At 42.2% G+C, this 60,948-nt stretch overlaps 3 protein-coding genes across 3 annotated transcripts in view; 2 read left to right on the forward strand and 1 right to left on the reverse strand.

Annotated features, from left to right (window-relative positions):
- LYRM4 (LYR motif containing 4) overlaps positions 1 to 10,413 on the forward strand; it is a 34,057-nt gene extending 23,644 nt beyond the window's left edge. The window contains exon 3 of the mRNA XM_087707512.1: positions 10,088 to 10,413. Within this exon, the coding sequence (XP_087563638.1) occupies positions 10,088 to 10,150 (63 nt within the window). The 3' untranslated portion in view covers positions 10,151 to 10,413. The remainder of the gene's footprint in view (positions 1 to 10,087) is intronic.
- An 8,335-nt stretch (positions 10,414 to 18,748) lies between these two features.
- Positions 18,749 to 20,727, reverse strand: PPP1R3G (protein phosphatase 1 regulatory subunit 3G). The gene has a single exon (XM_014064530.2). It carries the CDS (start codon positions 20,667 to 20,669, stop codon positions 19,602 to 19,604), a length of 1,068 nt encoding a protein of 355 aa, XP_013920005.2. The 5' UTR covers positions 20,670 to 20,727; the 3' UTR covers positions 18,749 to 19,601.
- Positions 20,728 to 39,170: 18,443 nt separating this feature from the next.
- On the forward strand, positions 39,171 to 60,720 carry RPP40 (ribonuclease P/MRP subunit p40). Its single transcript, XM_087707513.1, has 8 exons — positions 39,171 to 39,307; positions 44,056 to 44,200; positions 46,149 to 46,217; positions 48,328 to 48,423; positions 49,421 to 49,546; positions 52,441 to 52,639; positions 56,131 to 56,265; positions 59,479 to 60,720. The coding sequence occupies exons 1-8, from the start codon at positions 39,182 to 39,184 to the stop codon at positions 59,672 to 59,674; spliced, it is 1,092 nt and encodes a 363-aa protein (XP_087563639.1). The 5' UTR covers positions 39,171 to 39,181; the 3' UTR covers positions 59,675 to 60,720.
- The last annotated feature ends 228 nt before the right edge of the window (positions 60,721 to 60,948 follow it).

Here is a 60,948-nt window from a genome sequence, read left to right on the forward strand (position 1 = left end):
TAGTCCTCAGTGAGGTGCTTCTACTGAACCTCCTTCTCGGTTAGATCCAATGGGCTGTTTTCTCAACTCTTCCTCAAGGTGGCTGCTTAGCGCCAACAATTGCTTCCTGTTGGGGCCCTAAAGAGCCCGGGCGGGGGGAGGCTTGGAGTGGCTTGGAGGGGAAGGGCAAGTAGAGGCTGGCGTGGCACTTCTTTTTTTCACATAGAAAGTTTTTATTTTCCATTTTCATAGCATACAATCACATGAATACTATCGTGACCTGTCAAAACCGCGGAGGACAAAATCGCGCTCGACGAAAGCGCACATGTGATGTCATCACAGCGCGACGAAAAAAATTAAAAATTGAAATAAAATTAAAATTAAAGCAAGCCGATTCACATAAAGCTAAGGGTTAGGTTTAGGGTTAGGTTAGGGTTAGGTTTAGAGCTAGGGTTACGTTTAGCGTTAGGTTAAGGGTTAGCGTTAGGTTTAGCGTTACGTTAACGGTTAGGTTTAGGGTTAGATTTAGGGTTAGGTTTGGGGGGGGTTAGGGTAAGGTTTTCGCTTTATTTTTACATTTTTCGATCACAGCGTGATGTTTTCGTCGCGCTGTGATGACGTCAAATGCGCGCTTTCGTCGAGCGTGATTTTGTCCTCCGCAGTTTTGTGGTGGAACCGAATACTATTACATAGTCAATATCATGTTGTATTATTAAGTAATTACATGAATTCATCTTACCATCAACTACCAAAGGAAAAAAAGAAAAACCTGGAACAGGCGCTTGCGCAACCCCCCCTCTCCAGCCGGGCAAAGCTCCATACACTGACCTAGGGGGTATCCCGAATGTGCAAAGCCGCGGGAGCTGGAGGGCGGGCAGAGCGCCACGTGCCTTGGCGCCTTAGGGATACCCCCTAGGTCAGGGAATGGCGCTCTGCCCAGCTGGAGAGGGGGTGTTCCGGGCAGTTGCTCGTGAGCGTGGTCACGTCATGGCTGCTTCGCCCCTGAGGCTGTGCCCGGAGCACAGTTCACAAGGGAGCAGCTGCCTGGCAACCCCAAAACAATAAGCCCTCCCCCTATAATAAGCCCAGGGCCATATTTCGGGGGGCAAAAGAAAATAAGACCCTGTCTTATTTTCGGGGAAACACGGTGTTAAAAACTAGTCATTGTTACGATGCCTATTACAGCAACTCACGGAGAAAGATGGGAAATGTGCTTTCTTCATCAACTTTGCCCATCTATGGCAAAGTTGCAATGGACAACTAAAAGCTTTGTGGTGTCGTCTGCCAAGATATTTGCATGTGATTGGTATTTTTAGGTTTTTAGAAATGGGTATGTTGGAGTTTCTCTATAATTACTTATTTTCTTAAATGGTCATTAGACAGGCAAGCTTGATCATGCCTTACACTAAATCATTAAAAATCATGGCATTTCAGAAACCACGAGGTCTGGCAAACAATTTTTTTGAGCCAAGGTGGTGCAGTGGTTAAATGCAGCACTGCAGGCTACTTCAGCTGACTGCAGTTCAGCAGTTCAGCGGTTCAAATCTCACCGGCTCAGGGTTGACTCAGCCTTCCATCCTTCCGAGGTGGGTAAAATGAGGACCCGGACTGTTGGGGGCAATATGCTGACTCTGTAAACCGCTTAAAGAGGGCTGAAAGCCCTATGAAGCGGTATATAAGTCTAACTGCTATTGCTATTGCTAATTTGATGCCCAAAGGAAAACAATTTTGTCACCCTCCAGATGCACCAAAAATATACACTTCGTAGTTAGCATGCCCTTTACAGAGAAACATTTCTCCGGTCCTTTTGTAATGGCAATCACAATGGCAAATAAATTAGTAGAATGACCATTTTTGTATGCCGTAAATGTACAATTTCTTCTTTCTCGTGGTGCGATTAGGAGTGGCTGTTTTAACCAACAGGGCTATATGGTGGCAGTTTACTTTAAAGCATCTGTCTTATCAGTTGTACTTGATGAGGTTATTTGAGTTGCCCAGGGCAAGCAGCCAGCTCCTTGAATCCCAGCTAAACCCTGATCTATGATTGGCAACTGTGATGGGTACCAAACAGTGAATGAACAAGTAAAGAACCTCATGTCCATGTGCCCTGGCTCTCAAGGTCAATGTTCCACACATTTTGTCTTCCCATAAGCAAATACAAATCTATGTATGCGTCTCCCCCTCCCTCCCCCCCTCTCTCACTCACACACACACACACACACACACACACACACACACACTAGAAAAGGCATTTTAAAACTAAACACGGAGTTGTATATCTGAGAGCCAACATCTTTCAAGTATATGATAAAGTGACTTAGCCAAAAATACTACCCCAATGTTGGGATATGTTTCAGTGCGTGGCACGACAAAACCGCGCTCCACTAAAGCGCGCCCGATTAAACCGCGTCGCTGACGTCAGCAGCAGCGCAACAACAGTGACCGCGGAGAAAAAAGGGCGCTTTAAAAAGTGTTTGAAAGTAAGCCGATTCAAGTTAAGGTAAGGGTTAGGTTAAGGGTTAGGGTTAGGTTAAGGGTTAGAGTTAGGTTAAGGGTTAGGTTTAGGGTTAGCATTAGGTTAAGGGTTAGGTTTAGGATTAGGATTAGGTTAAGGGTTAGGTTTAGGGTTAGGTTTAGGGGGGTTAGGTTTAGGGGGGTTAGGTTTAGGGGTTAATTTTAGCTTTAGCATTCACAGTGTGCTTTTTTCATCGCGCTGTGATGACGTCAGCTACGCGGTTTCGTCGAGCGCGCTTTAGTCGAACGCGGTTTTGTGGTGGAACCATTTCAGTGTACTTAATCACGGCAACAACAGCCACTGGCTTTTTATGCCACAACCAGCAAAAACAAAGTGTAAAAGAACAGCATCCAGTGGAAGAGAGGCAAAAAGCATACAGATATATAGCATCACCACCCAACATCCTAAGAACTGTGGTTTATAGTTTCCTTGGCTGAAATGCCAGCTTTAAAAAAAAAAAATCTTTATTGGTTATACATTTTTTAATAAGACATACAAATACAGCTTTAAACATACAACCCCCAGCCCCTCGGTGACATTCACAGCCCAACATTTTTTTTCCTTCCTCATTGTTTAGTCTCTAACCGGCATCTTCTCGTTACAAAATTCAGGGATCTATCACAATACCCATGTTCACTTTAAATTATATTTATTATTCAGCTTTGAACTTCTTAGCAAACTTCTAGCAACTTCATAGCAACTTCTACAGTTTATTATTTATTGTCACGAATAGCAGGTTTTTTTGTTTCTCTTATTTCTGCTCAGGTGACTCCATCTGATACGACCTTTCATGGCCTTAATATCAGGAGAGTACCTCTTTCTACACAAACAGTGGAAGGCTTTAGTTAAGTAAATATTTATCTGTCACGTAGTTCCACAGAAGGGACAAAAAGTTTCCCCTGTCCATGTCCTCCTAAAAGGAGTTTTGCCACTATCCATTTATATGTTACCAACTAACAAACAGGTCTTGCTTCCCAAAATATTTTTAAAGCTCTGTTTGATGCAATAATGTCATGGGGGGTGGCAGGGCCCCATTATAAAGTTATTTTAATTCTAGAAATTTCCAAAACAAGGTATTGCACTCCATTAGTATAAATACCCAGATGAGCATTTAGTCAGTTACAGTCCAGTAACCAGTTCTTAGTATCTTTCAACAATCACACACACATTAGATTTCCCTTCAACAAGAATCCACCTGATACTAATTTTCTACCATATCATATTTGGTGTACAGGTAGTCCTTCTTTAGCAACTATAATTGGGACAGACAAAGTCACTAATTGAAATCATGACTACACTTACCATCTTACTTCAGCTTACTTTCTTCACTTTACGGACCTGCGAAAGTCATAAATGTGAGAATTAGTCATAAAGTTACTTTTCCTCACCATCAAAGCTGTAAAAGTTGCTAAATGAGGACTAGCTGTATTATATTTTGGTATGATCATGCACAATTTATTGTTTACAGTAGTGGTAATTGGTTCCACCACAAATCCGCGAAGCCCTTATCCGCGGAGACATAAGCGCGAAGACTAGTTCGCGCCGTTCGAAGCGCTAAGGAAAAACGCGACCCTACCATGATGACATAATCACAGAGGGCAAATCCGCGCATTTCCAAGCACTCAGTACCCTAACCCTAAACCTAACCCTAAACCTAACCCTAAAACAAACCCTAAAACAAACCCCTAAACCTAATCCTAATCCTTACCTTAATTGAAATCGGCTTTCTGCTGCGGCGCCGTTTTAAAGCGCCCTTCTGTTGCCGCGCTGTTGTCGCGGCGGTGATGACATCGCAGCTTTAGCGACGCGCTTATGTCTCCGCGGATAAGGGCTTCGCGGTTTTGTCGTGCCACGGTGGTAATCAACCTGGTCCTTACCACCCACTAGTGGGCGTTCCAGCTTTCATGGTGGGCGGTAGGGGTTTGCTGTAACTCTGCTTTATAAATTTTATAAAGTTACTTCCCTACTTCATAAATTACCATTACTGTGGAACCGGTGGGCGGTTAGAAAATTTTACTAACAGAGATACACAAGTGGGCGGTAGGTATAAAAGGTTGACTACCCCTGGTTTGCAGTACAAATTATGTTCAGAAAATATGTTAAGGTTATCCACAATTCTGCAAGCCTGCAGCTCATTAGCTGAAAAAGAGAAAGTTCATTTTGTGAACAACAAAACAGGCATGATTATTAGGATGACAGTGGAATTATGGGAATAGATTTTGGAGTTGAAAACATCAAGTTTGGTTGATTGTAAGCAGTGGTGGGTTTCAAAAATTGTTCGAACCTACCCTGTGGGTGTGGCCTCCTTTGTGGGAGTGGCTTGCCGCCCATGTGACCGGATGGGAGTGGCTTGCCACCCATGTGACCAGATATGAAGATGCCGACGACACTTGTCAGAACCACCTTCAATTAACATGTATTTCAGTTAATGGAGATAGGGGAAAAAAGTATATTCTAAAAAATCTTACAATACAAACAGGTTCATAAGGAAAAGGGCAAAAAACAAATAGACCTTTTGTGATGACCGGTGAAAAGACCCCCCACCTCTATTATGGAGCAAACATTAACTTCATACTTGGCAGTTGAAATAACACGAGATAGTATACTTCAAGAAAACCTTTATTACTGTATTTTTCGGAGTATAAGATGCGCCTTTTTCCCTCAAAAAAGAGTGAAAATCTGGGTGCTCTTGGGAACAGGGAGGGCAAAAATGAGCAAAAAATGGGCAATTTTTGCTCCCCCCCCCAAGCCCCCAGGATCACTCTACAAGCTTCCCAAAGATCTGCATGCCTTTTTTTTTTTCAAAGACCAGGCCATTTTTGCAAAAAATGGGCTTTTTTTGCTCATTTCCCCCTCCCCCTCAACTCCCAGGAGCACTCTACAAGTGTCCCAAAACTCTTCATGCCCCCTCCCCCATTTTTTATTTTTTTTATTTTTGCAAAAAACGAGGCGTGCAGAGAGTTTGGGAGGCATGCAGAGTACAGAAACTTTTTTTTAAAATTTACCTTTTCAAAATCGTGGTGCGTCTTATACTTATAGTCCAAAAAATATGGTGTTTGTTGGTTTATAACAGCTTTGGGAACTCCTCAACAACTTCCAACATCCTTCACCATTGACCATGGTAATTGCAACACTTGAGATTTGAAGTTCAATAACTTCTCAAATATTATACATTCCTTTGATTTATTATCTCATTTGAGGCTTTGTCAGTCATCATTATTCACACAATTTTTATTATTTATTTGCTGGTATAGCATGATAATGTGAAAGGTATAATTTTGTACTATGTTGTCAACTTTTTGTGTGTGTCACCTCACTGGTTGACACAATTCTTGCACAATTGCAATTCTGGCTTTGTGATCGGAAATTCTGAGCTAGATTACTAGGTATTACACAAGTGTGCATAAGTTGCAGATGGACTTCATAGAGCACGGGTGTCAAATTCGCCGCGTCATGTTGCTGTGACATGCCTTTTCTTGATGTTTTCCCCCTTCGCGGAGCTGGGGTGGGCGTGGCCTGCATATGACGCATCCGGACTGCGGGCCTCCAGTTTGACACCCATCACAGAGTATCGAGCTTTGGCCAGTTAAATGTACGAATTGTAGAAAAGCAAATGCATTATGCCCTCATCTTGTAAGGGATACCTCTTGCACCTGTGATCCAGCCTTGAATTAAATCAGTTGGGTTTTAACTGCAGATATCAAATGAGAAATTTTACACGGATGAACCCGTCTATTTATTTTGTATTTAGCGGGAAGGCCTGTGTTTATTTATGCGACCAATTATTCCACTGAGTGTGTTGAGAGAGAAATTATGCGTTTGAACTGGGAAATATATATTTATTTTAGAAGTGAAATAAATAATAAAAGCCTAAGAATCAAGATGTTATTCTAACAACAGATGAAAAACTTCTCTTCAGAACAAGAGGGAGGGGGGGTGTTGATTCCCTTCAGGGAGATTCTTCCTTGATTAAATAGAAATGATCAGCTGGAACTACCCTCCTTGGACATTTGATCTATTAGCTTTTTCCCCTGCCAAAAATACGGGGGAAGGAATGTTGTGTTCTAGGTCATGCATATATTGGACAGTTAAGTATTCTTGTTTTTGGCAAGCACTACAAACACCAAGTGTAAACAGAGGCGCACAAAACAGCTCACTGAAACCTCGCCACTATCCTTTTAAACTATTACAGGCGTATCAGTGCCCATATATATTATGTAGCTGTTCTTAACTGCAATTACTCACGATGTCTCTTTCTGCAAATATTACTTAAGGCTAGGGATTCTGCCATGTCCCCGTGGGACGCTCTCTTTAATTTATGAAGGTTTTATTTTCACGCCTACATTCTTTACTTATAAAGCCCTTGATGGTATTGGACCTGGGTACTTGCGAGACCGCCTACTGCCAATTACCTCCACTAGACCAATTAGATCCCACAGACTAGGCCTCCTCCAAATTCCATCCGCCGGCCAGTGTTGACTGGCGACTACCCGGAGGAGAGCCTTCTCTGTGGCTGCTCCGACCCTCTGGAACGAACTCCCCATGGAGATTCGAACCCTCACCACCCTCCAGGCCTTCCGCATAGCCCTTAAAACCTGGCTGTTCCGACAGGCCTGGGGCTAAAGATTCGCTGCCCCTATTTCGAATGGTATGATTGTTGTGCTTTTTAACTATGTATAGTTTTGTGTTCTTGTTAAACTGTTTGTATCCCTCCCTTCCCTTTTTGAGTTGTGAGCCGCCCTGAGTCCCCTTAGGGAAAAGGGCGGCATACAAATGAAATTAAACTCTTAAACTCTTTACGTTCTAGCATTTGATATATTTTTATCCTGATAAAAATATGACATGCAGTCGTTTAAGCTGTTTGTATGTGCTTATACAGTATATGTACAGTACTGGGCAAAAGTTTTAGGCAGGCGTGAAAAAATGCTGTAAGCAAAGAATGCTTTCAGACATATAAATAAATGATTGTTTATTTTTCCCGATTGTCAAAATGCAAAGTGAGCGGACAAAAGAAAAATCTAAATCAATATTTGGTGTGACCACCCTTTTGCCTTCGAAACAGCAGCAATTCTTCTAGGTACACCTGCATACAGTTTTTGAAGGAACTCAACTGGTAGGTTGTTCCAAACATCTTGGAGAACTAACCACAGATCTTCTGTGGATGTAGGCTTTCTCACACCCTTCTGTCTCTTCATGTAATCCCAGACGCACTCGATGATGTTGAGGTCAGGGCTCTTTGGGGGCCATGCCATCATTTCCAGTACTTCTTGTTCTTCTTTACGCTAAAGATAGTCCTTAATGACTTTGGCTGTCTGCTTGAGGTCATTGTCCTGCTGCTGAATAAATTTGGGGCCAATCATACCCCTCCCTGATGGCATTGCATGATGGATAAGTATCTGCCTGTATTTCTCAGCATTGAGAACACCATTAATCCCGACAAAATCTCCAACTCCATTTGCAGAAATGCAGCCCCAAACGTTCAAGGAACCTTCACCATGCTTCACTCTTGCCTGCAGACACTCATTATTGTACCGTCTCCAGCCCTTCGGCGATCAAACTGCCTTCTGCTACAGCCAAATATTTCAAATTTTGACTCATCGGTCCAGAGAACCTGCTGCCGTTTTTCTGCACCCCAGTTCCTATGTTTTCATGCATACTTTAGTCGCTCGGCCTTATTCCCACGTCGGAGGTATGTCTTTTTGGCTGCAACTCTTCCATGAACACTACTTCTGGCCAGACTTCTCCAGATGAGTATACCTGGGTCCCACTGGTTTCTGCCAGTTCTGAGCTGATGGCACTGCTGGACATCTTCCGATTTCGAAGGACAATAAGCTTGATGTGTCTTTCATCGGCTGCAAAAAGTTTCCTTGGTCGACCACTGCATCTACGATCCTCAACACTGCCCGTTTCTTTGTGCTTCCTCAAAAGAGCTTGAACAGCACATCTTGAAACCCCCGTCTGCTTTGAAATCTTTGTCTGGGAGAGGCCTTGTAGATGCAGTATAACTTGTGTCTTGTTGCTGTGCTCAATCTTGCCATGACATGAAACTGTCTTTCACAACCTCACCTTGGCAGCAGAGTTTGGCTGCTCCTCACCCAGTTTTAAGCCTCCTACACAGCTGTTTCTGTTTCAGTTCATGACTGGGTTTCAACCTACGTGTGACATTGACGATCATTAGCACCTGTTTGGTATAATTGGTTGATCATACACCGGACTATAATCCTGCAAAATCCCTGAATTTGTGGGAGTGTACCTATGAGAATTGATGCTGGTTTGAAGGCAAAAGTGGGGTCACACCAAATATTGATTTGATTTAGATTTTTCTTTTTTCGCTCACTTTGCATTTTGACAATCAACAAAAATAAACAATCCTTATTTATATTTCTGAAAGCATTCTTTGTTTACAGCATTTTTTCACGCCTGCCTAAAACCTTTGCACAGTACTATATATGTACTGTATAAGTAGAAACAGGAAACAACAGCTGTAATGACTTACTCTGGTAGAAGCCTCAGTAAGTTTAAACATAATTAAGACTGACAACTTCGAATTAAAAAGGGCAAACAATTTGACGTAGGGATGTTATATGGATATATTAGAGAGTCAGTTTTGTGTAAGGATAAGGCTTCACGCTACAAACTGGGAGACTCTCAGCCATAAGAAAGAAGCAATGACCGTGGCACGACAAAACCGCGTTCGACTAAGCCGCGCCCGATTAAACCGCGTCGCTGATGTCATCAACAGGGCGACAACAGCGAGCACGGAGAAAGAAGGGCGCTTTAAATAGCGCTTTGAAAGCAAGCCGATTCAACTTAAGGTAAGGGTTAGGTTTAGGGTTAGGTTAAGGGTTAGGTTTAGGGTTAGGTTAAGGGTTAGGTTTAGGGTTAGGTTACGGGTTAGGTTTAGGGGGGTTAGGTTTAGGTGTTAATTTTAGGTTTAGCGTTTACAGCGTGTTTCTGTCTCCGTGCTGTTGTCGCCCTGTTGATGACATCAGCTACGCGGTTTCATCGAGCATGGTTTAGTCAAATGCGGTTTTGTGGTGGAACCAGCAATGACAAACCACTTCTGAAAAACGTTGCCAAGAAAATTGCAGCATTCTCCAATCACGCATTATTGAACAAAAGAAAAAAAAATCATATTTTACTTCTATAGCTATTAGATAACAATGGTACGTCTGGTTTGGGGAGCTGTCAACCTCCTGCTGCTACAAAATAATTGAATCTGTTTTAGATTTCTTCTTCACAATAAGGTGACTTTTATTTAAACTTCCCTGCCATTAAAATAGATAAAAGTTGTGTTTGAGAACCAGAAGGCATGTGACCCCCACCTACAAACCAAACCCAATTTTCACTTTTCAAGCCTCAACTCTCCCAATGTTAATGTGATTAGGTTTTTATATTGGACAGGAAAAAAGGAAGCGTCCACCAATGTAGTTCATGAATCATCTCTGTCCATGTCTCCTCCCTCAAATGGCAATGCTATGTTTCTATCATAATTTCTTATAAGAACATAATTTCAAATGAGCTACTCTATGAAAATCTGTGTTATTGAAATCCATATATCAGGTCATTAATTACACTCTTTTTCCCCCCCAGGTCACTATTGGTCAATTGTATACAGCAGAGAAGCTTGTTATTGAGTGCCCACGAAAAGCATAATTGTGGTGTAAGTAAAGGACAACTACTGACAATTCTCAACATTCTACAACAGGCAGAGATTTACATTTAAACGCACATTGCCATCTGTATATATGTCTAAGCTATCTTATTCCTCTGGTTTGAAAGCATAAGAATAATTGTACAAAGTATCGTTGCATTAGAATTTTATAATTTACGTGCCAATAAAATGGATTGGTTTCATTGTATGTGAATGTCGTTGTTTGCTCATCCGTTTTCCTGACAATAAAATATTTGCTCACTTCCTTCTGTTAATGTGCACTTTTTGTCTGGGTCAGGAGTCCATATATGTTAGGTAAGCTCCACGTTGGGAGAGCGAGTACGTTCAGAGAAGCATTGTGAGAGTTGTGTTGGAGAACACACAAACCAGCATACAGAGACACTGCAGTTTAAATAGGCGTTTACTTCCGTGGAAATAGAGGTATCAGAGTCCATCAAACAATCCAAGTAATCCAAGACAGTCAGTCATCAATGTCTTTCAGTTAAGGGATAATCCAAATAACATAGTCCAGTATCATATAATCAGTCCGGTACTCAAAGTTTGCTAGCAGTTACAAAACTTACAATAGCTCACGACACTTTCTAACAGCCAGCTTCCAAAACACTCAGATCAGATCAGCCCAGCATCTAACAAACAGAGAGCTAACAGTCGTTCTGTCTCCCTCTTATGGCCGATTGAGGAAAACAGCAACCAATCACATTTTACAGTATGATTTAAAGAAACATTGTTACATGATTTATATATTGTCAACCCAACCGTTAGATTTATATTTCTAACAGTATATTTTGCAACTCGGGAAATCAGGCTCAAAACCAATTTCTATAAACTGAAGTCCATTTGAACTTTAGTCCCATTCCAGTACAATTCTGTAAAAAATATAATCCCCCCAGCGTAGCTTACATTTGTTATTACGTGATCTTAAGATAGAAAATGTGAGAATTTAGGACTCCATAACGACATTTCTGGAGACCTGACTAGCCACAATTTGTAACCCATAAATGAACAGGACTCTTTCTTGATTAGATGAGATTCCCCTATTCCAGGGATACTAACTACACACAAGCTTAGTTTGTAGCTACAAAAAAAAATTCCAGTAAGAACTTGAAATTCTTTCAACAGATCATTTGTATGCTGGCAGAACCGTGCAAGTAAAAAACAAATTGCTTCACTATGTTGCTGACTGTAGAATCTTATCGGTTTCAAAATTCATGAGCCAAAATTAGTCTGTTTGCTATTTCAAAGGCCAATACCAAACCTAAAAGATTGTTTTTTTGAAGTTTTGCAAAGCAGTCAGATATTTAGCAGCACACCTGATGAGCCCTACTAGTTATTTAACAACACACAAAAGTGTCTGTGAGCCATATCGGATGAGTAAATATAACCCCCAAACCACATCCATTACTCTGGAATAGAGAAAACTTGCCAAAGCAAATTTGTAGGTAGGCAAACACCATCCATAATTGGCCAAGTTTGATTTCTATGCGGGACTGTAGAAATACAGTCATGGCAAAACACTTTCCAAGGTTATGGATCAATCTATATTTAGTTTTGTCACAATTTATGTAAGCTTGTGTAAAATATGGTTGTCTTAGAAATCTAATATGTGGCTTCTAGAAATCAAATGCTATAGGCCGTGTTTTTGTAAACCATGCTCTTCAGTTAGTATAAATTCATCAGTTAGTTCTAGTAAATTGGATTAGTTGCATCATAGAATGTTTTGCCACAAGAGGTTCTTCCAGACAACTGCAAACGCAGGTCTTTCACAATCCTGGATAGTGAAAGCATCCAAAATAAGAACTGCATCTCCACATCAAGGGCCTGTTTTTCATCAAACAGGCTGAGAAAGAATATTCTACATTCCTCCATATGTGTTTATTGAATAGTACGTCCAAATCAGGGGTGGGTTTCTCGCCCCGTTCCAACCGGTTCAGTTGAAACGGGGCCGGCGGCGCCCTCGTGCACGCGCGCAGTGCACGCATGCGTACTAGCGCCTGTGCGATGCTCCAGCTGCTCCTGGAGGATCGCGCAGGCGCTGTATGCATTCTGCGCATGCGTGGAAGCGCAGAACTCGTCAAAACCGGGTAAGAAACGCGGGCGGGCGGGTGGATCCTTCGGCGTTCCCGGAAGTTACTTACTTCCGGGTTCGCCAACCAAACGGTTTGCGGGGACCGCCGCGAACCGCCTGAAACCCACCCCTGGTCCAAATACTTCAAGAAATTGTTTTAGTCCATTTGAACAGAGGGTGACCTGGATAGGGACAGTTATACATAACTCCAATATCCCAACCTAAACTGAAGTTTTTATATTTATTATTTTTCAGACATAGAAGTGGGATGTCCACTGCTGACATCACTCCAAAATTAAAAATCCTTTCACTTTGGGGGACAAGTGTAAACAAATGTAGAACATGAAGGCCCAGAAAGACACACTAAAAATTCACTGCAAGACAATGGTATGGTGGAATATACCATAATCTGCATGAATACAGCTAATGTAAAATTACTGTTAAATATTTCGATTACATTTTTCTTAGTTACGTAGACATGTCGTCAATAGTATTTACCTCTGAATAAACATTTCTACGATTGCAATCTGAATGTCTTCATTCCCAGGAGTTAGTAGCACTAAAACAGAAAAACAAAATCTCCAGTTATTGTCTGTTTTTAGGTTGATTTCTACTTTTACGGACTCTGATTTTATAATGGGTGTGACCAGTTAACTTTAGGAGCACATAGATGGGTACATTTCAAATTAATGTAGTTTATGAAAGTGACCTGACAAATGCGCGTTAGACAAAAGTGCGCCAACAAAAGCGCGATTAGGGTTAGGGTTAGGGGTATAACGTTTTCGCGTCCCACTATGTTGTTTGTTGATGGTGCGGTTTTGTTGGCACGGTTTTGTCTAGCGCACATTTGTCGGTGAACCGTTTAGGAAAATGAATTTATACTTTCTCACAATTGAACAAAATAAAGTTATCAAAATACCTGAGCATGTTAAAGAACACACAATCAGTTTTTAAAAAGTGTCATGAAGACCCACTCATCTATAAACATAAAGCTACAGAATCCAGGGAAATTCTGGAACCAAACTTTTTCTTCGGTCCCTCTGAAAAGTATTCCAACCGAGGAAAATATAGGCGTGATAAAAATGTATCTATCTCCGGAAGCAAAAAATAAGGTTTTGACATTGTCTTCTCAGAGTAAGATAGCCAAATGCATTCTTTCAAATGAAATATGTCTAATCGATATTAAACTATGCAAGAATGTATTGGTTTAATTCAGTGGTTCCCAAACTTGGCAACTTTAAGACTTGTGGACTTCAGCTCCCAGAATTCTTCAGCCAGCAGAGCTGGAGAATTCTGGGAGTTGAAGTCCACAAGTCTTAAAGTTGCCAAGTTTGGGAACCACTGGTTTAATTCATTGATTATATTTACCAATTTCAAACCTGCCAATTATGGCATTTTAGTCCCCTTTTTCTAGTACCCTAATCCAAATCAGGATAACATTTAATTCTTGATTTGATTTTTACATCATCATTAATTGACTTTCAGGAGGCAACAACCAAATATAGTAAAATAGCCAAACACATTCCTTGTATTCTCTTCATGTGAAAAAGGACTAGCAGCAAAGTATATTTAGGGGTTGGGGATTATCAATTCTAGTGCAAATTTTCTCACAGACAAGGGTTGGAGAAAGAGGGTTAAATTCAGGAATATCAACAAATTTCAAGAGCAATCCAACTGGAAGCGAGTTATCTCAGCATATCAATGGCAGGAAGAATGTTAGGAAAAATCAAATATATTTTTTTCTTTCAAAACATATTTCAGAATACTATTAAAAATGTATGAGGTGGCCTGGATTTTTGGCATTTAAAACGAAAGCAAACATCACGCCGCTTAGTCCCACCAGTCAATGTTACTTTCATTTTGCAGCAATTTCTGGGTTGGCTACAGAGGTGGGTTCCTGCCAGTTCGCACCAGTTCGGTAGAACCGGTTCGTCAAATCTACCGAACCGGTTAGAAGAGGTTCCACCAGTGGACCCGGAAAGCAGGCCACACCTACAGAAGAGGTGCCAAAAAATTTTGAAACCCACCACTGACACACACAGACTCACACAGAGAGAGAAAGAGGAAGGAAGGAAGGAAGGAAGGAAGGAAGGAAGGAATATGAAAGAAAAAAGGGAAAAAGGGACAGAGAGAAGAGAGAGAAAGGAAGGAAAGGAAGGAGAGAAAGAAAGAAGGAAGGAAGGAAGGAAGGAAGGAAGGAAGGAAGGAAGGAAGGAAGGAAGGAAGGAAGGAAGGAAGGAAGGAAGGAAGGAAGGAAAACACATGGCCGGCAAGCCACTCCCACCAGGTCACATGGCTGGTAAGCCACTCCCACAAAGGAGGCCACACCCACAGAGTAGGTTCGAAAAAATTTTGAAACCCACCACTGGTTGGCTCCCTAACGACAGAACAGAATAGGCCCAGATCTAGCAAAGACTTCCATTGGAAAAAGGGAAGATATTTTTTTTACAAATTTTACCCATGAGATTATAGGGCATGGTTTCTCAACCTCAGTTGCTTTAAGATGTGTGGACTCCAAACTCCCAGAACTTCCCAGCCAGTAGGAGATAGCAGTTGATAAAATTACAGCAACCTGAAGATTTCCAGAGAGCACAATAATCTTAATTCTCCAAAATTAAATTACACCAATTTTTAATTTTAAACACAAGAGTGTTTCTCTTTTAAACAAAGAGTTTCTAGATAGTGTGCTCATAGAATTCAAAGCAAGTTGCAAGTATGAAGAAGCATTCAGGACTGTAGCTGAAGAAAGTATTAGATATAATATATTATCTATGAATATTTCAAAGTTTACTTAACGAGTACCGAACAGAAAATAAGAAAAGGCAATGATGTTAAAGAAAGTCAAGGCTTTGCTTTGGACAGAGTTCATTTTTTAAGTCTTCACACACACACTTTTCTTGGCAACAATATGGAATGGGCTGCCACTTCCTTCTTCAGGATGTGTTTTCGCATTCCCAAGGCCCATCATCCTGGGATTTCCAGAGTCCCCATCCAAGTACTTGCCAGTTTAATTCGCTTCATAGAACCACCAATGCTGGGTACATGTTGAAAAATTTCAACTTCTGTTATTTTATGTTTTTGCTCTGCCTCGGCTTCAAAACCTGTCAAGAGAATTAATCTCTCTCTTTCACACAAAATCAATGCGCTGATATTTTAAACACAAACAAATATAAGAACACACAGCCTTTACTGCTGTTTAATCCATATGGGCTTTAAGAAATCATACAATATTGCCAATGCAATATAGCACCAAAACTTCCCGAAATCCCCTGCCTCTCCTTTGCAATAGGTTTGCAAAGATTTAAGAACAAAACACAAACACACACACACACACACACACACACACACAGAGCATTACACCAAAGGCAAGAATTGTCGTGTGTAGCAAAGCAGGAATATAATTTATTCATTTTTAAAAGCATTTTATTTTCTAAAAAGTTTTGACAGTATTTGCTTAGTGTATCCTTAGTGCATATTTAAAGAAATTCTTACCCAATTCAACAGTTACCCTTTCTTCATAAAGACATTAAAGAGCCTCGGTGGTGCAGTGGTTAGAGTGCTGTATTGCAAGCTACTTTTGCCGATCAGCAGTTTGGCAGATCGAATCTCACCAGGCTCAAGGTTGACTCAGCTTTCCATCCTTCCGAGGTCCGTAAAATGAGGACCTAGATTGTTGGGGACAATAGGCTGACTCTGTAAACAGCTTAGAGAGGGCTGTAAAAGCACTGAAGCTGTATATAGTCTAAGTGCTATTAGAAGCTTTAGAAGGCATTAGAAGATGTTTGATATTGCTGTCAATAGAAATACACCGTTCATAGATTTAACATATTGCACACAAACCAAAGATCTCAAGAAGATTTGTTAGCATCCTCTGAGTATTTTTGCATCAAAGACCATGCTCAGGAGACATGTTTTCTGTATTTTGGAAAAACCAGTTTTTTACTAGCTTTTACTAAAAAGGCACGTTTTGTGATTTTTTTTTTCCTGATTCCTGCTGTGAGTGTTTAGATCCCACATAGTTTAAGCTTATTTAAAACCTTAAGAGGATTTATCCTATCACAGAACCTATCTATCCCCTGTATAATTGTTTTAGAGAAGTTATAAACTGTCTTCTTTTTCTGAAACGATACGATTTCACCACTTAAGGCAGTAGTGGAAGCAAAGTTTATGTTGGAAATGAGTTATGACTCACTACTGGCTGTGGCACTAAATCAAGTATTTTCTATTCCAAAAGGAATATTATTTTCAGTTTTTCAACTTTTTCAGTTGCAACACTAACATTTTGGAAATAATACTAAGAAAAAAATAATAAACTCTACAAGAGTTTGTGCATTTATAATACATCTTTTTTAAAGGACATTATTTTTTCCTGAATACTGAACAAATAAATGTAGTATTTCAGGAACAAAAATCTTCTTTTTTTTTAAAGAAAAATTACAATACTACAAATCAGTGTGTCTCTTTCCATACTGGCTGTGTAGCATTTACATTTCAATTATAGTCTAATCTTCGTCCCAATTCATCTGCTGAGTGCATGATTGATATATACTTTTGTCAGACTATGCTTTAAACAAAACATTGGAAGCACCATAAAATTTTAAAATAATACTCAACATTAGAAAAGGAAGTATATTGTTCATGATGATTACATTCTAAATATATGTTAATCAGCAAGCAGCCAGAAAAGTTAGGATTGTTCTACACAAAAATAAATGCTTGTCGTATCTCCTTTTCAGGAATGCAACAGCATATGAAGGGGACCCCACCAATTTGTAAACATGCAATTCACCTATATGAAAGCCATACCTGGCCAAGGTACCTAGTGTTTACACCTATAAACACCTGGCAAACTTTTTCTTTAAAAATTTTAAATATTCCCTTCAACGATCTATTAGGGTTTTTTTATTAGGTCTTCCTAATTATTAGGTCTATTTATTAGATCTTCCTAATAAAAGATACAATTACAGGACCTTACAATTGCAAAACATGGATAAGCAGAGTTTAAAATATTCTATCTTCTCTTATATTGCAGTGTATCTCTTCCCTTCACCTTCACTATTAAATAAATGTGGGTTTTAATTATACAGTATTTCTCTTCCAGACGCTCAAACTACCAACGCCTCTGTATAAGTATCTTTTAAAAGTTCCAGAAACTTTAGAAAAGTTTTTTTTATATATAAAAGAAGCTGAGAAAGGCTTATTTAAAAAGATCCCAAGTTTAGAAAAGCATTCTTGGAAGCCCACCCTGGTCTTAGTTTCTAACTAAGACTCTTCATATGCATTAGATTTTTCAACATTCTGGATTTTTAGGCTGCAGGCAGTGTCTAAGGATTCTGAAAATTGAAATCAGAGACATTTAGATTGCAGAAAATTGCCATACACCTGCAGTTTTGTCTTTAAAAGGCAAATATTTTAATGTTTAATGTTAAACATTTATATAGCCACCCATCACCTAACCAACTCTGCACTGTTAAACATGAAGGGAATTTACATTAAGGAGATCTTAATTCAACCTGATTGCTAAACAAGTTTATTTTAGATCACTCAGTTGAGGAGCTCTGGAAGAAACTATTCAACTAATGAACAGTTTACTTAACTGTTCCTTCACAATTACAATTCAGTGTTGTGCTCTCCCATCTATTACAGTTAGGTAAGTTTTCAAACTTCAACATGAGATGACTTGGAGATACAGAATCTGCAGTTTAAAGAATAAAGTAGCCATCAAGCAGAAAATCATTTAATTTGCACTGCTCACTACTCACAGTGGGCCAAAGGCCCAAGAGGGTAACTATCATTTACCCTCTTATAAAATTATTACACTCCAATGGTGGGAGGGGGATGTAAGTTGCACTTAGACAGAACACCTCCACTGTTGTAACTCCTTTTCCTCTGGTCATCCTCTCGGCATATACAAGAGTCAACCTACTAATAGTCATTCAGATTTGAGTTCTCACATACATACTTAGTTCCGTGACCCGTCAAAACCGCGTTCCACAAAACCGCGGTCGACGAAATCGCGTATGTGACGTCATCACAACGCGACGAAAAAGATCGAAAAATTGAAATAAAAATTAAATTACAGCAAGCCGATTCACATAAAGGTAAGGGTTAGGTTAAGGGTTAGGGTTAGGTTAAGGGTTAGGGTTAGAGCGTTAGCGTTACGTTTAGCGTTAGGTTAAGGGTTAGCATTAGGTTTTTCGTTACGTTAAGGGTTAGGTTTAGGGTTAGGTTTAGGGTTAGGTTTAGGGTTAGGTTAAGGGTTAGGTTAAGGGTTAGGTTTAGGGTTAGGTTTGGGGGGGGTTAGGGTAAGGTTTTTGCTTTATTTTTACATTTTTCGATCTTTTCCGTCGCGCTGTGACGTCACATACGCGCTTTCGTCGACCGCGATTTTGTCGTCCGCGGTTTTGTGGTAGAACCACTTAGTTCACAGCTTATACGGATCTCCAATCTCCAAATAGCGTGGGAATTGTTCTTAAGACATGTGATCCCTGGATAATGGAGCAGACATTAAAAGTTTCAACGCAAACCATGCACCCTTTATTCAAGACCTGATCAATTCCTGTGCTAAGAAGTGTTAAGTAATATTTTAAGTAGTTCCCAACATAACCATCACCTACAGTAAAATAAGAGTAGTCATCCCTTATAGACTTGATATTTGCAAACGTAACATAATTTCACAGCTGCAATTATAAAGAAGCTTTGTTCTAAGGCACAATAGGGGAAACCTTCAAACATTCAAACATTTTTTTTTTTGCTCTAGTTATTCCAATTCCCAGAGAAGGGTTCTGAATTCGGGACAGCAGCAATTCTAGGCTTTGTAGAAGTCACTGCCTAAAGCAGGAAAAAGCAGCTCAAATCCACAGATGGCTTTTTAAAGGGGACAAAGTTCCAATCCTACTGTAGTTCTTTTTTCCATACCCAAAAGTGAATATAGCCCCAAATATAGGGCAAAAAAAAAGACTTCACAAGGATTGCTATCCAATGGGTCTTAAAGCATTCTCATTTCCCGGGTCAAAAAGTGCCAGAAATATTCGGGATTCTTCTAATAACTCAAACAAGTCTTCTCTCTCTCCTAAGCCGGACCACGATTCCCCCCTGGCTGCCTCTTCGATCCAGTTCGAAACCCGCAAAGGCTTATCAGGCTGGCGGCGGGCAAGGATGACTGAAGCGCGAAGTGATGTGGCTGGCTTATCTCGCAAGTTTGGCAAGGGGCGCAAAGGCAAGTGGTGGATAGGATTCAGCCCTTAGGATGCTGCGCTGCAGGACTCCGGAAGATCGCAATGACGCAAGGCAAATTAGGCTGGTTTTTTTGGAGCGATTTCGGGGCAAGAGCCGCCTGGCACCCAACCCAAACTCCCGAGTTCTCATCACAGGGGAGTTGCGGGCTTCTCGGCACTGCAATCGCGGAGGGTGTAGTTGGCCCCGCCGTTGTTGTCCCAATGCTCCCCTTGCTGGCTTCGGTAGCAGATGGCGAAATGCACGGCCGTCCCGTTTGGCAAACCGGGAGGCAGGCAGAGCGAGAACTGGTAACGCTCGACCGGAGCCGAGCCGTCCGAAGGGTCCCCGCCGTCGGGCAGCGGCAGAGCCGGGACGTCGAGGAAAGAAAGCCACTCGTTGAAAGTGTAGCGCACCGTCACCTCCTTGGAGCCGGGGCAGCTCAGCACCCTCGCCACGCCGCGCACGTCCGTGGGCGCCCCGCCGAGCGCCGTGCCCGCCACCTCCTCCAGGCAGACGCGGTCCCGCCGCAGCCGCTCGGCGCCGTTGGGCTCGTCCGCCCCATCCAACCGGGACGCCAGCCGGAGCGGGACCTGGGGCGGAGACCGAGGGAAAGGCGACGCGGCCGACGCGCAACCCCCCAACTCGGCCAAGGCGGCGGTGAAGTCCTCGAAGTCCCTCTGGCGCATGGGGAAGCTTTGCAAGCGGGAGAGGACGGCGTGGGGCACCTGCGGCTCCTCGGCCGCGCTGTAATGCTTCACGCTGGCCAAGCACAAGCCCAGGGCGTCGGCGAACTGCACCCGCTTGGTGCAGCAGCCGCCGCCGCGGAGGGCCGCCGTCGGGGAAGCCGCCGCCGCGCCGCCGTCCTCGTCCTCATCACTCTCGCTCCCGTCGCTGTCGCCCGGCAGCAGCCGCCTCTGGAAGAACCGCACCGGGCTGTCCGGCAGCGAGAAGGAACGGCCGGGCCGGCGGCGGCGCCACTCCAGCAGCACCTCCTCGTCCTTCTCCCGGGCGGTTGCAGCGTTGCAGTCCCGCTCCGGCTGCTGGTTCTCCTCCGCTGGTGCTGCTGCTGCTGCCGTCGCCTCCTCTTCCTCCTCCTCCTCCTCTTCGGCGTCTTCTCGCCATGCTGGGGCTAAGGCAGCTTCTTCGTTGGGCTGGGACTCCCCGAAGGGAGCAAAAAGTTGCCCCAAACTCAGGACTGCCGAGCCGCGGGTCTCCATCGCATGGCGCCGAGCGCTACGCCAAAAGCTCCCGCTTCGGGAGAAGCCAGCTTCGCTTTTTTTTTTTCCCCCACCCCGCACCCCTTGCCGCTCTTGCTTCGGAGTTTCGTGGGAAGCAGCGCTGCTCCGTTGCAAAGCAGGTCGCTTTATCTCTATGGGTGGCAAGGAAAAGGCATTCGGACCAGGAGGCACGCCCCCTTTTCCCCTGGACTCTCTCCCTCCCTCTTCCCCCCCCCTCCCCCGAGGAAGGATGGGGCGTGGCGAGGCGGGGTCTCCCAACAAGAACCCGTAAGAAGAAGGGCGGGGCGGGGCCTCCTACAAGAACCCGTAAGAAAGAAAGAAAGAAAAGGATGGGGCGGGGCCTCCCACAAGAACCCGTAAGAAAGCAAGAAAAGGGGGCGGGGCCTCCCACAAGAACCCGTAAGAAAGCAAGAAAAAAACGACATTCGCCAGAAGCTCAAACGCACGTAGCCTCCCCGCGCGGCAAATTGGGAAGCGGGCGGGGGCGCGCGCGCGCCTCACTGTCGTGAGGTAAAAGGCGTGTGGGGGGCGGGGGGGGGGAGAGGGCGGAGATGGAGTATAATAATTTAAGCGGGAACAAGACCTCCCCCCCCCCGGGGCGGGGCCGAAAGACTCCCAGCGCGCGCCCGCACGGACGCGCGCACACACACACACGTACCCCTTCTCCTCACGCTTGCAGGCCCGGCCTTGCCACACCCACCCTTGCCACGCCCACCCTTCTCCACATATGGTATTATCTCCAACCTTGAGGAGAAGTTTTGGGGAGCGCGGAGGTCCCGGAGAGGAAATGAAATAAGAGAAGCCTTTTCTTCGCCACAGGAAACTCTTTTTTTTTCTGATTCAAGCCCTTTAGTCGACCACCGCGACAGCCCCACCCCTTTTCCTCCTCCTCCTCGCTCTATTCTCTTCTGTGATTGGGGGATTCAGGGGTCGGTGTTGGTGCAGCTGCGCGATGTTGGCTATATTTATACAGGGGGTCTCCAACCTTGGCAACTTTAAGCCTGGAGGACTTCAACTCCCAGAATTCCCCAGGTCGCTGCCCCACCCCTTTCCTCCTCCTCGCTCTATTCTCTTCTGTGATTGGGGGATGCAGGGGTCGGTGTTGGTGTAGCTGCTTTATACAGGGGCCTCCAACCTTGGCAATTTAAAGCCTGGAGGACTTCAACTCCCAGAATTCCCCAGCCCGCAGCCCCACCCCTTTCCTCCTCGCTCTATTCTATTCTGTGATTGGAGGATTCAGGGGTTGGTGTAGCTGCTTTATAAAGGGGCCTCCAACCTTGGCAATTTAAAGCCTGGAGGACTTCAACTCCCAGAATTCCCCAGCCCGCAGCCCCACCCCTTTCCTCCTCCTCGCTCTATTCTCTTCTGTGATTGGAGGATTCAGGGGTCGGTGTTGTTGTAGCTGCTTTATACAGGGGTCTTCTCCAACCTTGGGACCTTTAAGCCTGGAGGACTTCAACTCCCAGAATTCCCCAGCCCGCAGCCCCACCCCTTTTCCTCCTCGCTCTATTCTCTTCTGTGATTGGGGGATTCAGGGGTCGGTGTTGGTGTAGCTGCTTTATACAGGGATCATCTCCAACCTTGGGACCTTTAAGCCTGGAGGACTTCAAATTCCCAGAATTCCCCAGTCCGCAGCCCCACCCCTTTCCTCCTCCTCGCTCTATTCTCTTCTGTGATTGGGGGATTCAGGGGTCGGAGTTGGTATAGTTGCTTTATACAGGGGTCTTCTCCAACCTTGGCAACTTTAAGCCTGGAGGACTTCAACTCCCAGAATTCCCCAGCCCGCAGCCCCACCCCTTTCCTCCTCCTCGCTCTATCTCTTCTGTGATTGGGGGATTCAGGGGTCAGTGTTGGTGTAGCTGCTTTATACAGGGGTCTTCTCCAACCTTGGGACCTTTAAGCCTGGAGGACTTCAACTCCCAGAATTCCCCAGCCCGAGCCACACCCCTTTCCTCCTCCTCGCTCTATTCTCTTCTGTGATTGGGGGATTCAGGGGTCGGTGTTGGTATAGTTGCTTTATAAAGGGGTCTCCAACCTTGGGACCTTAAGCCTGGAGGACTTCAACTCCCAGAATTCCCCAGCCCGCAGCCCCACCCCTTTCCTCCTCCTCGCTCTATTCTCTTCTGTGATTGGAGGATTCAGGGGTCGGTGGTGTTGTAGCTGCTTTATACAGGGGTCTTCAACTGGGAGTTGAAGTCCTCTAGGCTTAAAGTTGCCAAGGTTGGAGACCCCTTAGAGCTGCTGTCCGTAGTCAACTACTATGCATTGCCCTGGAAGGGTTTATGGCGATTCTTTACGCTGCATGGCCAACCGTATACTACAGTGGTTCCCAAACTTGGCAACTTTTAAGACTTGTGGACTTCAACTCCCAGAATTCTCCAGCTAGCTCTTCTGGCTGGAGAACTCTGGGAGTTGAAGTCCACAAGTCTTAAAGTTGCCAAGTTTGGGAACCACTGGTATACTAGGAAGAGAGGAGGGACATAGAAAACATATTCAGGGGTCCCCTTTGGTTGTTCGGGGAACCCCCTCTATTACAACATGTGGGCAATTTGACTCTTGTTGGGAGAAGCGTTGCTGTCAGTATCTAGCAGGAGCCCGTGGATGGTTTTGAACCCAGCCTTATCTAAATCAGTGTTTCTCAACCTTGGCAACTTGAAGATGTCCGGACTTCAACTCCCAGAATTCCCCAGCCAGCATTCGCTGGCTGGGGAATTCTGGGGAGTTGAAGTCCGGACATCTTCAAGTTGCCAAGGTTGAGAAACACTGATCTAAATTATTGTCCCACACAATTTAGGTTACGCTGTAGGCTCCCGGCCTTTAGCAAGAGTCTCAAAATGTGGCCCTTCCACATAATTTGGAGTGCTAATCTCTCACACTCACACACAACACTACAAAATGCCTTTAAGGGTGGGGAAAACAGGGAAGCAGCAGAACATAGATTAACCTTTTCCCCCCATCTGGTTTAATCTGACATACTGACTGAAGATAAAATTCTATGAAATGAGTAAAACCTATTACAGATTCTGATTCTGATTTGAGGTTAACCTGCTTCTCAAATGTAGTTAATCTGTAGGAAGTTTATCACCCAGCCCTCTCCCAGAAAAAATGAAATATCCAAGGAAATATTGAAAAGGCAGAATATTCCTCTGGATGAGAAAAGAAAGAAACGTGTTTTAAAAAGACAGAATAGCTGCCTGCAGCTTCCTGCCCATCCCCACTTTGTCAATGGGCCATTAAGAATGCCCAGGTAGTCCACTTTACATAATAAAGAGTTCTCCACTTCAGGTCCAGGGGAGATGGGATTAAAGCATGATAATATTGGCCCCAACTGACCACATGGCATCTGAGAACTCAACCAAACCTGGATTCAAAACGCAGCCTAGAGAGTTGCCCCTGCATGGCCTCATGGGAGTCTGACAACCAATCAGAATACATTGCTTACACAGGAACAGGAAACAGAGAGGTGGGACTGAGCAGGTTATAAAAAGCCTAGCAAGCCCCTCCCTCAGCCCTTCTCTTCTTCTCCACCAACATTGAAGCATGTGATCACCTTTTCTGTTCAGGGCTCAAGCCACGTGGTCCTGTCCACCATTAAAACCATCTTTCCAAGCAGCCTCCATGTCTCCAGTGTCTTTTTCCTCACTTGGAGCTGAACCCAGAAGGACATTTCTTTCATCAAATCAATGGCTTGGGTTTCAATGATAGCTAGGCGTAATCCCATGCTTTAACATGCTTTGTGATCTAGTGCAGATTCATGCTTTACAATTTTTCAGTGAGCACCATGGAAAGCAAACACTGGACTGAAGAGGTCTTTGATTTTTTGATGTACAGAATTGCTTCTCCTGCAAAACAATACAGTGGAGAACTCATGTGTATTGTAATTTCTATAATAACCAGCTTCTTCTATTTGTTCCTCTGTAGACTTTTGGGATACTAACTAATGTGCATTGGCCATGTTAGCTAGAACACGAAACGGGATTGCTTTTATAATTGCAAATCTTCCACTTAAGTGTTCTGAAATTTGCAGTTTTAATTTGCGCATTACAATTCTATTTTATTCACTAAGATGTTCCCCTGACTTTAATGAAGGAAGTCCAGATGTTTTGTGCCAATATAAATGAGTACAGAGCACAGCACTGAGACTTCTAATTAAATCAAGAACTGCAAACTTCTTTGGCAAATTCATTGCCTTTGTGAACACTGAAAAACTGAGTATTGCTTTCAGCAGCTTGCAGCCAGAAACAGGATAATTCATTTTCAGTCACCTGGGGATTACATGGTTGCATTTAATAAAAACTAAATGAAGTAAAATTCAGAATACCTAATTAATTTTTAGCCATTTGAAATTATATAAGTTATCTTTAAATCAGCTAATTTGGAAGGATTAGCAGGCAGGAAAAAATATGTCCAATTATATTTTATTAATATATGGAAAATACACATATCTTTGATTCTGCATTTCCACCTTATGGATATTCTGTGAGAGTATAGTAAAATGTACAAGGAAAAATAACATTCCAAGAAAGAAAAGGACCAGGCCAGGTCAAATTGTTCAAATTTTTAACAAACCTCCAAACTGATTTTGTTACAGCTGAAGCTACTTGTACTCTAAAATGGTACAGCCCAGTAGTAGTCTCCTTCCTTTCCCCCTTAAATAGTTCTGAGGCATATGTATATGTGTGTGTGTGTGTGTATATATATATATGTGTGTGTGTGTGTGTGTGTGTGTGTGTGTGTATGTTGTTGTATTTGTGCTGATAAATAAATTAAGGGAGACTAGTATAGATATATTTCAAGCTATTTAGCTCTCATCAGCTAGCCATACCCTTACTGGGATTTGAACCTGGGCTATATTACATACTAGGCAGATATCTTAGCCATTAGGCCACAGGCTCTTATCCGTTATCAGCGAAGCCAGGGTGAAAGGTATCTATTAGATTTTTTTTTATTTTTACAACCCCCGGTATGCCCAAATATGGGAGGAAGATCACTACTTCCATTCTCTGTCCTTCGGCTGGTCACAAGAGACCATCCAGGCAGAAACCCAATATTTTTACGGTTGCCTTTTTTGTTACATTTTGTTGTATTTGTGCAAAATGTAACAAAAAAGGCAACAGTAAAAATATTGGGTTTCTGTCTGGATGGTCTCTTGTGACGAGCCGAAGGACAGAGAATGGAAGTAGTGATCTTCCTCCCATATTTGGGCATACCGGTAAAAATAAAAATAAAAAGCATTCATATAGATAGATAGATAGATAGATAGATAGATAGATAGATAGATAGATAGATAGATAGATAGATAGATAGATAGATAGATAGATAGATAGATAGAGATAGAGATAGAGATAGAGATAGAGATAGAGATAGAGATAGAGATAGAGATAGAGATAGAGATATAGATATAGATATAGATATAGATATAGATATAATGAAATTAAAAGGGATACATCTGCTAAGTATTGCCCCTTCATACTCATGCATTTAATCAGCAAGAGTTTACACTAAATATCTAAATTATACATTCTTCAATTCTGAATGCTTTCTGGTAGAAGAGCAATCAGGCTTCAGAGTTATTCATTCCCTATTAGACCAAGTCCAAGTCTGTATTCTACAACACCTAATGAAAATCACACTTCTAAACTTGACTCTTATTTATATGCAGCCTTTACACAACCAGCCTTTCTGTCTGCTTTGTCAAAAGGCAAGTAATGCCTGGAACCCCGAGAACTCTTCGGTGGGTTGCTGTCTGCTCCTGCAGTTGTGCAAACTTGATGGAAATCCACGCTTGAAATTTCATTGTGTGATTTTATAAAAGAAATCCTGATCTGAAGACAAGGTTGGATCTTGGCACCATATCCACGCTTAACATTTATATTAATTAATTGCCATGATATCTTGGCCAGCTTAACTCATAATCTTCCAAAGCTGGCCAGCTGCAACTCTCCTTTTGCACAATCCTATTGTGGGAGATTGCACTGGGCTTAAAGTAGCCTTATTATGCTCACTTGTTCATTTTTGCTGGGAAGAAGATTTAAAGATAAAGCTTTCCAAAGCTAAGGTGGTCATTTTTGCTAAACCCTACAGTCTGATTTTGAGTGTTAAATACACATGTAAAAGATCCAGGGGAAAAATTTTAAATATCTGAGCATAGTTTTTCAAGCCTTGATGATATTTCCCCTAAAACTCAATTTAACATTAGACTTTCAATCTGTTTAATGTTCCTATATTGCATTATTCATCTCTACTGCAAGAAAATATTCTTGGCAAAATCTCAGCTTTATGGTGGTCAAATCAAGCTCTATTACAATTGTGGGAAGTTATCACCCAGCCCTCTCGCAGAAAAATGAAATATCCTAGGAAATATTGAAAAGGCAGAATATTTCTCTGGATGTGAAAAGAAAGAAACATGTTTTAAAAGACAGAATAGTTGCCTGTAGCTTCCTGCCCATCCCCACTTTGTCAATGGGCCATTGAGAAGGCCAGACTAGCCACTTGGTAGACAGGACCACATGGCTTGAGCCCTGAACAGAAAAGGGGGATCACATGCTTCAATGTTGGTGGAGAAGAAGAGAAGGGCTGAGGGAGGGGCTTGCTAGGCTTTTTATAACCTGTTCAGTCCCACCTCTCTGTTTCCTGTTCCTGTGTAAGAAATGCATTCTGATTGGTTGTCAGACTCCCATGGGGCCATGCAGGGGCATCTCTCTAGGCTGCGTTTTGAATCCAGGTTTGGTTGAGTTCTCAGACGCCATGTGGTCCATTGGGGCCAATATTATCATGCTTTCCTGTAGCTGAAGTGGAGAAGTCTTTATTATGTAAAGTGGACTAGCCTGGCCTTCTTAATGGCCCATTGACAAAAGTGGGGATGGGCAGGAAGCTGCAGGCAGCTATTCTGTCTTTTTAAAACCTGTTTCTTTCTTTTCACATCTAGAGAAATATATCTGCCTTTTCAATATTTCCTAGGATATTTCATTTTTTTCTGGGAAAGGGCTGGGTGATAACTTCCTACAAAACCTAATCCTAATGTTACCATTTTAAAACCCGTAGCCTCTCTGTGTGCATATACGGCAATCCCATGAAGTCAACAAAATAAAACTGGGCTTAGGGGAGAATAATTGAACAGAACCGAAATAGAAATAATTAGAAAAGAATAATTGTGCACGGGGGAAAGAAAAGCAGGAGGAGCCATCCCAGTTACTCTTCCTAATGACATTTCAATGGAACTGGACAGAGGCAATTCTTCTCTTTCTTGCAGCCCTTCGTATAGGTTGTCAAAATGCACCTGGGAAGGTTTATAAGTTCAAAAGTTGTTTTCGGGAAAGGAAAGAAGAGACAATGGTTCTGGTCTGTTGGACTAGATTTTTTTCCCCCGGGGATCATCACAGGTATTTGGAATGGAATGCAGGGAGTGCTGTAGCACAGGAAAAAAGCTAAAAACCTTATTCGAAGCATCTTTATTGCTTTATAATGATTTTAGCCTGCTTTCCATTAAAGTAATCCTCAAACAGGAGGCAATAAAAGAAACGCATAAAGCACACGTAATATCCACAAACAAACAAAATTCCCCAAGTTTAAAGCTAGAGGAGAGGGCCAAAGATGAAAGAAACAGATCAGCTGCCACCAAGCTCAACAAATCTTAGGGGCAAAGTATTTGTATGCACTTGACACTGAAAGTGCCACCCCACTTGATTCAATACTACTGTATTTTCATCGGTTATCCAACCTTGGTTTCAAATTATTTTAATTAAATGTGAAGCTGATCTGCAGGATAGTGAAATTGCAGCCTCTGGTTTCTTTCTTCCTGTCTCTGGCCTCCACGGGTAGTTTCAGAAAATAAAAATGACAACAGACAGCAAACTTACCAGTTTTTCTGCCAGTAAAGAATTTTTTTCAAAGAAGGTTCTTACCGACTGGGTCCCTCTCTGCTTTTTTCTTGCCTGAAAAAAGAGATATCTATTAGATATTAAATAGATAACGAACCAGAACTCTGGGGGCAGCTCAGTTAAGCTGCCGGCGACGGCAAGCCCCTCCCCGGACGTCTCAAGCCCCTCCCCGGAAGTCAAGCCCCTCCCCTTTGTGGGACCATCTTCAATGCACTCAAAATTTTGAATGAGCCTAAAACGATGGATGTGCCACTGTTTTAGGATCCACACAAATTACTTCGTGAGAACGCATTCTCGTTTTATATTGTAGGAAGTTGTCACCCAGCCCTCTCCCAGAAAAATGAAATATCCTAGGAAATATTGAAAAGGCAGAATATTTCTCTGGATGTGAAAAAGGAAGAAACATGTTTTAAAAGACAGAATGGCTGCCTGTAGCTTCCTGCCCATCCCCACTTTGTCAATGGGCCATTAAGAAGGCCAAGCTAGTCCACTTTACATAATAAAGACATCTCCACTTCAGCTACAGGAAAGCATGACAGTATTGGCCCCAACTGACCACATGGCATCTGAGAACTCAACCAAGCCTGGTTTCAAAACACAGCCCAGAGAGTTGCCCCTGCATGGCCCCATGAGAGTCTGACAACCAATCAGAATACATTTCTTTCACAGGAACAGGAAACAGAGAGGTGGGACTGAACAGGTTATAAAAAGCCTAGCAAGCCCCTCCCTCAGCCCTTCTCTTCTTCTCCACCAACATTGAAACATGTGATCACCTTTTCTGGTCAGGGCTGAAGCCACGTGGTCCTGTCCACCATTAAAACCATCTTTCCAAGCAGCCTCCATGTCTCCAGTGTCTTTTTCCCCACTTGGAGCCAAACCCAGAAGGACATTTCTTTCATCAATATTTTCTCTAAAGTGGATAATATGTTGATGGTATTCAACAGACATTCATCAGGTTACACAGACTCTGCAATGCCTACAATATAAATCCTGAAACAAAAATAATAGTATTCCCATGACTAATATTTTCCTATTACTATTTACTACCCCTGTGGAAAACATAATAAATGTAATCAATCCTCTCTTACTAAAACCCACTAAAACCCCCAAAAATTGTATTACTATTTTCTCTCTGCAAGCTATGGAAGCTACTCCCTACTGAAGCTAATATTCCAGAACTTCAGCACAGTTTTCACTCACGTCAATTAAAGCCAAATTCACATAAACACTTTACTTAAATTACGGCTCAAGGAACAGGCAAAACAATCTTAAGATATTTCATAATTTTTGCCAAGATATCTCCATATCGTGACGAGTCTTTTGCTCTAAGAACAATGTAATGCAAATTGGATTCCAGTATTTTTGCATAATTTCCCTATGTATAATTTTAAACAAACCGGAGCCGAAGGGAGGAGAGAAGAGATCTAAAATGTATGCAGAAATTCACTTTTTGATGGCCTGGTTGCCAAAATGCTTAGTCAATTGGCACTAGATTTCCTTTAGGCGAGGGGCGAAGGCTCAGACTGTGCATATTTATATGTAGTGCAGTGTGATTTTGTTGAAATAAGCAACCCTTATCCTACCAATGAATTAAAATAAAACGTACAGCACCCACATTCGGTGTTAATTACCCATCAGAATACTTGAGTGTTGTCTTTTCATTTTATACAAAAGGGAGGTCAGATTAACGAGCCGAGCCAGCTAGCAGTGTTTTAACTGCGGTGTTTTTTCTCAGCCTGTCTTTTCCATTAAAAAAATCCCACAGGAAATTGTATCTACTTCAGCTCTTCGGACAGAAAAAAGGAAACACTTTTCATTAACCTTTTTCTAAGCCTTCAAGCTGAATGCTCCATCCCTTTGTGGATAGGGATACATGCCGTTGATCTTTTTTTTTCTCTATCTTCTTCTGTTTCTTTCCTCCAGCGGTGTCCAGTTCTTGGAGAACGCCTGCAATTTTCTTGGCAAAGTTTTTTTTTTTTAGGTTTGCCATTGCCTGCTTCCTAGGGCTGAGAGAATGACTGGCTCAAGGTAACTCAACTGGTTTTGAGACTTGAAGTGGGACTAGAACTCAAGAGTCTCCCGGTTTCTACTCGGATGTCTTAACCAGTGGTGGGTTTCAAAAATTGTTCGAACCTACTCTGTGGGAGTGGCCTCCTTTGTGGGAGTGGCTTGCCGCCCATGTGACCGGATGGGAGTGGCTTGCCGCCCATGTGACCGGATATGAAGATGCCGACGACACTTGTCAGAACCACCTTAAATTCCCTCACACACAGCACTGGCATGCATAAGAATAGGATGTAAACTTGTTTTTTAAAAGGCATCTTTGGTTTGCCTTAAAACAACTTCAACACACGCAATGTTCTGATTGCCCCACAAACGCAGTAGTAATCCTTACCTTTCACAGAAGCACTGAGGTTTATAAATAGGAGCATGATAGTGTAGAATAATCCTATCCAAGGACCAGGGGTGGGTTTCAAAAAAGTTTGGAACCTCTTCTGTAGGTGTGGCCTGCTTTCCGGGTCCACTGGTGGAACCTCTTCTAACCGGTTCGGTAGATTTGACGAACCGGTTCTACCAAATAGGTGCAAACTGGTAGGAACCCACCTCTGGTCTTAACCCACAATGGTGAACCTTTCTTGGCTGGTGTGCTGTAAAGGGGGGAGCACAGGGGGGGGTCGTGCACGGGTGCGCCACACCCATAATGCAATGCTTGCATGAGAGGTGGTCCCACCACCATTTTTTGCATGCTTTTTTCGCCCTCCCCAGGCTCCAGAGGCTTTATAGGAGCCTGGGGAGGGCAAAAAAAGCCCCCTCACCCCCCTCTGGAGGCCCTCCGGAGGTTTCAGGGATCTTCAGGAGGCTTCCCTGAAGGCCAAAATTTTGATTGCTAAGCAAGAGCATTGTTAAGTGAGTTTCACCACATTTCCCAAGTTGGCCACCCGGTCACACGACCGCCAAGCCACTCCCACAAAACAGGCCACACCTTTTAGAATAGGTTCTAAAAAAAAATTTGAAACCCACCACTGGCTCCCATCCTCACCTTAGCTCCTGCCAACCTAGCCGTTCTAAAGCATACAAATGCAAATAGATAAATAGGTACCACTTCAGTGGGAGGATAACTGCTCCGTGATCTCATGTTGGCCACGTGACCGTGAAAATGTCTTCGGACATGGCTGGCTCAATGGCCTTGAAACGGAGATGAGCACTGCCCCCTTCTAGGCAACAATTAGAAATGTAAAATCTTTTGTTACTGGTAGTATGGAGTTTTGCAATCCAAATATGGATGCAGTGCGTCAATCTCAGGAAATATGACAGCTGTAGGCCAGCACTCTGAGAAGGCAGTAAATTGGGATGTCATAATATCTAGCCTAGATTCAAATCTTCAGTTAGCTTTGAAATATGTTACAGAACGTGGAAAAGGCAATCTCCCTTTTTTTCACTTGCTAACCTACATCTGTGAGGTTTTTGCATAGAGAAAGTTGGGGAAAATATTTGGAGGCATTATTGTTTGAAGTTATAAATTGGGGATTCAGAAGGAAGATATATCACTACTTCTGTAGGGAAATGGGGTATCTGTGCATTTAGCTGAATCATTATGTGTGTTTTAATGTAAAAAAAAAAAAAGGTTCCATTTCAGCAAAATAGTGATTTAAAGAACTGGGAAAACAAATCTTTCATAGCATTTTAAATTAGTAGAATAAAACAAACATGACATTAAGAGTATTCAAATCATTTGTATTTAATTATGCCCTAATTGCAACAGATTAATTGGAAAGCATGAAAATTAAAATTAAATTAACCTAATTCAATTTTCTGCTCCGTATTGCTGTCTGATGTACACTTCTAGGTTTTCAGTTAAGAAGTTGTAAGAACTGTAACAAGGAAATATATATAGAGAGGAAAAAAATCAAATGTTTATGGCCAGTGTGACAATTTTGAACATTTTCTGCTTTGACTGATCCATCCACACCCCACACACACTCCCAGTTTTTACACTTTATCTTAATGGGTGTATCTATGTTTCCCTTAATATTATTTCAGTTACCCAGAAAAATATGTTCAAGCAAATAGTTCAGCTATATGAGATGCTTCATGAACAAGAGGTGAATCTCAGCAACCTGACCCATAGAATCATAGAATTGCAAGGGATCTTGTGGTTCAACTCAATGAGGCTTTACCAATAAGTAAATACTTAAAATACAAATAATTAAGAGCAGCTTTCCAGTTGTGTTCCTTTATGTTAGGCTCCTATCCCATCCCTCATCCATGGATCCAGACTAGTGTTTCTCAACCTTGGCAACTTGAAGATGTCCGGACTTCAACTCCCAGAATTCCCCAGCTGGCTGGGGAATTCTGGGAGTTGAAGTCCGGACATCTTCAACTTGCCAAGGTTGAGAAACACTGATCTAGACTCACTATTGTAATTGCTACTACATTAGTTGATTGGTTAATTTTGTCCTATTTATATCCCTATTTTTTTCCCCCCATTTTAACAGGATTATACGGTTTTAGTAGTTGCAATAGCCATGCTTTTTAAAGCATATTTAGAGCCGAGGTGGCGCAGTGGGTAGGGTGCAGTACTGCAGGCCACTTTAGCTGACTGTGATCTGCAGTTCAGTGGTTCAAATCTCACCGGCTCAAGGTCGACTCAGCCTTCCATCCTTCCGAGGTGGGTGAAATGAGGACCCAGACTGTGCGGGCAAGTTGCTGACTCAATTTGCTAAAAAAATTTGTAAACCACTTAGAGAGGGCTGAAAGCCCTATGAAGCGGTATATAAGTCTAATAAATAAATAAATAAAATAAATATTTGTGTATTGCTTTGGTTGCAAAGGCTGTTTAAACTTGTTTGATGGTGAACAGATTATTTGGAATTGAGCTATACCTTGATTTTCATTTAGACGGAATGTTACAGATGACATGAATGCTTTGGAAGTAGTCCCACGTATATTCAATGTTAAATAAATTGGAATGTGGGAGATTAAAACCCTAGCAAAGGAAAAAAAATGGCTCTAATTCTTTGTCTCTAACCTAAGTCCAATTAAATACTTCCGCCATTATTAGCATTTCTTCTTTGCATTTGGAAGAATTTGCATCCATGGGAGAAAGTTCCAACCATAGCAGCTTTCTTCCCATTGCGGTATAGGTAGTCCTTGATTTACGACCACATTTGGAACCAGAATTTCTATTGCTAAGCAAGGTGATTGTTAAATGAATCATATTGGATTTTATGACTTTTTTTCGCCACAGTTGTTAAGTGAATATTCGCAGTTGTTAAAAAGGAACGGTGTAGGCATTAAGACAACTTTGGCTTCAACATTGCTTGTCAGAAGCTGGCTGAGAAAAATCACAAATGGCGAACATATATCTCTAGGATGCTTCAGCTATCATAAATACATAAATGGATAAATTTGTATCCCGCGACCAAGGAATATGGTAACTGTTGTGTAGGACCAATTGTAAGCCACTTTTTTTTTGCCTGTGGCATTGTAACAATGAGTAGTTGCTAAAGAAATGGTGATAAGTTGAGGACTACTTGGGCAAGAGGGAACATGACAATGAACATGGTTAGTCAATGGCTAGCAGCCGAGGTGGCGCAGTGGTTAAATGCAGCACTGCAGGCTACTTCAGCTGACTGCAGTTCTGCAGTTCGGCGGTTCAAATCTCACCGGCTCAGGGTTGACTCAGCCTTCCATCCTTCCGAGGTGAGTAAAATGAGGACCCGGATTGTTGGGGGCAATATGCTGACTCTGTAAACCGCTTAGAGAGGGCTGAAAGCCCTATGAAGCGGTATATAAGTCTAACTGCTATTGCTATTGCTAATGAGTCGATGCCCTCTTTCATCAGACCATGATGCTAATCTAGTGGAGGCTTTCTTATAGCAACTATTTCTCTTTGAAACAAATGTGCAAAATGGTTTGAGCTTAAGAAATGTCTTCACAAGTCTTCCCCTATTCCTGTATCTGTCTTCCCCTCCTGGTTAGGAAGGGACGTGTTCCTTAGGTAAATAATTATCTTTTCAGTTAAGTATTCTGTCAAACAAGAGTCCTAATCACATTTCTCCGAGAAGCACTGGGTATTGAAAGCTCTCAGAGACATTAGCTATGCAAGAGTGCCTTGCTTGAGGCTTCCCCGGCAATTGGCAATTAGCAATTAGAATGTCAGCACTGTGAATTCAATTTAGCTTGGTTTAGCTGTTTAGTTTGATTCTAGTTATTCTGGTTGGCATCCTGCCGTTTCCCCGAAAATACGACCTGTCCTGAAACTAACGCCTTGCCACATTTTTGGCGTGGGCAAAAATATAAGCCCACCCCTGAAAATAAGCCCCCTGAACCCCCCCCCCTCCGGCCAGGCAGAGCACCGCTCACCGACCTAGCAGTATCCTGAAGGCACCAAGCCGCGGGAAACGGGGGGAAAAGGTGCTCACATTGCTTGCCGCCTTCGGGATATTGTAGGAAGTAATCCCCCAGCCCTCTCCCAGAAAAATGAAATATCCTAGGAAATATTGAAAAGGCAGAATATTTCTCCGGATGTGAAAAGAAAGAAACATGTTTTAAAAGACAGAATAGCTGCCTGCAGCTTCCTGCCCATCCCCACTTTGTCAATGGGCCGTTAAGAAAGCCAAGCTAGTCCCTTTACATAATAAAGACTTCTCCACTTCAGCTCCAGGGGAGATGGGATTAAAGCATGATAATATTGGCCCCAACTGACCACATGGCTTCTGAGAACTCAACCAAACCTGGATTCAAAACACAGCCCAGAGAGTTGCCCCTGCATGGCCCCATGGGAGTCTGACAACCAATCAGAATGCATTTCTTACACAGGAACAGGAAACAGAGAGGTGGGACTGAACGGGTTATAAAAAGCCTAGCAAGCCCCTCCCTCAGCCCTTCTCTTCTTCTCCACCAACATTGAAGCATGTGATCCCCTTTTCTGTTCAGGAACTCAAGCCACGTGGTCCTGTCCACCATTAAAACCATCTTTCCCAGCAGCCTCCATGTCTCCAGTGTCTTTTCCCCCCCCACTTGGAGCCGAACCCAGAAGGACATTTCTTTCATCACTATAATTTGGAATTATTTTTGTGTAGTGTCACTCTGCTGTTTGCATTACTGGTTTTATCAGGCAGTACTTGTTCCCGTGTCAAGTCTTAGAGGAAACAAATTCTCTGGCTGAAGTACATTGACATATGCAACAAAATTATCTATTAACATTATTTAGGGCCAAGTAAGTATAATATGGGACGAAGAATGTGAATGGATCTCACCACATTATATTTCTTCTCCTGAAAAGTAACTTGGGGCGAAGAGAATCTGGAGTGCAGAGATAATCATTTAATCCTTTCCCCAAATGCTAGTCAGTTTCCAAATAAATTGCCCATACAGCTGCTATTTTCCACTGGTAATAGCAGCTTGCAGGAACACCAGAGGTAAGTGGTTTAGCTTGAGGTCAGAGCCAACCGTGGATTAGAGATCCAATTATGCCTACTTTGGCTCTTTGCCTTGAAGTGTAGGCAAATCTCACACCAATATATTTTTTTCAGTAAGTTATTGCAAAGGGAGGAAAAAAGGCATTGCACGTAAAAAGGAAGGCATGGTTCATAATTAAGAAATGCTTATTCTTTTTCATGGAGACAGGAGAATAAAATCTCATGTTGGTGTTCCATGAAAAAATGTATGGATCCCTGTTACTTGGCAATGTGGCTGCAATTAGTATACATAAACATTTAATTGTCAATGTCTCTGTTGGGACCCAATTGCCTGGAACGCCTCGCCCTCTAGAGCAAGCATTTCTAAAGTTGGATATAAAAGGAACATTGATTAGATGTGTCACTTGGAGAGAAAGAGCTGAAGGTAGGTAGGTCAGAAAATGATTGATTTATCTCTCTCTCTCTCTCTTTCTTTCTTTCTTTCTTTCTTTCTTTCTTTCTTTCTTTCTTTCTTTCTTTCTTTCTTTCTTTCTTTCTCTGCCCCTGGGATCTATGGAAATAGTGAGAAGAAAATAAATTTTGACGTTTGTCTCATAGCAACTCCAAGTAGTGGTTTTTGGTTAAAGCAAAGCTCTCTAACCTTGGCATTTTAAGACTTGCAGACTTCAACTCCCAGAATTCCCCAGCCAGCCTCACATGCAAGCAACAGTTCCAGGTTGAAGGTCCATAATTTAAGCTTTTAAAAGGTTTAATCCTACACCTTGGTTATATCAGTCTCTGGGTTACTTTAGATCAGGGCTGGGTTCCTGCCAGTTCTAACCTCTTCTAAAGAAGAGGTTCCACAAATCTACAGTGCCGTTTAGAACCGGTTCCAGCTCCCTCTTCCCGCCCGTCCGCACATCATCAAGATGAAGAGCGAGAGGAGGAATTCTGGGAGTTGAAGTCCACAAGTCTTAAAGCTGTCAAGTTTGAACACTCCTGCGGGTTTTTTTTCCCTAAAGGGTTAGGGGTGCAAGGGTCTTGTAACTTGACAGCTTTAAGACTTGCGTGCTTCAAATGGCAGAGTTTCTGAGCCAACATGACTGGAGGAGGAATTCTGGGAGTTGAAGTCCACAAGTCTTAAAGCTGTCAAGTTTCAACACCCCTGGTTTTTTTTTCTAAAGGGTTAGGGGTGCAAGGGTCTTGTAACTTGACAGCTTTAAGACTTGCACACTTCAATTGCAGAGTTCCTGAGCCAACATGACTGGAGGAGGAATTCTGGGAGTTGAAGTCCACAAGTCTTAAAGCTGTCAAGTTTGAACACCCCTGGGTTTTTTTTTTTCTAAAGGGTTAGGGGTGCAAGGGTCTTGTAACTTGACAGCTGTAAGACTTGCGTGCTTCAAATGCCAGAGTTCCTGAGCCAACATTTTGGTTGCTAAACAAGAGCGTTGTTAAGTGAGTTTCACCACATTTTACAAGTTAGCCACGCCCACCCAGTCACATGGCTGGCAAGCCTCTCCCACAAAGCAGGCCACACCTACAGAAGAGGTTCTAAAAAAATTTGAAACCCGCCACTGCTTTATATGCATATTTCATAACTTCCACTTTTGCTCTACTTCCCTCCCAAAAGTTTATATTGTTAAAAAAAAAATGGAAGAATAAATCTGTCTGAAAAGGTTGTGAGGTCCAGATTTGATACTCAAAAAGAAAAACATGTGGGATTCACAGTCCTGTAATTGTAAGGGCTCTTTTTACATACCCCTTATTAAATGGTTTTATGTAACATCAAGAATAACATCAATCAAGAAATTACATCTCTCTCCTTGCGGTTCACAGTTGAGGTGCCTTAAAGCCATCTGTAATCGTTTCAGCTTGATAATAACGACTCCTAGCATTGAAAGTAACCTTGATATACTCTTGCCCAGAGGTCCTATAATTTTAATAAAATGAGATTTGAAAAGGGAACAACAAAGAGAGCAATGGATTAAAAAAAAATCTAGGAGTCATAAATGAATTGGAACAGTATTTTGACTGCTTCAATTTCTGTAAGTTATGGAAAATATAGGATGCAGCAGACGAATTGTCGAGGGAATTCAATTGAAAAATCTCAGTGTTAAAACTGATTATTACAATAATCGCGAATATCACCCCTTGGCCTTATTTTTCACTCACATTTTGTGCAAAGGATATCCCTGCTTCCCCTTTCCCTGGCAGACCTGAGACTAAACTTTCACTTGAGGTTAGGATTTCATCACTTCCCCTCATTGAATCATGTCTAGCTGCAGTCCCCTTTGTTCAATTTCTTATAGCTTTTTTTTTCTTTAATTTGCTCTACTGCAGTTTTTCAACCTCAGCTCCTTTTGAGGTGGGTGGACTTCAACTCCCAGAATTCCCCAGTCAAGGATGCTCTAAGCCTAAAGCAGGAGTCTCCAACCTTGGCAACTTTAAGGCTGGAGGACTTCAACTCCCAGAATTCCCCAGCCAAGGATGCTCTAAGCCTAAGGCAGGGGGTCTCCAACCTTGGCAACTTTAAGGCTGGCGGACTTCAACTCCCAGAATTCCCCAGCCAAGGACGCTCTAAGCCCAAGGCAGGGCTCTCCGACCTTGGCAACTTTAAGCCTGGAGGACTTCAACTCCCAGAATTCCCCAGCCAGGACGCTCTAAGCCCAAGGCAGGAGTCTCCAACCTTGGCAACTTTAAGCCTGGAGGACTTCAACTCCCAGAATTCCCCAGCCAAGGACGCTCTAAGCCTAAGGCAGGACTCTCCAACTTTGGCGACTTTAAGCCTGGAGGACTTCAACTCCCAGAATTCCCCAGCAAAGCTGGCTGGGGAATTCTGGGAGTTGAAGTCCTCCAGGGTTAAAGTCGCCAAAGTTGGAGACTCCTCCTAGCCTAAAGCTTTTCAAAGTACTCTGTGCATCAAACAGCTTTATTATTTCCAAGCCGTCCCCCCGCCTTACCTCCCCAGCTCCTGGCACCTAAGTAAGGGCGCGGACGCTTCAGCCATACACTTTATCCATGCGTTGAACGCTTAACATTTGGCCCCGCCCCTGGGCGGGCTCGTGGGCTCCGCCTCGTTACGTAAGCGTGACGTAAGAGATCCCCCTCGCCGCCGCCGTCGCTGCCTCCGTTCTCTCTCTGTGTCCAGCCCGGCTTCCGCGGGCTGGCGCGCGTGCGCGCGGGGTGGGTGGGTGGGGGAGAGCAGACGATGTTCGCGCCGTTGCGGTGGCTCCGCGAGTCTCCCCGCCACTTGCTGGTGTGCGAGAGGAGCCACGTGCAGCACGCGCGGTCCCGGCACGTGGCGCACGTGCGGGAGCACCCTTTCAATTGCGGGGTGAGTTGAGTTGCACGGGGGGGAAAGGAAGGGAAGGAGGGCGGGCGGCCGGGCGCGAACCGCCGGCTGAAGCTGTTCAGAAAGGAGGAGGAGGAGTAACAATATTGTTCAGTAATGCTACCTACAGGAACAAAGTATCTTAAATTGCAATTGTCCCCCTCTTCGATTTTATGTTGATGCTTGTTGCAATGATAATTTTTAACATGAGATTCTTTGTGTGCGTTAAAAGTCCATGCCTGCTTATGCATTGTGATTTATGTATATTTAAGTACGTGGGAAGTTATCATCCAGCCCTCTCCCAGAAAAACGAAATATCCCAGGAAATATTGAAAAGGCAGAATATTTCTCTGGATGTGAAAAGAAACATGTTTTAAAAGACAGAATAGTTGCCTGTAGCTTCCTGCCCATCCCCAGCTAATGGGCCATTAAGATGGCCCGGCTAGCCCACTTTACATAATAAAGACTTCTCCTCACTGCAGCTGTAGGGGGAAGGGATATTACTCAACTGACCACAAGGCAACTGAGAACTCATCACAGCCTAGAGAGTAGCCCCCTGCATGGCACCATGGGAGTCAAATACAAATACAATACAGATAGATAGATAGATAGATAGATAGATAGATAGATAGATAGATAGATAGATAGATAGATAGATAGATAGATAGATAGATAGATGATAGATTAGATAGATAGATAGATAGATAGATAGATAGATATTTCTCTGGATGTGAAAAGAAAGAAACATGTTTTAAAAGACAGAATATCTGCCTGTAGCTTCCTGGCCATCCCCACTTTGTCAATGGGCCATTAAGAAGGCCAAGCTAGTCCACTTTACATAATAAAGGCTTCTCCCCTTCAGCTCCAGGGGGCTGGGATTAAAGCATGATAATATTGGCCCCAACTGACCACATGGCATCTGAGAACTCAACCAAACCTGGATTCAAAACGCAGCCTAGAGAGTTGCCCCTGCATGGCCCCATGGGAGTCTGACAACCAATCAGAATACATTTCTTACACAGGAACAGGAAACAGAGAGGTGGGACTGAACAGGTTATAAAAAGCCTAGCAAGCCCCTCCCTCAGCCCTTCTCTTCTTCTCCATCAACATTGAAGCATGTGATCCCCCTTTTCTGTTCAGGGCTGAAGCCATGTGGTCCTGTCCACCATTAAAACCATCTTTCCAAGCAGCCTCCATGTCTCCAGTGTCTTCTTCCCCACTTGGAGCCGAACCCAGAAGGACATTTCTTTCAACATAAGTACGTGGGAATATTGTATTATAACTAGCTGGAGTAGTGTCTTAATATGCCACGTTCAAGTATGCTACTTATTCATTATTTGGTTGGCTTAGGTGTTTAATATTGCATTGAATTTTGAATAAAGAATCAAAACACTGCAGTGTAAGAAGCATCTTAAGAAATTTGAGACCCTACAAGAACAGAAAGGCATTTATGTGTTAATTAAAACAATCTACCAGGGGATTTGTGCAAAGCAGTCATTTGCTGAGCCATTATATTGCAATTACTTTAAAAAAAATAGATTTCTTTTTATTTTATTTTCAGTAAAGTACAGTAATATCAGTCTAATTAAACCATATATTACGGTATATTTGGTATTCCGTCTTTCATCTCATGTTTAAAATCTGTTCATTTCTCAAAAGTTTACAGGATCTGATTGTGGTACTTTAAATATTCCCCCTTTTTCCATAATTGTCAGAGAGCAAGATATGTAAATACTCTTGAATCCTTTCTTCTCGACATAGATGAGCAAGAAGGGAATTGCTTGCTTCTCCAAATCTCATAGCAATTAGTTGCATTCCATCCACTCTGCTTCAGGGTGCCATAGCACTCTGCTATTATTTGCAGATTGAAATTAAATGTTAATAACTTGCCTATAGAACTCTTTATCATCATGGATTCTGTGTTTTCCATTTCATTTTCACCATTCCACCTATCTATGGTAGTTCTAGTTTCATGTAACAATTTGAGCATCTGATGAAATTAATGACTACTGCAATGCGCTCTACATGGGGCAGCCTTTGAAGAGTATTCGGAGACTTCAACTCATCCAGAATGCAGTCGCGCGAGCGATTGTGGGTGCACCTCGGTACACCCACGTTACACCTATCCTCCGTGAGCTGCACTGGCTACTGATTGGTCTCCGGACACGCTTCAAGGTGCTAGTCGTCACTTATAAAGCCCTTCATGGTATTGGACCTGGGTACTTGAGAGACCGCCTGCTGCCAATTACCTCCCACAGACCCATTAGATCACACAGGGTTGGCCTCCTCCGGGTGCCATCTACCAGCCAATGCCACCTGGCTATTACCCGGGGGAGGGCCTTCTCTGTAGCAGCTCCGGCCCTTTGGAATGAACTCCCCGCGGAGATCCGGACCCTCACCTCTCTCCAGGCCTTCCGGAAAGCCGTCAAAACCTGGCTGTGCCAGCAGGCCTGGGGTTGATGAGTTCCTCTCCCCTCTCGACTGGTATGGCTGTGTGATTTTCGTGTATTTTAATTGTGTGTACTGTTGTTTATGTTCCCTTTCCCCTTTGAGTTGTTCGCCGCCCTGAGTCCCTCCTGGAGAAGGGCGGCATACAAATAAACCAAAACTGAAACTGAAACTGAATTAAAAGTGTGTCCCTTCGGAAGGTGCTGAACACTTCATTTTGCAAGCAAGAGATTAATGCAGCTATTGTTCTGGAAATCAATAAAACCAACATCAATGGAGCTATAAAACAGAAGTGAATTAATCTGGCCTCCTTAAAATAGCTAAAAGAGGAAGAAAAAAAAGCATTATAGAAATTGTCCCAATATCCTCCTTTCTAACAAGAGTATCAACATTCTAGTAAAGGCCCGAGAAGGAGACTGTTCAAAGGAGGGTTTGTTGAAAAAATTCTTCACATGCCAGGAGCCCAGGGACTGAAAAAATGAGATTCCAGGCAGAAGATTAAAGCTGCTGGATAATTTAGACATAGCAGGAGATCCGAGGTAGTCTTTGGTAGCCAGAAATTAGAAGTAGTCTGATTCTCATTAACAGGTTTTATTAAAAATCATAAACTCCTGTAAGCTATGCATCCTTTCCATTTAAATATACTTACTTTGTTGTATCACAAAAGATGGAATACAAAACAGAAAAGCAAACAAGACAAAATAAATCTGGCACTAACAACAGCGAAGAAGAAGAAGAAGAAGAAGAAGAAGAAGAAGAAGAAGAAGAAGAAGAAGAAGAAGAAGATCGGTGTAAAAAAAAGAAGAAAAGGAGACCCAAATATCAAATAAATTCAACATGAAGCCTATAGAATCTGCTGGATGCCGAAAATAAGAAAACCATAAATTCTCTTCCCCTTTTAAATATTATATAAAAAGAACTGTCAACAGGTTAAGCTAACTGTTACACTGATCTTCAAATTCTTCTGTTAACTATCTTGTTATTGTATTTAACATGTAGAAATGGCTTTTAGTCTCATCTAAAACTGTCCATTATCTCCGATCAAAGCAGTTAATTTCGCCATCTCTGCTAATTCAGTCAATTTTAAAATCCATTTCTTCCAACAGTTAGTTATGCATCATTTCATCTGAGACACGGGGTAATTAAATTGATGTTGGATTTTCGAAGGAGATTGCTGTGGAGGAGGGGAAGGTAGCTAGCTATAACTGTAATGGTTGTAAACTGTCTTGAGATTACTTGATAGCAATAGCAATAGCAGTTAGACTTATATACCGCTTCATAGGGCTTTCAGCCCTCTCTAAGCGGTTTACAGAGTCAGCATATCGCCCCCAACAATCCGGGTCCTCATTTCACCCACCTCGGAAGGATGGAAGGCTGAGTCAACCTTGAGCCGGTGAGATTAGAACCGCTGAACTGCAGATATCAGTCAGCTGAAGTGGCCTGCAGTACTGCACCCTAACCACTGGGCCACCTCGGCTTGATCTACAAGCAGTGCATAAAAATTTAAAGCAATAGTCAATATGAGCGCCCGGGTGAAGATGGACATCTACCACATGCGGAGAAAGCCAATGACGTATAGTTGGTCACCAAATTGGACTTGGATTCAAGAAATGGTGTGTTACACAGTGGACTAAACACTGACTTGCTATTCGGTATTCAGTGGTGGGTTTCAAAAATTGTTCGAACCTACTCTGTGGGTGTGGCCTCCTTTGTGGGAGTGGCTTGCTGCCCATGTGACTGGATGGGAGTGGCTCGCCGCCCGTGTGACCGGATATGAAGATGCCGACGACACTTGTCAGAACCACCTTAAATCACCTCCCACACGGCACTGGCATGCATAAGAATAGGATGTCAACTTGTTTTCTAAAAGGCATCTTTGGTTTGCGTTAAAACAACTTCAACACACGCAATGTTCTGATTGCACCACAAACGTAGTAGTCATCCTCACCTTTCACAGAGGCACTGAGTTTTATAAATATGAGCATGATAGTGTAGAATAATCATATCCAAGGACCAGTGGTGGGTTTCAAAAAAGTTTGGAACCTCTTCTGTAGGTGTGGCCTGCTTTCCGGGTCCACTGGTGGAACCTCTTCTAACTGGTTCGGTAGATTTGACGAACTGGTTCTGCCGAATGGGTGCGAACTGGTAGGAACCCCCACCTCTGTCGGTATTGCTATTTTGTGCAAGTTCTATGGCATGGTTTCACTTTGATGTTTTGCAAGAGACTGTAAAAATCTAATGTTTCAGTCCATTTTATCAATGAACAGAAGATCTGACTTCTCTCCCAAATGTTCTTTTGATAGGTGTCCTTTTTGATACCTGATTGTGGAATAGTTCCACAAGCCCTAAAAAAGGCGGTTGCTGATATTGGGGAATATTACCTTGTAAAGAATTTGTTTCTTCATGAGCTACTGACCCAAGAATTCATTAACACATTTGTGAAGAAAGGTAAGTGAGATTTGACTTAAGAGTATAAAAGTAGCTTGGTTCTCTTTCCTAAGCTCCAACTTCATGGAATACATGGCATCAATCCTTCTCCTAGATTCACAATAGGTAACAAATAATTATGATCTCAGAATACGTTATAATCCTTAGGAGAGAATATGTTTTATTCTACTTTCATTTTAGAATGGAGAATTCTGTAAATGTCCCAATTCAAATTCACTGACATTGAAAATCCACAGCGATGGACATAACTATATTAAACCCCCTTTAATAATATCTTCATTCTCCACAATACTGGAAGAAGGAAGATTTGCCTACTATTCAAGAATGGACATTTAAAGTAACAAACCTAGCAGAGATGGCTAAAATATCAGCATATCTCAAGGACCACTCAAATGAGAGATATAAACTGGAGTGGAGAAGATGGATTGACTATACTCAAAACAAATACGGGACTAAGAAATTCCAGATAGTTTATGACTGAAGAAACAAGGAGTGTTATAATCTGTTTAGAGCTAGCCTAGCAAAGAGGAGTTAAAACTCAAATGAAAGATGATAATAACTTTCTTTAAGTTTATTTTAGAACATCTTTGTTAAAGATTTATACCCTGTATTTGTTCTGGGAAGTCCAGGGGGGGGAGGTTGGGGGTGTGTGGGGTTTGGGGGGGAGGGCGGGGGCAGGAGGTAAATATTTGCAAAAGTTTTTTTTCTAAAAATTTATATATGTGTGTGTGTGTGTGTGTGTGTGTGTGTGTGTGTTATTTGTGCTGATAAATAAAAATCTAATTATATATATATATATATTTAAAGAGAGAGAGAGAGAGAGATTTATCAGCACAAATACAACATATATATATATATATATAAAGTCACAACCCCTGGTATGCCCAAATATGGGAGGAAGTTCACTGCTTCCATTCTCTGTCCATCGGCTCGTCACAAGAGACCATCCAGACAGAAACCCAATATTTTTACTGTTGCCTTTGTTACATTTGTGTTGTATTTGTGCTGATAAATAAAATAAAGGGAGACTAGTATAGATCTACTTCAAGCTATTTAGCTCTCATCAGCTAGCCATACCCTTACTGGGATTCGAACCTGTGCTGTGCCTAAGATGTAATACAGCACAGGTTCGAATCCCAGTAAGGGTATGGCTAGCTGACGAAAGCTAAATAGCTTGAAATAGATCTATACTAGTCTCCCTTTATTTTATTTATCAGCACAAATACAACACATACACACATACACACAGACATATATATATATATATATATATATATATATATATATATATGTGTGTGTGTGTGTGTGTGTGTGTGTGTGTGTGTGTGTGTGTGTGTGTGTGTGTGTGTGTGTGTTGTTGTTTTTTTTTTATTTGTGCTGATAAATAAATAAAGGGAGACTAGTATAGATCTATTTCAAGCTATTTAGCTCTCATCAGCTAGCCATACCCTTACTGGGATTAGAACCTGGGCTATATTACATACTAGGCAGACATCTTAGCCATTAGGCCACAGGCTCTTATCCGTTATCAGCGGATATATATTATATATATATTCATTCTTTTATTTGCAGTATTCCCTCTTATGCGGGTTAACTAGCTAACCTGCTACGCTGCGTGACAATCTCGGGCCTCACATTTTCTTTGTCTTTCAGAAACAGTAATCTTTTGTGACATTAGTAGAAGTAGCAATTGCAATCCCCTATTTCTCAAGAACGAATCTAGAGGGAAGTATATTCCTGGCCCAGTTATTGCTCCAGCAATGTTGGAAGGGAAGATATAGCAGCAACTCATAAATCTGTTGCAATAATAGTCACGCAGGGAACCCTTTTGGTTAGCGATAAATAAGCTTCTTCCTCTTAATAGTGACTCTGTGTTATATTTTCACTAGGGTGTGATTTGATTTGATTTTTTTTAAAAAAAAACATCCAAACCTTGTGTGCATTTCAGGTTCATGTTATGCTCTTACATACAATACAAGAATTGACCAAGACAATACAGCTGCATTGCTACCAACAGGTATGAATTCAGATCCAAGATATCAGAGATGTTATAATAGCTCTGGAATGTTAGTTATTTAACTCAGTGGGATTAAAGCAAGCCATTGTTAAAAATGAGGGAAGATCAAAGTGCACATATGAATCATTTGGCCAATTATTGTGTTTACATAACCCAGAATTAAGCATGGACATGTACACCTCCCCAAGTCTTCATACATCGTCAGGAGTTACACTTCTAACCACTTCTCTTGCAGTGGAAGGATTGCAAAAATCAATTCTCACAAATATATATTCTGTAAGTTCATTTTACTTTGCGCACCTCCTCCTGCATAAATAATAGAACTTTCCAGGGGTGTGAACAACCCACCCCTGAAAAGGCATATGGTCAGCTCCTGCTTAGTCGCATTGGAGCCGAGGTGGCGCAGTGGGTAGAGTGCAAGACTGCAGGCCACTTCAGCTGACTGATATCTGCAGTTCAGCGGTTCAAATCTCACCAGCTCAGGGTTGACTCAGCCTTCCATCCTTCCGAGGTGGGTGAAATGAGGACCCGGATTGTTGGGGGCGATATGCTGACTCTGTAAACCGCTTAGAGAGGGCTGAACGCCCTATGAAGCGGTATATAAGTCTAACTGCTATTGCTAACTGCTATTGCTATTGTTCTTTTATCATCCAGAAAAGAGCTTTAAATGAAATTTTTGAGCTGGTTTCCCTTACTTTTAAAGACCGGCGCAGAGAGAGAAACACAGTTTTATACCTTTTGAGAAATTAAGCAATTGTTCAGAGCAAGAAGTAAATTCAGCTGTCTGAATTCTCTTAAAAAATGGAGTTTAATTCAACTGAGTTCAATGCAAAGACAAAGAAGCAGAGGCTTAAAAAATGAGGTCACGAATTTGATCAAGAAGACTTTTATGAGGATAAATTAACACAGTTGATGTTTTTACCCCTTTCAGTGATGGTAAACCTATGGCACACATGGCACTCAGAGCCCTCTGTGGCAGTGGTGGGATTCAGCCGGTTCGCACCTATTCGGGAGAACCGGTTGTTAACTTTCTAAGCAGTTCGGAGAACCGGTTGTTGGAAGAAATCTCCTTTTGTTTTTCCCCACTTTACAGGGCTAATCCTGTAAGGAAGGCAGGAAGGAGACATTCTGGTGTTGTTTCTAGCCTAATCTTTGTTGCCCTGCTTACAGAAACTGCCTCTCTGGTTAACCCTTATTACCATTGTAACAACTAAGGCGAAACACCCATCGACCTGAGTGATGTTGAGTTGTCTACGCCCACCCAGTCACATGACCACCGAGCCCCACCTACCTAGGTGGTCATTAGGGCAGAGAGTTCAGTTTCAGTTTTATTAAACTTGTATGCCGCTCTATTCCCAAAGGGACTCAGGGCGGCTAACAAACCGATAGGGAAAGGGGGCAATACAAAGAAAACAAACAAGACAACAACAAAATACAAAAAACAGATTAAAAAACTCCTCAACAGTCACAACAAATTCGAGTGGGGCTGGGAACTCATCAGCCCCAGGCCTGCCGGAACAGCCAGGTCTTGGACGGCTTTGCGGAAAGCCTGAAGGGTGGTGAGGGTCCGAATCTCCACGGGGAGATCGTTCCAGAGGGCCGGAGCAGCCACAGAGAAGACCCTCCTCCGGGTGGTCGACAGTCGACACTGGCTAGCTGATGGAACCCGGAGGAGGCCTAATCTGTGGGATCTAATTGGTCGAAGGGAGGTAATTGGCAGGAGGCGGTCTCTCAAGTACTCAGGTACCCAGAGAACCGGTTGATAAATTATTTGAATCCCACCACTGCTCTGTGGGCACATGCGGCGGCGTCAGCTGCTCTTCTGGTGTCCTGCACGCAAGTGCCAGAAAGCTGAAGATCAGCTGGCTGACACGCATGTGTCTGCTGGCCAGCTGATCTTCGAGTTCCCAGGGCTCTGGCTTGTATGTGTACACTTTTGCACATGTGCATTGCGGTTTGGGCACTCGGTGCTGAAAAAATTTGTCATTACTGCAATATGGTGTGTTCTTAGGATGAGTTATGTTTCATTGCTAATTTTGGGGGGTTAAAATATGTGCAAATAAAATAGGTTATAACTTATTCTGAATTATATGGATTTTGCTTGTTGTAGGCAAATTGATTTTATCAGTAGATAAGGATACTTATGAAGAGCTTGGACTGCAAGGCCATCCTTCTTTATATTCTGGTAAAAAGCCAATGAGATACAGTAAGTATCCCATCGTTCATAGATAATATCCATACCTTTCTGTTCTGACCCCCCTCGTCCCACACCAACACACACTCCGAGCCAAAGATAAGTTACGGCATTTAATTAACAGACAGACAGGTCCTTGGCAGCAAACCGGCACAGATAAGCCGTGGCAGCAATCCAGCCTGCCAAGCTCACAATAATGTTCTCCAACATTAGTTTCTGTGTTGACTTCTGCAAGAGGGGCGTGTGCACAAGCAGTCTTTTTATAGTCTGGAGAGGAGCCTAATGACCACCAGCTGAGTACAATCACCTCCTGTAATTGTGTAATTGTTCCTGACGCCTAGTAGCTCTTTAATGACATGCATTCAGGAACAATTCACTACTGGCCTCCGGCTCACTCTCCCTTGTCTCCTCCCCACTGGTCCAAGGCTCAGGCGTCTCCTGGTGGCCAACCAGCCTCTCTGCGCCCTGCTCGGAGTCGGAACCCTGTCCAGGGTCCTCCACATTCTCCAGAGCTGACTCAGAGGGCCCCTCGCTGTCGGAGTCTGGTGGCAGCTCCAACGGCACCTGCTGGGCCACAACACCTTTCTAGTTCTTAAATACTTCTATGAAGCTTTGGAGGGGGGAGGAGAAACACCCACGTTGAGACTTGGAAACTGGAATTCAGTTGAGTTCAGTTTGAAAAAAAATAATTTAGCCGCCTGATCCATTAATAGAGAATCCTTCACAAGAAATTTTCACAGAACATAGTTGGAACAGCTGGAAGTGTGGGATTTTTGGGGGAAGAGCAGGTATATGTTTCCATCTGGAGGATGTAGATATTGGGAATAGAGCTGAATTGGGGCCAATATTAGAGTCCAATTGAATTATAATTCCTTGCACAGATCTTTTATTATAACATTTAACAGGTTTTTGTGTTATATAAAGAAGGGGAGGAAGAGAAAGAAAAATAAGCTTTTTATTTATCCAGGTAACATGTAAACTATTAACACTTGTTCTTTTTGTTTCATAGTTATCACAGTTGACTTGATGGATACAGCTTTCACTCCAGAAAATAAAAAATATAAGAGAATAATTTGGGCCCTGAAGGAAAAAAAGCCACTTGAGTTTGATTTCTTACTAAATTGGCAATCCACAGGTAATGGAATTACAAAAAATAATTATTCTTTGCTTTTGTTGTTTTTATGTCTGTTTTTAGAAGCCTATATGTACAGGTGAAACTCTAAAAGTTAGAATATTGTGCAAAAGTTCATTTATTTCAGTAACGCAACTTAAAAGGTGAAACTAATATACGAGATAAGACTCATTACATGCAAAGAAAGACAGTTCAATCCACAATCTCAGAAAGTTAGGATATTACATGCAATCAATAAAACAAGGATTGTACATAGGAGAATATCGGACCTCTGAAAAGTATAAGCATGCAGATGTACTCAGTACTTGGTTTGGGCCCCTTTTGCAGCAATTACTGCCTCAATGTGGCGTGGCATGGAAGCTATCAGCCTGTGGCACTGCTGAGGTGTTATGGAAGACCAGGATGCTTCAATAGCGGCCTTCAGCCCTTCTGCATTGTTTGGTCTCATGTCTCTCATCTTTCTCTTGGCAATGCCCCATAGATTCTCTATGGGGTTCAGGTCAGGCGAGTTTGCTGGCCAATCAAGCACAGTAATCCCACGGTCATTGAACCAGGTTTTGGTGCTTTTGGCAGTGTGGGCATGTGCCAAGTCCTGCTGGAAAATGAAGTCAGCATCCCCATAAAGCTCGTCTGCAGAAGGAAGCATGAAGGCCTCCAAAATCTCCTGGTAGACAGCTGCATTGATCCTGGACTTAATGAAGCACAGTGGACCCACACCAGCAGATGACGTGGCTCCCCAAATCAACACAGACTGTGGAAATTTCACACTGGACTTCCAGCATCTTGCAGTGTGTGCCTCTCCATCCTTCCTCCGTACTCTGGGTCCTTGGTTTCCAAATGAGATGCAAAAGTTGCTCTCATCAGAAAAGAGGACTTTGGACCACTGAGCAACAGACCAGGTCTGTTTTTCTTGAGCCCAGGTAAGACGCTTCTGACTTTTGTTGTTCAGGAGCAGCTTGACAAGAGGAATGCGACATTTGAAGCCCATGTCCAGGATCCGTCTGTGTGTGGTGGCTCTTGATGCACTGACTCCAGGGCTCCGTAGGGCTCCGGCTACCCCCAGAGATCCGGACCCTCCCCACTCTCATGGCCTTCCGAAAAGTTATTAAGACCTGGCTATTCCGGCAGGCCTGGGGCTGTTGACCTCTGGATTGAGGTCCAGCCCTGCTTAGATTGAGTGCATGTTGTGTCTTTTTAAATTTGTTGTGTTTTATCTGTTTTTAATTTCTCTTAATTTCCGTTTCTGTAAGCCACCCGGAGTCCTCCGGGATTGGGCGGCCTATAAATTTAATAAACAGTTAAAAAACTCCAGCCTCAGTCCACTCCTTGTGAAAGTCCCCAACACTTTTGAATGGCTTTTTCCTGACAATCCTCTCCAGGCTGCAGTCATCCCTCCTGCTTGTGCACCTTTTTCTTCCACATTTTCTCCTTCCACATAACTTTCTATTAATGTGCTTTGATACAGCACTTTGGGAACATCCAACTTCTTTTGCAATTACCTTTTGAGGCTTTCCCTCCTTATGGAGGGCGTCAATAGCAATAGCAGTTAGACTTATATACCGCTTCATAGGGCTTTCAGCCCTCTCTAAGCGGTTTACAGAGTCAGCATATTGCCCCCAACAACAATCCGGGTCCTCATTTTACCCACCTCGGAAGGATGGAAGGCTGAGTCAACCTTGAGCCGGTGAGATTTGAACAGCCGAACTGCAGAACTGCAGTCAGCTGAAGTAGCCTGCAGTGCTGCATTTAACCACTGCGCCACCTCGGCTCAATGATGGTTTTCTGCACAACTGTCAGGTCAGCAGTCTTACTTGTGATTCCTACTGAACCAGACAGACCATTTAAAGGCTCAGGAACCCTTTTGCAGGTGTTATGGCTTCATTAGCTGATTAGAGTGGGACACTTTGAGCCTAGAATATGGCACCTTTTCACAATATTCTAATTTTCTGAGATTGTGGATTTGGGGTTTTCATGAGCTGTAAGCCATAATCGTCACAATTATGACAAATCACAGCTTGAACTGTCTTGCTTTGCATGTAATGAGCCTATCTCATATATTAGTTTCACCTTTTAAGTTGCATTACTGAAATAAATGAACTTTTGCACGATATTCTAATTTTTTGAGTTTCGCCTATATATAAAAAACGTAAGATGTAAAATGAGAATGAAAATTATACAATCTGGGAAGACTGCTTTTAGCTCTGAATGTAGAATTCACTTGAATTAAGTTAAACTCTAAGTATCTTAATGGAGTCATGCAGATAATATTTTTGGAAAGAACACTGTGCCATTGTACCAGAGAGGGATTTCCCCCCCAACTTACTAGTTTAATCTATTTCCCTGGGAATTTCCCAGTGATCTCCCGTTCTATCCTTGTTAGTTTTTTTTAGATCACTTTAGATCAGTTTATTGTGGAATTACTTCAAATAAAAAGCAAAGTTTCTTAATGCTTTAAAGTACAACAGTAGGTTTGAATATTTGATTAAATGCAACATAACAGTACATTAAAACCATCATTTAATGCACCGGTTGATGGGAAAAGGTATTTGTTATTCCCAAATGTCTGTTGATCTAAAATATGTAATTTGCAATAATTGTTAGTTATTTAAACTCAGGCAAAATGGCTGAGAGGTCATTCTCTGGGAACTGGATTTTTTGTTTCTCAAAGGAAAATGGTGCTTAGAAAGATGAGAGGAAAAAGTTTGAGGTCATAAGCTTTAGGCATTGCATAGATGTAGTTGCAAAAAGGTTTTATTTTAATGCAGCTTTTCAGTAGATCGGATCTGTTTTCATGTACCATGACAGGAGCTGGAAGACTTTAAATCAGGATGCTTATTTTTGTGGCAGTGATGATCCATCTTTCAATGTGGGATGATGTTTTGGTTTTTTTTTTTAAGGGTCAGAAGAAGCAAGTTTGATGTCCTATTTTTCTAAAAAGGAAATACAGGCTCATCGCCCAAAAGTAACTTTTAGCACGTTGAGAAATGTGCAGTGTCCAATTCTAAAGAGTGATAAATTGCGCGGCGAGCCAGGGGAAGCATGCAACGCACAAGAATTGTTTGAGTGGCTTGGGGCCATTTTTAATCATGTTGGCTTGTAAGTATATATTTTTTCATTTATTTACAGTTAGCAAATCAAAAATCAAATGATGAAACCTTCATCATTCAACCTAAAATAAATCTTCACCAAATTCTACATTTGTGAAACAATGTGATTTTTTTAAAAAAAACATGTAATCTCTAGGGAGGCCTTAGTAACATTTGGAAGAGGTAAATTATCTAGGGATGTGTTTTGGTCCTGGAACTTTGTCCTTCTCTTGGAGGCCACATGGGTATCAACTTCTTCTGCCTCCAGTTTGAATAGCAATAGCAATAGCAGTTAGACTTATATACCGCTTCATAGGGCTTTCAGCCCTCTCTAAGCGGTTTACAGAGTCAGCATATTGCCCCCAACAACAATCCGGGTCCTCATTTTACCCACCTCGGAAGGATGGAAGGCTGAGTCAACCTTGAGCCGGTGAGATTTGAACAGCCGAACTGCAGAACTGCAGTCAGCTGAAGTAGCCTGCAGTGCTGCACTCTAACCACTGTGCTACCTTGGCTCTTAAGTCCTGAAGTCCTGACTGTTTACTCTCCTGTTACAGTATCAGTGGTGGGTTTCAAAAAATTTTGGAACCTACTCTGTGGGTGTGGCCTCCTTTGTGGGAATGGCTTGCCGGCCATGTGACCTGGTAGGAGTGGCTTGCCGGCCATCCATCCATCTCTCTCTCTCTCTCTCTCTCTCTCTCTCTCTCTCTCTCTCTCTCTCTCTCTCTCTCTCCTTCCTTTTGTCTCTCTGTCCCTTTTTTCTTTTTTTCTTTCATCTCTCTCACTCTTTTTCTTTTTTCTTTATTTCTTTCTTCCTTTCTTTCTCTTTCTCTCTCTCTGTGTCAGTCTGTGTGTGTGTGTGTGTGTGTGTGTGTGGCAGTGGTGGGTTTCAAAAAAGTTTGGAACCTCTTCTGTAGGTGTGGCCTGCTTTCCGGGTCCACTGGTGGAACCTCTTCTAACCGGTTCGGTAGATTTGACGAACCGGTTCTACCGAACAGGTGCGAACTGGTAGGAACCCACCTCTGTACAGTATCGATATAACCTGGCTGCTTTTTTTTTGTCCTTTAAGCCCCTGTGTGATATTGTGTGTTTTCAATTTTACTTGTTTATTTTATGGATTGTAACTTGCCACGGGTTCCTCTGAATAGTGAGTAAGTTACAAATGTTTATGGATGAATGAACCTCAGTGGACTTTTATTAGCAAGAGGTTTTACTTATGCATTCATTTATTCAATTTATTCAGGCCCTTTGTATCTCATGCACTCATACAGACTCTGGCTGGCTAAGTTAAATGCCCCCAAAAGTTGTGCAAGTATTATAAGATAAATTCCATACAACAAAGAGGTCCTTTTTGGGAAGTTGGAATGAGCTCCTTTCAGAACCCAACCCGCCCCTCTGCAAGTAAGCAAAGGACAGATTTCTGCAGCCACAAAATAATGTGAATGCTGCAAACAGGTTTTATTTTTTTCCTTTTCTCTGTTAATTTAGAATAGCCGTTGGTAGGGAAAAGAAGGATGCGTGATATAGCTGGTGAACAAAAGAACAATTAAAAACCCACAAGGGGCAGACTTACAGAAGAGTTCATCCTTGCCAAAGATCAAATAGCAACAGCACTTAGACTTACGTATTGCTTCACTGTGCTTTACAACCCTCTCTAAAGGGTTTACAGAGTCAGGATATTGCTTCCAACAATCTGGATCCTTATTTTACTGGCCCTGGAAGGATAGAAGGCTGAGTCAACCTTGAGCTGGTAAGAATCAAACTGCCAAACTGCTGGCAGTCAACAGATACTGCATTCTAACCAGAGATGGGTTCCTACTGGTTCGCACCGGTTCGGTAGAACCGGTTCGTCAAATCTACTGGACCGGTTAGAAGAGGTTCCACCAGTGGACCCGGAAAGCAGGCCACACCTACAGAAGAGGTTCCAAAATTTTTTGAAACCCACCACTGCCACACACACGCACACAGCGACAGACAGACTGACAGAGAGAGAGAGAGAGAGAGAAAGGAAGAAAGAGAGAGAGAGAGAGAGATGAAAGAAAAAAAGAAAAAAGGGACAGAGAGACAAAAGGAAGGAAAGAGAGAGAGAGAGAGGAAAAAAAAACACATGGCCGGCAAGCCACTCCCACCAGGTCACATGGTTGGCAAGCCACTCCCACAAAGGAGACCACACCCACAGAGTAGGTTCCAAAATTTTTTGAAACCCACCACTGATTCTAACCATTGCACCACTCTGGTTCAAATCAACATCCACTTAGCTTTAGAGACTAAGCACCCTAATGCAATTAGTTTAGCTATAATAATCAAAAATTCATCAAATGAAGTAAAAAAAAACTATTGCATCTCAAATCATTAGAAACTCGTGGGCTTCCTCTATTACATCAAATTCAATTTTTATTAATTAAAAAACGCAGTTGGAATACTTTTAAGCAGTGTAGCAATTTATTAATAAATACAACATGGATGGAAGCCTTGAATGGGCACAGTGCAGTGGCTAGAATGCAGTACTGCAGGCTACTTCTGCTGGCTGCCTTCAATTTGGTAGTTCGAAGTCTTTCATCCTTTCAGGGTCAGTAAAATGAGGACCCAGATTGTTGGGGACCAATATGCTGACTCTGTAAATTGCTTAGAGAGGGCTGTAAAGCACTGTGAAGCGATATATAAGTCTAAGTGCTATTGCTATATATCACTGAACATAATGAGAAATTGAAAAAAAAGTAAAACAAGACTCTAATAATTTAGATCCAGAATTGGATTTAGTTTCTTCCAAACTTCATTTCCTTTCAAAATGCAAATATGATTATTAACAAAAGTCCAGGCAATCAATGGGTGACATAAAATTGTACATGCAGGAAGCATTGTTCAATTATATTTGCAAATAGTTCAAAATGCAGATTCTTTGCTGCTCCGTTTTAGCATTCTGCTATGTGAAATGCCACTTTGCATTCTGTCTTTACCTGTTCAGATTTTTCATCTATCTTTTTAATTTCCCGACGTTCATCAATGCTTCTGTCCCTCCCTCACCAGTACCACAGACCACATTTCATTGCAATGTTACCTGCGTGTATAAGTTGCCGCTACGCATTTCATTTTTTCTTTTATTAAAAAAAAGCTGACAACCAAATAAAATGGCATTCTAACAGAGAACACGATTGCAAAAACCGCTAAGAAAAAGTAGAGGAAAGTGTATCAAAACAGCATAAAATAGCAGGAGCAATCAAAAATAGGAAAGTAATATAGAAGTGCAATACAGAAGTACTTAAATTGTGCATAAAATCGCTAACACCTGTTGGTTTTATTTGCATGTTTGTTCATGGGGTGCCTGCCATATCTAGATAATTAGTGAAACTTTGCTATGAAGCTTCACACTATGAAAAAAAGCAATTAACCCTGGATGGATGTTAAGCGCCTATTACAAGTTTTAAGCAGAACATTTATTTGCCATGTTCTAATGTTACATACGTTTCAGAACTGTTTATCTTATATATCTTCTATTTTCAGAGAAAACACATCCTCTAGTTTTTTATCAACGTATGTCTGTCCTCAGCCAAGCACATTGATAGAACAAGGTTTGATGTGTACAATAACCGGCTTTATACTGTCAGAAAAGATCATTCATTTATTGGAACAAATATGGTAAGCAGTGACTTGAATAATTAGCCTTTAGAATTGTGCAAATTAAGGATGCTGCCTAGACTTGCTAGAGAATACGTGACCTGTCAAAACCGCGCTCGACTAAGCCGCGCCCGATTAAACCGCGTCGCTGACGTCATCAACAGGGCGACAACAGCCAGCGCGGAGAAAGAAGGGCGCTTTAAATAGCGCTTTGAAAGCAAGCCGATTCAACTTAAGGTTAGGTTTAGGTTTAGGGTTAGGTTAAGAGTTAGGGTTAGGTTTAGGCTTAGGTTAAGGGTTAGGATTAGGTTTAGGGTTAGGTTTAGGATTAGGTTTAGGGGGGTTAGGTTTAGGGGTTAATTTTAGGTTTAGGGTTTACAGCGTGCTTCTGTCTCCGCGCTGTTGTCGCCCTGTTGATGACGTCAGCTATGCGGTTTAGTGGAGTGCGGTTTTGTGGTGGAACCAGAGAATAAACCCCACAGAACATACCCGTATGTTTGCCATAAATTGTTTTATTTAAGTTTCTCTTGTGCCTCCAAGGCAGCATTTCTATTCTACTTATTATTATTTTTTATTTGGTGATGGTAACTCTTATTTCAGTTTACTACAACCTTCCAAATAGTATCGTTTGAACATTTCATTTAAAAATAAGGGCAGCAAGGGAAGTGCCTTTCCCTGAAGAGCATTTGTGGCAGGTCCAGGACAGGAATGGTACAGGATTTCATTCAGATGGATTGAAATTCAATACGGAAAATGGAATAATTAAGCACAGTGAGAAGTAATTTTTGCCACTTGAAAAAGTTACGTTTAGATATCACAGAGGTGCTTTCTCAAGAGGCAACTGCAGGGGTGAAATCAACTTACCCTTGCTATCGATTTGCAAATGTGAGCACATGCACCACCTCCACGTATGCGCAGGAACTTCGCAGAGTGTCAAAAACAGGATGTGATGACGTCCGGGCAGGAGGGCAAGAGCCTCCTGCCACCACCGCTACCGGTTCGCCCAAACCGGATATAACCTGCTGAATTGCACCACTGAGCAATTGAGACTTTCTTGCTTTTCTTTGAAGACGTGTCACTTCTCATCCAAAAAGCTTCTTCAGCTCTGAGCTGAAAAAGCTTGGCTAAGAAGCAAAACATCTTCAAAGATGTTGCCTCTTGAAAACACAGTCTTGGGACAAGCATGACCTGGATGACTGAGAATCTCCATAGAGATTTACATTTGGATAAATATGGAATATGGGTTTCATTTATACAAAATACTGTAGGTTAAAAAAATGGTCATATAAGTGTGTTTATATGCGTATTTATATTAGATAATTATATGTGGAATTCAGTGGTGGGATTCAAATAATTTAACAACCGGTTCTCTGCCCTAATGACCATCTAGGTAGGTGGGGCTCAGTGGTCATGTGATTGGATGGGCGTGGCCAACTCAAGGTCACTCAGATCGATAGACGCTTCGCCTTAGCTGTTACAATGTAATAAGGGCTAACCGGGGAGGCAGTTTCTGTAAGCAGGTCAATAAAGATTAGGCTAGAAACACCAGAATGTTTCCTTCCTGCCTTCCTTATAGGATTAGCCCTGTAAAGTGGGGAAAAACAAAATGAGATTTCTTCCAACAACTGGTTCTCTGAACCTCTTAGAAAGTTACCAACCGGTTCTCCCGAATAGGTGCGAACCGGCTGAATCCCACTACTGATGGAATTGTAACTATTGTAGCAGCATTATTTTTCGGTTGTATTTTTTCCCTTATTTTTAGACACGATATAACTTTTGGATAATGAAAGTATATATATGTTTTGTTCCTTTTCTTTTTTATGTTATAATAAAATAAAAAATAAAAATAACTTTTGAACAACAACATATATAAAGTCTTGTAGTTCCCCAAGGCTTTGGTGAGTACAGATTGTGCATTCCTGATGCAGAATATCAGAAATAAGAAAGCTTATTTTCAAGTTTCCTTTATACCTAGAATGTTCTTTCATACACTAAAAAGTTTGTTTAATAACTTGGTGTATGGATGGGATTTTTTTAATTTTATGAATAACTAGATATTCCCTTTTTTTTCATTTGTATATTCAAAAAGTGATATTGTCCATCCATGTTCATGGCAAGGACAGTTTTTAAAGTGCTTTTAAAGTGTTTGATCCAGTTACCCACTTTTTTTGGTTTTAAATAATTGTCATTATTACCACAAAAACTCCCGTCTCTACACTTTGAGACAAAATGGAAGACCCAAACTCGGTTGTCAACTTACAAGCAAACAATCACAAGAACCACTATTTGATTTGCCCTCTGCGCTAAATAAATTAATGAGACATGATTCTCACAAAAATCCACTATAGTCTTAAATAGAAATGACTAATTTCTCACATTGTGCCCCATGCCATATTTTTGACTGTAGTCTTAATATGCACCTTGATGCCATCATGATCCCAATACAAGGGAAGAGAATTAGATTCCTTTTTGTATTGTATTGTATTTGGTTTATTTGTATGCCGCCCTTCTCCAGGAGGGAACAACTCAGGGGGGAAAGGGAACATAAACAACAGTACACATAATTAAAATACACGAAAATCACACAGCCATACCAGTCGAGAGGGGAGGGGAACTCATCAACCCCAGGCCTGCCGGCACAGCCAGGTTTTAACGGCTTTCCGGAAGGCCTGGAGAGAAGTGAGGGTCCGGATCTCCGCGGGGAGTTCATTCCAAAGGGCCGGAGCTGCTACAGAGAAGGCCCTCCCCCGGGTAGTAGCCAGATGGCATTGGCTGGTGGATGGAACCCGGAGGAGGCCGACCCTGTGCGATCTGACGGGTCTTTGGGAGGTAATTGGCAGCAGGCGGTCTCTCAAGTACCCAGGTCCAATACCATGAAGGGCTTTATAAGTTACGACTAGCACTTTGAAGCGTATCCGGAGACCGATCGGTAGCCAGTGCAGCTCGCGGAGGATAGGTATAATGTGGGTGTACCAAGGTGCACCCACAATCGCTCGCGCGGCTGCATTCTGGACGAGTTGAAGTCTCCGAATACTCTTCAAGGGCTGCCCCATGTAGAGCGCATTGCAGTAGTCCAGTCTTGGACTACTGAAATTAGTCATTTCTATTTAAGACTATAGTGGATTTTTGTGAGAATCATGTCTCATTAATTTATTTAACGCAGAGGGCAAATTCAGTCCAGTCTTTTTAACTTCGTATACTTTATTCATGACGTTATTCCATCTTTTTCAACAGTTGCTATTTTGAAGATCCAAAGCTGGCTCCCTGGGTATCACTGACGGTGCATGGCTTTGCTGATAGCCCTGTTTCCTGGAGAGAAAATGAACATGGCTTTCTGAAAGGAGGAGAGAATTTGTACAACTTCATAATTTTTAGGAATCTAAGCTACTGGCTTCAAATGGCAGTAGGAGCATATGACAGCTGTCCCTAAATTATTGCCTTAAGTACCATTCTGGGTAGTAACTGTAATGAAAATATTTACCCTTCAGAAGGGTGTTAGCTTCCTGACTTAAAAAGTGGCTAAAACAGAGGGAAGTAATGTTGACCTCGAAGGGTCTACCTGAGTGTAAAAAAAGAATTATGCGGATTATGTTTTTTAATCAGTTTAGTTAAGCATGAAGTCATGTGTCTCGAGTACTGTACACATTTTCTTTTTCAAAATAAGATGATAAATTATTCTTGCCAGAACTTACAGCAGATCTATATATCTCCATCTCTTTAACTCAAAAGTGGAATAAAAATAATACAAGTTTTACTGTTTTGAAGAAGCAAGGAAATCCTTATTTTACCTTTGTAGTTTTAATTATTAACTGATGTACTTTTTGCAGATTAGTAGCTTTTTTCAAATTTGTGAAATGGGTTGACCTTTGTATTAGTTTCCAAAGTTTCAGTAGGTATTTGGGATGGATGGCAGTACCCAGGGAGAAGATGGAAGCTCATATCTTTGGAAGAAGACCCATTCGATCTGCATTCTTTCTTGAAAACCTCAACAATTGGGTCTTGCCGCAATGTCCTCATTTTCCAGGAATTCAACTTCAAGCACAGATTGTTCCAAGACGTTCTTAAGACATCTCAGAAGGAGGGTGTGCAAAACTCTCGTGACTTTTCCCAGAATTGTTCCAATGTTGTTCTGAACATTTCAGAAGTGTTTTGAGTGTAAAGGAGCTGTTTTGAACCCAAAGCGGGATGTTTTGGACGTGCGCTGTGTCAAATTCATAGTTTTTGCATGCCACTAAATGCGGAGTGTAACATTGCAAAGTGGCTAGGGTGAATGGTTACAAGAGGCACATTTTTTTTAATGAAATAGTTTATATTAAAACAATTTGGGATTATACTACTGATTAGGTGTGTTTTCTGACCCCCTCCTCTGTCCAGTAACGAATGCCGAGACAAGCTTAACTGGAATGTACTTTAATAGAAAGACACCAAAACCTCGGTGGCTGAAAGCCAAGCATAACAAAGAGATAAGGACCTTGGCAGCAACTCAGACAAACTCAGGCAGCAATAAACACAGATAAGGCTTGGCAGCAATCCAGCCTGCCAAGCTCTCAGTAATGTCCTCCGACATTCAATCCTGCGTTGACTTCTGCAAAGAGGGGCGTGTGCACAAGTAGCCTTTTTATAGTCTGGAGAGGAGCCTAATGACCACCAGCTGAGTACAATCACCTCCTGTAATTGCGTAATTGTTCCTGACACCTATTAGCT

Source organism: Thamnophis sirtalis, unplaced genomic scaffold, assembly GCF_051295495.1.
Source record: "Thamnophis sirtalis isolate CommonGarterSnake01/CBP01778 unplaced genomic scaffold, rThaSir2_p1.2 scaffold_2, whole genome shotgun sequence".
Taxonomy (NCBI): domain Eukaryota; kingdom Metazoa; phylum Chordata; class Lepidosauria; order Squamata; family Natricidae; genus Thamnophis; species Thamnophis sirtalis.

Bases quoted from the DNA above. Each gene is read 5' to 3' on its own strand.
- RPP40 (XM_087707513.1), top strand. From the start codon at position 39,182: ATGTTCGCGCCGTTGCGGTGGCTCCGCGAGTCTCCCCGCCACTTGCTG. The intron at 39,308-44,055 runs GTGAGTTGAGTT...TTCTTTTGATAG, and splicing joins AGCACCCTTTCAATTGCGGG to GTGTCCTTTTTGATACCTGA. The intron at 49,547-52,440 runs GTAATGGAATTA...TTTTTTTTTAAG, and splicing joins ACTAAATTGGCAATCCACAG to GGTCAGAAGAAGCAAGTTTG.
- PPP1R3G (XM_014064530.2), bottom strand. From the start codon at position 20,669: ATGGAGACCCGCGGCTCGGCAGTCCTGAGTTTGGGGCAACTTTTTGCT.